This window comes from Schistocerca cancellata, chromosome 10 (genome assembly GCF_023864275.1).
Source record: "Schistocerca cancellata isolate TAMUIC-IGC-003103 chromosome 10, iqSchCanc2.1, whole genome shotgun sequence".
Classification (NCBI taxonomy): domain Eukaryota; kingdom Metazoa; phylum Arthropoda; class Insecta; order Orthoptera; family Acrididae; genus Schistocerca; species Schistocerca cancellata.
In genome coordinates, this window is record NC_064635.1 from 44,435,322 (window position 1) to 44,507,410 (window position 72,089).

The following is a 72,089-nucleotide window of genomic DNA, read 5'->3' on the forward strand; positions in this document are numbered from 1 at the left end:
CTTTTTTTTTTTGGTCATCAGTCTACTGACTGGTTTGGTGCGACCCGCCACGAATTCCTTTCCTGTGCTAACCTCGTCATCTCAGAGTAGCACTTGCAACCTACGTCCTCAATTATTTGCTTGACGTATTCCAATCTCTGTCTTCCTCTACAGTTGTTTCCCTCCACAGCTCCCTCTAGTACCATGGAAGTAATTCCCTCATGTCTTAGCAGATGTCCTATCATCTTGTCCCTTCTCCTTATCAGTGTTTTCCACATATTCCTTTCCTCTCCGATTCTGCGTAGAACCTCCTCATTCCTTACCTTATCAGTCCACCTAATTTTCAACATTCGTCTATAGCACCACATCTCAAATGCTTCGATCCTCTTCTGTTCCGGTTTTCCCACAGTCCATGTTTAACTACCATACAATGCTGTACTCCAGACGTACATCCTCAGAAATTTCTTCCTCAAATTAAGGGCGGTATTTGATATTAGTAGACTTCTCTTGGCCAGAAATGCCTTTTTTGCCATAGCGAGTCTGCTTTTGATGTCCTCCTTGCTCCGTCCGTCATTGGTTATTTTACTGCCTAGGTAGGAGAATTCCTTAACTTCATTGACTTCGTACCCATCAATCCTGATGTTAAGTTTCTCGCTGTTCTCATTTCTACTACTTCTCATTACCTTCGTCTTTCTCCGATTTACTCTCAAACCATACTTTGTACTCATTAGACTGTTCATACCGTTCAGCAGATCATTTAATTCTTCTTCACTTTCACTCAGGATAGCAATGTCATCAGCGAGTCGTATCATTGATATCCTTTCATCTTGTATTTTAATTCCACTCCTGAACCTTTCTTTTATTTCCATCATTGCTGCCTCGATGTACAGATTGAAGAGTAGGGGCGAAAGGCTACAGCCTTGTCTTACACCCTTCATAACGAGCACTTCGTTCTTGATCGTCCACTCTTATTATTCCCTCTTGGTTGTTGTACATATTATATATATGACCCGTCACTCCCTATAGCTTACCCCTACTTTTTTCAGGATCTCGAACAGCTTGCACCATTTTATATTGTCTAACGCTTTTTCCAGGTCGACAAATCCTATGAAAGTGTCTTGATTTTTCTTAAGCCTTGCTTCCATTATTAGCCGTAACGTCAGAATTGCCTCTCTCGTCCCTTTACTTTTCCTAAAGCCAAACTGATCGTCACCTAGCGCATCCTCAATTTTCTTTTCCATTCTTCTGTATATTATTCTTGTAAGCAGCTTCGATGCATGAGCTGTTAAGCTGATTGTGCGATAATTCTCGCACTTGTCAGCTCTTGCCGTCTTCGGAATTGTGTGGATGATGCTTTCCCGAAAGTCAGATGGTATGTCGCCAGACTCATATATTCTACACACCAACGTGAATAGTCGTTTTGTCGCCACTTCCCCCAATGATTTTAGAAATTCTGATGGAATGTTATGTATCTCTTCGCCCTTATTTGGCCGTAAGTCCTCCAAAGCTCTTTTAAATTCCGATTGTAATACTGGATCCCCTATCTCTCCTAAATCGACTCCTGTTTCTTCTTCTATCACATCAGACAAATCTTCACCCTCATAGATGCTTTAGATGTATTCTTTCCACCTATCTGCTCTCTCCTCTGCATTTAACAGTGGAATTCCCGTTGCACTCTTAATGTTACCACCGTTGCTTTTAATGTCACCAAAGGTTGTTTTGACTTTCCTGTATGCTGAGTCTGTCCTTCCGACAATCATATCTTTTTCGATGTCTTCACATTTTTCCTGCAGCCATTTCGTCTTAGCTTCCCTGCACTTCCTATTTATTTCATTCCTCAGCGACTTGTATTTCTGTATTCCTGATTTTCCCGAAACATGTTTGTACTTCCTCCTTTCGTCAATCAACTGAAGTATATCTTCTGTTACCCATGGTTTCTTCGCAGCTACCTTCTTTGTACCTATGTTTTCCTTCCCAACTTCTGTGATGGCCCTTTTTAGAGATGTCCATTCCTCTTCAACTGTACTGTCTATTGCGCTATTCCTTATTGCTGTATCCATAGCGTTAGAGAACTTCAAACGTATCTCGTCATTTCTGGATTATTGGTGTATTTTTCCCTTATTATTAATATCGTTGTCCGCAGCTCGTGGTCGTGTGGTAGCGTTCTCGCTTCCCGCGCCCGGGTTCCCGCGTTCGATTCCCGGCGGGGTCAGGGATTTTCTCTGCCTCGTGATGACTGGGTGTTGTGTGATATCCTTAGGTTACTTAGGTTTAAGTAGTTCTAAGTTCTAGGGGACTGATGACCATAGATGTTAAGTCCCATAGTGCTCAGACCCATTTGAACCATTTTTTTATTAATATTGTTTTCGTCGAACCCATTTGCCAGACCTATCTGCTAATTTTTTTTTATATTTAATTATATCTGAAATCATTGTACAAGTCCAACATAGCTGGCCTGTAGAACAATGAGTTAAATACAGAACTTTTGCGAGATTAGGCGTGGCATGAGTTGCTGGGCGCAATCAAGTCCGTAGCTGTTGGTTTACGAAATTTATTGTAGTCATGACACCCTGAGACTCATAAAAAACCTCCAAGCCTCTTGATTGGTTTATTTTTTATTTATTTATTTATTGTTCCGTGGGACCAAATTAAGGAGAAGTCTCTATGGTTATGGAGCGAGTCAATACATGAAATTATAACATGATCGACATTAAAGAAAATATATACTGTGAGGGCAATGTGAGAATTGCCAGACTATTGCATAGGGGTCGATAAGAGGTTATCGAACGTACACCACACCATCAGCCCGTTTTTGAGCCGAAAATACCCTTTTTGAATCGGAAAAATTACCCCAAAAAATAATACCATACGACATAAATGTATGAAAATATGCGAAGCAGACTACTTTTCGTGTTGAACTGCCACTTATTTCAGATACTGTTCTAATGGTAAACAAAGCAGCGTTTAGTTTCTGAACTAGATCCTGAACATAGGCTTTCCACAACAGCTTAATATCTATCCGAACGCTTAGGAACTTGAACTGTTCCGTCTCGCTTGTAATATGCCCATTCTGTCTTATCAAAATATCGGTTCTTGTCGAATTAGTTAGAAGCTGAAAAAACTGAGTCTTACTGTGATTTAGCATCAAATTATTTTCCACAAGCCACGAACAACTAACAGACAGAAAGCACCTGTTCTTCGACTGACTTAACAGAAAACAATACAGTTTGCCGTTCCTGCTTATTCTCCTATCAGAGGTACTGATAACTTTTCATTTATGAAATTTTAACTTCATCTAATGCCATAAGTATTTGTACTTCGTCGATTGAATGACCACCCATGAGCTTTATTTTGCAGTAATGTTAAAATTGTCATTCTGTGCTACGTTACATAGCTCACAAATGATTCAAGTGGCTCTAAGCACTATGCGACTTAACATCTGAGGTCATCAGTCCCCTAGACATGTTCTTAGGTTAGTTAGGTTTAATAGGTCTAAGTTCTAGGGGACATCAGAAGCTGGGTCCCATAGTAGTCAGAGCCATTTTTTGATAATAATAAAATACACAGGAAGCAGACAGGGAAAAGGTAGACAGACAATTTAAAAAACATGGTTACAGTCTGGATTCTGTGCGCAAATGTCACACCCTGTGATAGCATGATGTCCATTCGCAACACTTCGGAAAAGACGCGCAACACTTAAATCACTGGGAACACTACACTAAAAGATCAGCACGAAGGTGACACAGCACAGGCAAATTCAGATGGGAGGGGGGACCTGGACAGATGAGGGGGAAGAAAACAGGGGACAGGAGAGGTAAAACGAAAAGCGTGGTGGGGGGGGGGGGACCTACGAAGAGAGAAGGGTGGAGCAGGGCAGACGCGAGAGGGAATGGGGAAAGGCAGAGGAAGGAAAACGCAAAAGGACTCGGGGGAGAGAAGGAAGGCAGGGTAGGCGGGGAAAAACAGGATGGAAGGGAGGAGGGTGGAGAGGAAGAGGGAGCCTGGGAAAAGTACAAAGGAAAGGAAGAGGGTGAGGATAAGAGTTGATAGGAGGGATAAATGGAGGGAGAGAGGACATCAAACGGTAGCCACCTTGGGAAAGGAGATGGTGTAGAGATGGAGGGTAGGGGGGACACAACAGTGAAGGCGCAGCAGAGGGCGGGGGTTGGAGAGGAGAGGAGCAACCAGGGGATGAGGCGGAACAAGGCAGCGGGAGGTGTAGTGTATGCAGATGTGTTTGAGGAATAGGAGGAGATGGGGCATTGCTTAGGTCATATCCTGACAATTTTATACATGTAAACGAAGAAAGTTTGCAAAGATTTTAGATGCTTGTTTTATTATAACGTGTTACTTACACGTTTATTGGTAAGATAGGGCTTTTGGCCGTAGAAATGCAACGTTTTATTGAATACGTTTTAAATTATCTCTGAAGAATTTCAATACCATCCTTATATAGACCAAACATCCGTCTGTCCCTCACTAAACATGTATCGACACAGTTACGCCACCAAGCATGCTGGCAGCACACACGGTGGCGCTGCTTGTTGCTTGTACGGAACTTCAACAGTGAGGTTCAAACTGTAAAATTAATGTATCTACCTGTTTTTCTACATATTGGTACTAGCAGTATATGACATCTACATCAAATTCGAGTGTTCGAGTATAATGACTTTTCTGGAGACTAGAAATCTACTCTGTAGGAATCAGTATGGGTTTCGAAAAAGACGGTCATGTGAAACCCAGCTCGCGCTATTCGTCCACAAGACTCAGAGAGCCATAGACACGGGTTCACAGGTAGGTTCCGTGTCTCTTGACTTCCGCAAGGCGTTCGATACAGTTCCCCACAGTCGTTTAATGAACAAAGTAAGAGCATATGGACTATCAGACCAATTGTGTGATTGGATTGAGGAGTTCCTAGATAACAGGACGCAGCATGTCATTCTCAATGGAGAGAAGTCTTCCGAAGTGAGAGTGATTTCAGGCGTGCCGCAGGGGAGTGTCATAGGACCGTTGCTATTCACAATATACATAAATGACCTTGTGGATGACATCGGAAGTTCACTGAGGCTTTTTGCAGATGATGCTGTGGTGTATCGAGAGGTTGTAACAATGGAAAATTGTACTGAAATGCAGGAGGATTTGCTGCGAATTGACGCATGGTGCAGGGAATGGCAATTGAATCTCAATGTAGACAAGTGTAATGTGCTGCGAATACACAGAAAGATAGATCCTTTCTCATTTAGCTACAAAATAGCAGGTCAGCAACTGGAAGCAGTTAATACCATAAATTATCTGGGAGTACGCATTAGGAGTGATTTAAAATGGAATGAACATATAATGTTGATCGTCGGTAAAGCAGATGCCAGACTGAGATTCATTGGAAGAATCCTAAGGAAATGCAATCCGAAAACAAAGGAAGTAGGTTACAGTACGCTTGTTCGCCCACTGCTTGAATACTGCTCAGCAGTGTGGGATCCGTACCAGATAGGGTTGATAGAAGATATAGAGAAGATCCAACGGAGAGCAGCGCGTTTCGTTACAGGATCATTTAGTAATCGCGAAAGCGTTACGGAGATGATAGATAAACTCCAGTGGAAGACTCTGCAGGAGAGACGCTCAGTAGCTCGGTACGGGCTTTTGTCAAAGTTTCGAGAACATACCTTCACCGAAGAGTCAAGCAGTATATTGCTCCCTCCTACGTATATCTCGCGAAGAGACCATGAGGATAAAATCAGAGAGATTAGAGCCCACACAGAAGCATACCGACAATCCTTCTTTCCACGAACAATACGAGACTGGAATAGAAGGGAGAACCGATAGAGGTACTCAAGGTACCCTCCGCCACACACCGTCAGGTGGCTTGCAGAGTATGGATGTAGATGTAGATGTAAATTGTAATGTATTTATATCTAAAGTGGTATGAAAGTGTTTTGTTCTTGAATGTTGTACGTGTATAACTGACTTTTATAAAACATTTGCGTTTGTCTAAAAACTTGTGATATAATCTCTGTTTCTTTGTTTTTTTTTTTTTGTTTTTTTTTTACAGCTCATTAGATGCTGAGCTAAACCTGAAGTGTGTCATAACAGTTAATAAAGTAGTTCAGAGGAAACCGGCAACTGTGTTTAAGCAAACACAAAACTTTTTAATTTTCCTTTCAGTAGTTATATTCGTAACGGTTGCACTCCTATATAAGGGCTTCCAGTATGATTCAAATTTCAGGATGGTACTTTTGATCTCGCAGAAAGATCATAGGTCAATAATAACTTAGATACAAGACATGCACTGCCCTTGTTAAAATAAAACGGCTAAAGCAACCAAACTGGTGTTTATCACATGCCGTTAACAACTTTACAAACGAGCACTGCGAAAATAGCAAAAATTATGTCCAGTGGAAAGGTACATACACCAGTGCTTACACAAAGGTTCACAATTATGAGGCTGATAACACCATACGACTGTGAAGTAATTACATACTCGTATAGTACAACAGCACTTTGATCGTACGAAGTGATCATGATAACTCCAAAATAAAAGCACTTACAACAGACATCGTCTTATCATTGAACTGATAAACTGATAAACGTACATTGAACCGATAAACGAATTGAAAATGACGGCACCGGGTAGATTTTGGGCGTTTATAACAAACAGCTGTGGAGATAAACATGATAATGATCGTAAATCATTATTTTTATCTGTTGTCTTAGTGATTAGTAGGGGAGACCACAACCGGTAATACAAATGGAAATTCTGGAGTAAATTTTTACATACACTGTCGTTATTTTGGCATTAAGACTACTAAAGCCGCACGGAAACCTTCTTTGTTCTTAATGTGGTTGATTTGCGATTTCATTGTCCTACATCTACGTAGATACTCCGCAAGCCACCATATGGTGCGTGGTGGAGGGTATCGTATACCGATACTAATTATTTCCTTTCCTGTTCCACTCGCAGGTCTAGCGACGGAAAAACGACTATCTAGGCCTACATATGAGTGCTAGTTTATTGTATCTTATCTTCTTGTTTCTTATGCCCAATGTGTGTTGGCGACAGTAGAATGATGTGGTAGTCGGCTTGAAATGCCGATTCTCTAAATTTTCTCAGCTGTATTTCTCGGAAAGAACGTCGCCTTCCCTCCAAGGATTCCCATTTGAGTTCCCGAAGCATCTCCGTAGCAAGTGTTTTTCGAACATACCGCTAACAAATCTAGCAAACTGCCTATGAATTGCTTCGGTTTCTTCCTTCAGTCCGACCTGGTACGGATGCCAAACACTCGAACAGTATTCAAGAACAGGTCGCACCAGCGTGCTATGTACGGTCTGCTTAGTAGGTGAAGCACCCTTTCGTAAAATTCTCCCAATAAAGTGATGAAGACTCTGTAACGCCGGAAATGCATATCCTCCTATTTCCATCTATTGTACTATAAATTTGTTTCCTTATTTTTGTTACCTGAATATATAACATTTCTGTGTCTTCGTATATTGTAATTGTTTTACTATTTGTATATATATATATATATATATATATATATATATATATATATATATTTATTTATTTATTTATGCATTTATGTCGGGGTATAATTGGTTTGTTTCGTAAATATTATTTGTATTTTTGCGCAGGGTCTTGCCTAGGGAAAACTGCTATCGAACGATTACATCGATAGGTCGTGTGAAGAATCAAAGTGTGTAGGATCTTTGGGAGTGTTAACTCTGGCGCGTGGAGCGCGGGCAGAGGGAGTCTGGCTGGGGTAGTGCAGTGGAGCAGGTGTGTTGTGTGACGCTCCCGCGAGTTGCCGCGCTTTCAGGGTTTGGCAGCATGTAGTTGCGCTCGACTCGCGATGATAGTTTCTGACATGGTGTCGCGGACGGGAAGCATTAGCTGGCGCACATCAAGAGCCTGTTTCGCCTGGTGACCGTGTCGAGAAGAAGGCGCGCCAACATCCAGCTTCTGCAACAGCGACGGCCGACAATGAGTGACTGTCGATCGACGGCATCGAACCTTCAATCAACTAACAAGGAAGACTGGAAGCACGTAAAGTTTTAGAACTGTATGGTAGACCTCAGCTTTTCAAACTGTACCATTTTCGTAACTATAATTACAGCAACTTAGCATGAACCTTTGTTGCTCATTGTCCCAATTGCTTTGCCAAGCAGGGTCCCTTCCTTTTCCGAAATGAACCCGAGTGTCGTTGAAATTCAAACGCCAGCATTAAAGTAATATAGCTAATTCTATTTCACTGCTTTAATTTCAAAGTTCAGTTAAAGTATTCATAGCTGGCTACAATATTCAGATTACACAAGCACAAATTAAGAGTGCGAGTTTTGGTACCATATTTTAGCTTACCTGTGACTGCAGCTCAGCTTGGTACGTACTAAATTTCACTATTGTTAACTGTTCAGAATCATTTAATTCAAGTTCAAAGTTAAAACTCTTATTTCTAAATTGTGTAGATTCAAGTAGCTTTTGAAATGATTCTTGAGGTAGTCCAAGACTAACCGTGTTTTACTGAATTTCGATGTGCTTCAGAAAGAAAGCTCACTATTAATTTCAGTCACTAAATTAACTTTCGATTTTCCTGTTTTATTAATTCTTTTGCTAAATTAAGTCGGGGTGTAGCGAAATTTATTACTTCTGACAAACTTTCAGTTTTCACGCTACACATGTCAACCTTCAGTTGCCACGCTTCTAGTGCTAATTATATGTGTAATAACCTTTCTTTTTCAGTTACTATAGTAATTGTCCTTAGGACTGGCGACCGTGATTTCCCCCAAATCTCAAATACCTAATTACCGTTAGTTAATTGTTAACATAACGGCTGCACATTTACTTTCTTTATTAACTTTACCCCTTTTCAAAATTAATTTCCACCAGTTTCATTTGCATTTTTCCTTTCATTTAGATGTAACCGTTTCCTCCCTCTTTACCGACAAATTAACTTCGGTGACGATTGCTTTTCCCAAATTTCCATTAGGTACACGCGGTTTAATATTTCACTGTCATTAAGGTCGATAAGTGAGGGGGTGGTTACAACTCTCCGCCTTAACTACCATAGTTCTAACATGCTCATTCCAGTTCATATCGGTTTGTAATGCTACACTACAGCCGAAAATTACCGTCACATGTATAAGTCATTCTTGATTCTTAAATGCTTTTCTTTACGCTTATTCGAAAATGAGAACATAGTTAACCATTGCAGTCGCCTGCTGTAGGAATTTCTACTTTCTAAATACTTAGTCACTACTAGCGGCCCAGCTGTAGATCGTTGGTACTGTCGTATCATAAACTAACAGCCAAGGTGCACTGTTGTGTTAGCATCCAGTCATATGATACGTTGCAATTTTTCCTGCCACGACACCCGTCATCATAGGACTCGATGAAATGAATGCATTATCCCTGGATGTAAAAGCTGCTACGCGAGCTGATGAGTTCAGAGGTTTCCGTACTACAGGGCTATTACAAATGATTGAAGCGATTTCATAAATTCACTGTAGCTCCATTCATTGACATATGGTCACGACACACTACAGATACGTAGAAAAACTCATAAAGTTTTGTTCGGCTGAAGCCGCACTTCAGGTTTCTGCCGTCAGAGCGCTCGAGAGCGCAGTGAAACAAAATGGCGACAGGAGCCGAGAAAGCGTATGTCGTGCTTGAAATGCACTCACATCAGTCAGTCATAACAGTGCAACGACACTTCAGGACGAAGTTCAACAAAGATCCACCAACTGCTAACTCCATTCGGCGATGGTATGCGCAGTTTAAAGCTTCTGGATGCCTCTGTAAGGGGAAATCAACGGGTCGGCCTGCAGTGAGCGAAGAAACGGTTGAACGCGTGCGGGCAAGTTTCACGCGTAGCCCGCGGAAAATTGGCTCATGCCACAACTGGAGACCGACAGCGCCGACTTCATCTTTCAACAGGATGGTGCACCACCACACTTCCATCATGATGTTCGGCATTTCTTAAACAGGAGATTGGAAAACCGATGGATCGGTCGTGGTGGAGATCATGATCAGCAATTCATGTCATGGCCTCCACGCTCTCCCGACTTAACCCAATGCGATTTCTTTCTGTGGGGTTATATGAAAGATTCAGTGTTTAAACCTCCTCTACCAAGAAACGTGCCAGAACTGCGAGCTCGCATCAACGATGCTTTCGAACTGATTGATGGGGACATGCTGCGCCGACTGTGGGAGTAACTTGATTATCGGCTTGATGTCTGCCGAATCACTAAAGGGGCACATATCGAACATTTGTGAATGCCTAAAAAAACTTTTTGAGTTTTTGTATGTGTGTGCAAAGCATTGTGAAAATATCTCAAATAATATAGTTATTGTGGAGCTGTGAAATCGCTTAAATCATTTGTAATAACCCTGTAGTGCTGTCTGGATTAGGGTCGGGCGACTGTTCGCGACGGAGAACAGGTTCCCTGTCACCCCGGTCTTGTAACACGAGGTAACTGCTTTGCATGTCTGCCTAGCGGAGGAAAGCTGATATATGCAGAGAGAATGCAGTGTAGTTCACGAACGAACGGACATGCTGCCGGTCAGCTGAAGTTGTTGCTAAACTACTTCAGAACATATGGGGCTATACATTACGACACAACGTAATGCAGCTAACACATGGAAGCAATATTCGGCTATTCAGGAAGATTTACCCGATTAACTATTTATTTGCTTCATAAAATGCGTAATGAATAATCGGCCCACTGTTGGAAAGAAGACGAACAAAAGCTTCGGTAACTGCCACTAGAGCCCTGGCAGTTGTATGAAACACAGCTAGAATGCTGCCACCAACACACAGCCAGGTCGCGTCGGTTTGTAAGATGATACTCTCGCAGCGTACCTTGTTCTAGGGTTTGGAAAAAGTGAACCGACAGCTTCTGTGCAGGTGGAATTTCGTCTCCAATGCGGCATAGAACCGTCAACAAAGGCGCGTAAGACACTGGTTTACGTAGTTTCAACGAAGTGGGTGCCTCTCCAGTGTACGAAGGCGTGTGACCAATGAGGACACGATGCGAGTTGAAGACACTTTTGTGCGTGGTCAAATTACGTCAACCGGTAAAGTTAGTGCAGAATCTTGCAAACGTAACTACCTCTACGGTAAGTTTTGGTTTCATCAATGATGGATATGATGTCGATATTGGTACAGTGAAAGTTAAAACGTCGAGGGGGCCAAAACACTAAAATTTACGCGTTTCAAACGTCAAGATCATCTGAACTGTTACACTTCAAATTCTATAAGTGAGCAAAATAAAATGATCAGTAAACTAACTTGTTCATTTCCCTTCATTTCTTTTTAGGTGCACTTCCAACTGAAGCCCAACTGATGAAATAAATTAAAATGAAGTGACATTGTGTTGTTCTGAGAATTCGCAATATCATAATAACAGCCATCACTGTGCGTGGACCTTATCTGCTATGAAAGCAACGTCCGGAAGTCGGATGAGTAAAGCCAGTTAGCACTAGCGATAGTAAAGACCAAAACATAGAGTAACCGACGAACAAAGATAATGCCAGAGTGAAATTTCCGCTCTGCAGCGGAGTGTGCGTTCTTATGACACATTCTGGCAGATTAAAAATGTGTGCCGGACCGAGACTTGCGTTCGAGACGTCGAGACTGTTCAAATCTGCCAGGAAGTTACAATAAATATAGTGCATAACCGTGCTGGGAGGTTGGAAATTCAAATCACTTCAAGACCAAAACTCCAACGGTTTAACTTTAATTGAAGTCACTAAACAAAGAAGGACACTAAAAAAATATGTACGAGGTGTTTCGAGTAGTTGTTTGCATTATCAGTAAACTGCCATTTAAAATGTTTTGATTTTTCAAGCTGTGTTAGTATTCTGAAATTGTTGAAATAGTTCCAGTTTCCTACTCTTATATTAGAGACGGTGTTTCAAAAGTACTTTTACTAACATTGGGGACAGATTCCTGACACTGAAACAAGAAAACAATGCCTGGTAAACATAAACTTCTATGCATATTTTAAAAGCTATGAACACTTGTTCATCGTCAATACTGCGAAACAATTCTCGTCTACCACAAGCTCTTTAGTTTTCATATTTTTTAGTTTAGTGTAATATCGATCAAGAAAAGAAAATAATTTCCGTAAAGATCGGGCGCAGAACGAATACCGTAAGAGCCAGATACTCAACAGAAGAGACTTGCTTCACTGTTAAGAAGGTTGAAAAGTGCTTGTTGCTCTTAAGTCTGCACTTCAGAGACCGTGGTTACAAAATTTTTCCTTGTTTTTATATGAGGACATTGTTCCCAAAGATTATGAAAGTATATTTGAAACATCCTGTACATGTAGTATTGCAAGATCTTTGTTTATTACACAGCGTGGTCAGTTCGTTGAATAAATGTTGCTACGGCTGACCGAAAAGTGCCCCTCAGTCCCTTGTACCCCAACTTTATATTGTAGCGTGTTGGTTTTGAATGTGAATTCAGCATTAAAAGATAATTTTTGAGATAGTTAATGGTGATGGGAATGTATCTCTTAAAATGTTACTTAGAATTTTCTGATTTTGAGAAGACAGATGGTGCTGTCTGTTTTTATCGATAAATACATATTAAAACATAGGTATCTCTTTATTTAAAACAACTTGTTTCCACATACTTTACTTTCATCTTCAGTTCTTAAAAAATCTTTTTGTTGTGAAATGCGTTAATTTTAAGTTACGAGTATATCTCACGCCAAGTCGTCATATGAACGAAAAAACATCACATTATAAAAGATTTGTCATAGATAAAATACTTAATAAACATAAAAAAGTCACATTTGCAAGGGAAGTGACCACAATATTTTAGTGTTCTTATTCATTAATTATGCTCACCGTTTTTAGAATTTCTTATATAAAAATTCTGATGACGAGGGTTGACTTTCTAAACCTTTAAACAGTAGCGGTTTCTGCACAACAACTATATGGTTGAGCAGACATTTTAATTTTATAGGGCGAGATTTGAGGCGCCTTTTATTGCACAAGCCCTATTGCTTATAACTTGTGCAGAATCTTATTGAAATTGCCATTAAAATAGTGAATGAATTTTGTGGCAGCGCAATAAGTATGATGAAGCATGAAAAGCGATTAATGAATAGAAATGAATTGACGATTCATCTTACAAAGGAATTGCGTAGTCGCGAATGTTCGCAACCGCGCAAATATATCCTTAATATATAAATTACTCATTAAAAAACCAATGATATGAGCCATTCGCACACAGAACTGCGTGTCTTTCCATGAGATACATTTGAATAATCACCTGTTAATAGTCTAAGAGAGAAAATTTGCTAACACGAACAAACAAAGTATTCATTAATAGCACAAGAAACACAAATATTTCAGTAAGTGTTTCCATTTGCTTAAAATAGCTACGCTATCTGAACAACAAACTTCCTCTACTGACCTAATAGTGCTGCACCGCAAATTCAGATTTCAGACTTTAGGTGTAAAGTGGTAAAAACAAAGTGGAACAGTACAGCGGGAAAAAATGATTGACTGAAGTTACTTTTTCACATTTAACATCACTTCCGCATTCAAGAAGTTCCACACAAATTACATTTTCAGACGATGGTTGTTAGTATGTCAGTGACCAAGCATGCTGTAAAATAGGCTTGTACGTCGCTGCAGAAAGTTGACTGCATAGTGCGGAGTAAAATCTGAAGATTAAATAATGATTGCGTGACTTTAGTTGTAATTGTCCAGTGTGTACTCGTACTAAACCAACGGTGCTTTTCAAGTACAGAATATGTCAAGAGGTTGCCAAAATGTTTTGTTTCCCGTGTAATTTTGGACCTATTTTATCGGTATTTTGTAGTTCCTCCTCTCTTAAAACTAGAATAGGTGATCACAGAAATGCCTCTCGTGGTAGCTCACGTCGTTTTGCATGCGAATGGTTTATCAGAGATTTATATTCGAAGCACATTTTAGTACGGTTCTGTGCGTTCGATGCCACGATGACCACTTGTTAGGGGAAAGTGAATAGACGCAATTTTTGCATACGGAATTTCTATAATGCACGTGAAACACTGCAACGCAAAAGGATACCATGTAAAACCAAACATGTTATGTTCCTTATTACAGAATAAGATATTTGCCAATTTTTTGGAAGGGAACTCATGGAGGAATAATATAGGTGGGCATACTGGAGCAAATGGATTTTTACCAATCTACCGAATACACATGACACTTCGTTATTCAACAGGATGGAGCTTCGTTCCCGTGTTACCTCGATGTCCAAGCACTCTTAGATCAGTCAGTGGATTCGTAATAAAGTGAAACAGCTAAAGAAATCCGTCGGATGTTATTCATTATATAGGAATCAGTTTCGGTAACTCAATACATCATCTTCAGGTCTCTATGCTTAAACAATTACGTACCATGAAAATACAAAGACAGATTGAAAACAGAATGAAGGACAATAGTATAGAAGTGAATTTACAGTAATGATTTTCTAATACCAACAAATATATATATACTGTCACATACCTAAGAGAAATACGCATCTCCGTGCAAATATCCCTTGCACAATAACTGTCAATATGTTTTTGTTGTTGTTGCCGTGTTCAGTCTAGAAACTTGTTTGATACAGCTCTCCATGCTACTCTATCCTGTGCAAGTTGCTTAATCTCCAAGTAACTACTGCCACCTGCATCCTTCTGAATCTGCTTAGTGTATTCATCTCTTGGTCTTCCTCTACGATATTTACCCTTCACTCTGCCCTCCAATACTAAACTGATCCCTTGATGCCTCAGAACATATTCTACCAACCGATCCCTTCTTCTGTTCTATTCAAATTCCTCATCTCCCAATTCTGGAGTACCTCCTCATTAGGTACATGATCTACCCATTTAATAAGCAGCATTCTTCTGTAGCACCACATTTCGGAAGCTTCTATTATCTTCTTGTCTAAACTAGTTATCATACATGTTTCACTTCCATAAATAACTACAGTCTAAACAAGTACTTTCAGAAAAGATTCCTGACACTTAAATTTATACTCGATGTTAACAAATTTCTCTTCTTCAGAAACTCTTCCCCTGCCATTGCCAGTCTACTTTTTATAATGTCTCCACTTTGACCATCATCAGTTACTGTGCTCCCCATACAGCAAAACCCTTCTACTACTTTAAGTGTCTCATTTACTAAGCTAAATCCCTTAGCATCAACCGATTTAATTCGACTACATACCTTTATCTTCATTTTGCTTTTGGTCACGTTCGTCCTATATCCTCCTACCAAGACACTGTCCATTCTGTTCAACTACTCTTCCAGGTCCTTCGTTGTCTCTAACAGAATTACGATATCATCGGCATACCTCAAAGTTTTTATTTCTTCTCCATGGATTTTAATTCCTACTCCAAAAGATTCTTTTGTTGCCTTTACTACTTACTTAATATACAGATTGAATAACATTGGGGATAGGCTACAAACCCGTCTCGCACCCTTCCAAACCACTCCTTCCCTTTCATGTCACTCGACTCTTATAACTGCCATCTGGTTTCTGTCTAGGCTCTCAGTCCGGAACCGCGGGACTGCAGTGTTAGCTATGATTAAGTTACACTCTGTGCAAAATTCTACCAGGTGGCTTCCTGTTTCATTACTTACCCCCATTGAATATTCACCTACTACTTTACCTTCTCTTTCTTTTCCTACTATCGAATTGTATTCTCCCCCATGACCATTATATTTTAATCTCCCTTCACTGACTGAGTAATTTCTCTTATATCACCATACCTTTCTTCAATATCGTCGTCATCTGCAGAGCTAGTTGGCATGTAGACTTGTACTACTTTGGTAGGCGTGGGCTTTTGTCTATCTTGGCTACAATAATGCGACCAATATGCTGTTCGTAGTAACTTACCCGCGCTCCTACTTTTTTTATTCATTTTTAAACCTACACCTACATTACCACTACTTCATTTTATATTTACAGTTCTTTATTCCCCTGACCAGAAGTCTTTTACCTGATGCCACAGAACTTCACGAATTCTCACTATATCATTATATCTAACTTCAGCCTATCCATTCCCCTTTTTAAATTTTCTAACCTACCTGCCCGATTAAGGGATCTGACATTCGACGCTCTGATCCGCTCAACGACAGTTTTCTTTCTCCTGATAACGACGTCCTCCTGAGTAGTCGCCGGCCAGAGATCCGAATGGGGGACTATTTTACCTCCGGAATATTTTACCCTAGAGGACACGATCATCATGTAACCATACAGTAAAGCTGAATGTGCTAAGGAAAAATTACAGCTATAGTTTCCCCTTGCTTTCACCTTTTTGCAGTACCAGCACAATTAGGCTATCTTGGTTAATGTTCCAACGCCAGATCAGTCAATCATCCAGACTGTTGCCCCTGCAACTACTGAAAAGGCTGCTGCCCCTCTTCAGAAACCACACGTTTGTCTGGCCTCTTAACAAACACCCCTCCTTTGTGGTTGCACCTACGGTACAGCTATCTATTTCACTGAGGCACACATGACTCCCCCTCTAACGGCAGTTCATGACGAGACTTACTCAGGACAACACTGTGGCAACAAGAATATGTACAGATCCTTCCAGAAGAACGATAGCGCGACATGATTCAACTGTATCTTACGAAGAGAGAGGTTACAGGAAGAGTATCAGCACAAACAGTTGATAACTCATTACTTGTAGATCTGAGATATCGAGTTGTCATGCGTCGTTAACAGCTTAACAGTTGACACTGCAGCACAAAAGCATCGTCGCATGGTGCAGAGCAGGAGTCAACTGGTACATTGAGTCTCATTCTTTGGTCTTCAGCGATCTGTTTCGTTTCTCTTTTTGGCAGACAGGTCGATTCCAAAGTGTCCATAGACAACCGTGAAAACGGGGTTAGACTAAATGCACTGCGTACAGATGCATGTAACCAGTCATTTGTTCCTCACTCCATACGAGATAACAGATGACAAATGTGTGGTTCCACCTTCCGCGTTTTCCCTTAAGTTATTCCATACCTTTTTAAGAGATATCAATTATCCCTCACTCCATATGAGATTAGAAAAGGAAGAAACAGTAAGATATCGTACAGTGGTAAGTATGATGTGTTGGTAGTAACGGTGGCTAATAAAGACAATCAGACATATACAAACAGACCACACATTAATAAGTATATACAGCTACCTGAGTATCCTGTGTTATCTAGGGACGTATTTATATGAGTCTTCCAATACTACAGCTCCTCCTTCCCCTCTCTCTATCTCCTCCAACCCCTCTCTTTGTCCACCATGTCCACCTCCAAATTCTGTCCACCTCCACCACCCCCACTCTCTGCCCATCCCCTCCTGCCCCTCCACCTCCTCCTCATCTCTGTCCGCCTCATCCAGCCCCTCTTCCTACCCATCCCTTCCTCCTCCTCTTACTGTTCATCACCTACTCCCAACACTGTCTCTCTATCTCCTACACTATCTATCCTCTGTCTTACTCCCCTCTTTCTATCCATTTCCACCTCTTCCCTTTCTCTGTCGATGTCCTCCCTCCTCTCCCTGTCAGTTTCTATCTGTCTCCTCTTTCTCCTGTCTGTGTCCATCCCCTCCTTCCCCCTCTTTATTTGTCCAATTTCTTCCTCTCCCCTTCTTTCTCCAAATTATCACCCCTATCCCGATAGGAGGTCGGTGATTCTCACCCCCATGAATGCCTTTCCTGATCGTAAGTATTATATGTACCAAACTCGACCGAAACCGTTCCAGATTTTTAGGATTAGCGTTTTGACGGAGGCTTTGCTCGTTCACACACATGTCAAATATGTTTCACATACATTTAATCTGTTCCACACGTATTTATACAAATATCTGACCATTATCTCTAGCGAATTTCATCCTGTAGTTTCATTCCTATGCGGCTCAATGTTAATGACGTCGTATCTCCTGAACTACACTGAAGAACCAAAGGAACTGCTACACCTGAATAATATCGTGTGGGGTCCCGCTAGCATGCAGAAATGCCGCAGCACGACGTGGCATGGACTCGACTAGTGTCTGAAGTAGTGCTGGAGGAAATTGCAAGCAAGGTTGTCCATAAATCCGTAAGAGTAAGAGGGGATGGAGATCTACTGGGAATAGCACATTGTAAGTCATTCCTGATATGCTCAACAATGTTCATTTCTGGAGAGTTTGGTGGCCAGCGGAAGTTAAACTCAGAAGAGTGTTAAATGATAATTAATCGAAACCCTCAGCTGCCGACAGGTTTTGTTGATATACGTCTATGGGGACAGCTGAAAATGTGTGCCCCGACGGGGGCTCGAACCCGGGAGCTCTCTGCAGTCGCGCTATTCATCTGTGTCCTCGGTGGCTCAGATGGATAGAGTGTCTGCCAGGTAAGTAGGAGATCCCGGGTTCGAGTGCCGGTCGGGGAACACATTTTCCGCTGTCCCCATCAAGGTATATCAACAAAACCTGTTGGCAGCTGAAGGTTTCGATTAATTATAGTTTATTCTAGAGAAGCTGCACGGTCATCAATGGTGTCTGTTCATTCGGGAACAGTTACTATCTTTATATCAGAAGAGTTTTGTTGGAGCCACTCTGTAGAATTTCTGGAGGTGCACAATGAGCATGAATGAATGCAGGTGACCACACAAGATGCTTACGTACGTGCCACCACCCAGAGACGTATCTAGATGCATCGGGGGTCCCATATTGCTCCCATTGCAAACCCGCCATACCATTACAGAGCCTCCGCCAATTTGAGCAGTCCCCTGCAGGCATGCAGGGTCCATGGATTCATGAGGATGTCTCCATATTCGTACACGTCCATCCGCTCGATACAATTTGAAACGAAACTGGTCCGACCAGGCAGCAAGTTTCCAGTCATCCACAGTCCAATGACGGTGTTGACGGACGAGGCGTAAAGTTTTGTGTCGTGCAGTCATCAAGGGTATGCGAGTGGACATTTGGCTCGGAAACGCCATATGGACGATGTTCCGTTGAAAGGTTTCGCACGCTGACGCTTGTTGATGGCCCAGCTTTGAAATCTGCAGTAATTTGCGGAAGGGGTGCACTTCTGTGACGTTGAAAGAATCTCTTCAGTCGCCGTTGGTCCCGTTCTTGCAGGATCTTTCTCATGCCGCAGCGATGTTTTACCGGATTCCTGATATTACCGGTGCACTCGTGAAATGGTCGTATGGAAAAATCCCCAATTCATTGCTACCTCGGAGATACTGTGTCCCATCGGTCGAGCGCTGACTCTAACACCACATTCAAACTCACTTAAATGTTGATAACTTGGCATTTTAGCACCAGTAACCGATCTAACAGCTGCGCCAGACATTTTTTATCTCATTTAGACGTTGCCGAACGCAGTGCCGTGTTCTGGCTGTTTACAATCTCTCTATATTTGATTACGTATGCCTGTACCAGTTTCTTTGGCACTTTGGTGTGTATGTAATAGAGTGATGTATTCACTGAAATGTGTGGATACTGTCTGCGAAATGTGTTGCGAATGGAGTTAGCAATAAGTAGGTAATAAATTAAAACTCCCTGTATGATGCGATAGCTCTTCACGCATCTGAGTATTTGACATTGTATCACCTGAACTGTTTGCATGCAATGATATATGTTTGTACGTACATTCAGCGGACAATTTGGACACTTTCAGCGAAAGCTTTTGCAAACAGAGTTAGTAGGAAAGAAGTAACAAATTAAAACGTCATGCTTCATTTGGCAGTTTTAATGCGTCAACAACAAAAACTTAGTAAGTGGTAAACTTTTATTTCCTTTCATCGTTTCGTGGGAGTTGCCAGCGAAAAAAGTTTCGTATAGATTTGAAATTATGTGTCATGCTTGTAAAGTCTCTGAGTGTTCTCGTCCTCAAATAATGAATTAATAAAGTATGGCTATTCGTGTTTCATAGGCTGCAATACTTTTTCACCTTCAGCTCATCTCCCAACAGCATCCCTTACTCCTACAGTGGTTGTTTACAGACGGTATGGTCGAACTAATATGGGTAGCAAATTTGGTTGATATCAGTCTTTTGATTTAGGAGGAGATGTGGGAGATATATACACACATATATACAGAGTGGTCCATTGATAGTGACCGGGCCAAATATCTCAGGAAATAAGCATCAAATGAAAAAGCTACAAAGAACGAAACTAGACTAGCTTGAACGGGGAATTTTTTATTTATTTGCTATTTCCTTTTATTCTGTTTCTTTTACATAAAATAACAGACCGAATGTTAGAAATGAATTGTCATTAACAAAGTGCATAATATTTTAACAAAATTTCAAATGTGTTAGTAATAACTAAACATCATACTAGTTTGGTGCGGAGAAATCTACATAGAGGAACTACACTAAAACTAAAATGATATGATAAAAAAGTTTCCATAACCATTTGATCATTTGGCGTACAGATATCTTTTCATCAGGAATCCAGAAGGCACACACGACCAGTCTATAACACTACCTGGCGTCAGTAGTTCACAAGTTCCCTCATTTAAAGTTCTGGACTACTCTACAAGAACACTACACTACGGAGAACCACATTTCACAACACTACACTGCATTACTGTATTTGGTATTAGGACCAAGCTGGATCTCTCTTTTGTCTGGATGGTCTGTTACACTATGCGGCACTAGTGGATCACATATTTTGTAATTTATAAATCTGGACTACACTACAACAACACTATACTATACAGCACCACACTTCACGACTTCACACAAATGGTATTGGAACCAAGTTGGATCTCTCATTTGTCTGGATGATTGGCCCTCGGCGCACTGAGGTGTAACTTAGTATTCACAGGGACTGTGCTGCCGACTCACCCAAGGTGTAGAGGTTGGGAGAGGGCTGTCATGGTCTGTGGAAGTCCCTCCTGGTACTTTCCGATGCTCGTCTCCTCATTACGTCCAGACGATTGTTGTAGTAGGTGTTCTTGGTTCAAATGGCTCTGAGCACTATGGGACTTAACATTTGAGGTCATCAGTCCCCTAGAACTTAGAACTACTTAAACCTAACTAACCTAAGGACATCACACACATCCATGCCCGAGGCAGGACTCGAACCTGCGACCGCAGCAGCCACTTAGTTTCGGACTGTAGCCCCTAGAACCGCTCGGCCACCGTGGCCGACAGTGGATGTTCCGCCGAGATGCGTCTCATTATCATCATGTAAGGCCTCTCCTTGGTTGTCTGTCAGCCATGTAGGCTTGCAGTTCATAGCGTGATATCTCAGCAGTCGGCGAGCTCAGTTTGTGCTGCAGTCCCTCATCTGTTATTAGACTACAGGCTGTTGCATTTCCAAATACGTTCCTGTCCTAGTCAATTCTCTAGTTCCACACCCCCAGACGATTGCTCCACATTCATAAGTGTCTCTTGTGTACTCTCGTATTTTTAGTAAGCAGGTGGGATGCAGACGACGTCCAGACAGGTAGTGTATGCATCCATTGGTCGGAAGGAAGTACGTCATTCCTGCTCTTTCTTTTATGTTAAGAAGGAACTGGTGGGTTCTCCTCCCTGTTCCTGCCCTGTCCCTGATATCTTGCCACTCTCTGTCAATGCATGCCTTTATTTCCTTATTCGACACGATTCAATTTGCTCACCGTAGAGGCAGTGCTGTCTGGATCTTTCTGTCTCTGTAAGCCCAAATGCTAAACCAGTAGCCCGCCATAGCAACTAATATTACGTTTTGGTACTTTCTTATTGCACATAGCGGCAGCTGGAAACTTCTTTGCCATCTGTTGCTATTTTATTTAGGATTATGAGTGCCTCTCTGGCAGACGATTTCTACATGTGCTTCAGTTTTGCTTTTCGTCGATGTTAGTTCCAAAGTACCTATATACAGCTTTTCCTTCCACAGGTTGGTCGTTTATTCTGACTGTGGGATTTCTCGTTCTTGATATTGTTCCTTTTAGTAACACATAAATTTTTGTGAGCTTCTGTCGTTAGTCGTTTTCTACGCACCAGTTTCTCAGTCTTTCAACAACACCTTACTGTTTTCCTCTAACGTAGCCCTTGTGTTCACAGATACTACAATTATCAGGTCGTCTGCGTAGGCTCTACAGCATCTAGCGTTTGTTATACTCTGAAGCTGTTTCACTAATGACTCTATGCCAACATCCCAGAACTCTGGACCACAAACAGAGTGCTGTGGACAGCCGTAGGTGCTAAATCTCGTAAACTCGTAGACTGTTATAGCGCGATGAATTCCCCCTTAGCCACGCGGGATTAGCCGAGCGGTCTGCGGCACTGCAGTCATGGACTGTGTGTCAGGTCCTGGCAGAGGTTCGAGTCCTCCCTCGGGCGGTTTGTGTGTCGTTAGGATAATTTAGGTTAAGTAGGGTGTAAGCTAAGGGACTGATGATCATAGCAATTAAGTCCCATAAGATTTCACACACATTTGAACATATTTTTGAATTCCCCCTTACCATCATTTCATCACTATAGACGTGAAAGTCGCCGAAGCGGCGTATAATTAAACAAAATACTTAAACAAGTGGCGGAATACTCCAGATATGCTATCCTGGCCAAAAATGCCATACGCGCATTTGATTTCTTTTCTTCTACATCTACATCTACATACATACTCCGCACTCCACCATACGGTGCGTGGCAGAGGGTACCTCGTACCACAACTAGCATCTTCTCTCCCTGTTCCACTCCCAAACAGAACGACGGAAAAATGACTGCCTATAAGCCTCTGTGCGAGTCCTAATTTCTCTTATCATTGTGGTCTTTCCGGGAAATGTAAGTTGGCGGCAGTAAAATTGTACTGCAGTCAGCCTCAAATGCTGGTTCTCTAAATTTCCTCAGTAGTGCTTCACGAAAAGAGCGCCTCATTTCCTCTACAGACTCCCACCCGAGTTCCTGAAGCATTTCCGTAACACTCGCGTGATGATCAAACCTACCAGTAACAAATCTAGCAGCCCGCCTCTGAATTGCTTCTATGTCCCCCCTCAATCCAAGCTGATAGGGATCCCAAACGCTGGAGTAGTACTCAAGAATAGGTCGTATTAGTGTTTTATAAGCGGTCTCCTTTACAGATGAACCACATCTTCCCAAAATTCTACCAATGAACCGAAGACGACTATCCGCCTTCCCCACAACTGCCATTACATGCTTGTCCCACTTCATATCGGTCTGCAATGTTACGCCCAAATACTTAATCGACGTGACTGTGTCAAGCGCTACACTACCAATAGAGTACTAAAACATTACAGGATTCTTTTTCCTATTCATCTACATTAATTTACATTTATCTATATTTAGAGTTAGCTGCCATTCTTTACACCAATCACAAATCCTGTCCTAGTGATCTTGTATCCTCCTACAGTCACTCAACGACGACACCTTCCCGTACACCAGAGCATCATCACCAAACAGCCGCACATTGCTATCCACCTTATTCAGAAGATCATTTATGTTGATAGAAAACAACATCGGACCTACCACACTTCCCTGGGGCACTCTAGATGATACCCTCACCTCCGATGAACACTCACCATCGAGGACAACGTACTGGGTTCTATTACTTAAGAAGTCTTTGAGCCACTCACATACTTGGGAACCAATCCCATATACTCGTACCGTAGTTAGGAGTCTGCAGTGGGGCACCGAGTCAAACGCTTTCCGGGAGTCAAGGAATATGGCATCCATGGTACGCAAGATATCATGAGAAAAAAGGGCGAGTTGCGTTTCGCAGGAGCGATGCTTACTAAAGCCGTGCTGAAGCATGGACAGCAACCTCTCTGTCTCAAGGAAATTCATTATATTCCAACTGAGAATATGTTCGAGAATCCTGCAATAAACCGATGTTAAGGATATTGGTCTGTAATTTTGAGGATCCGTCTTTCTACACTTTTTGTATACAGGCGTCACCTGCTCTTTTTCCCATTCGCTCAGGACTTTACGTTGGGCAAGAGATTCGCGATAAACGCAAGCTTATCGGAGATCGTGAGCGAAGGAAGACCGAGCTGGAGGTATATTTAAAGCTGTCATCTCTCGCGTTGCTGTCAGTAGCGCGCAGAATGCGGAACGCTACCGACGAAGACGCTGTCCATACCGCAAAGTACCCTCTGACTCACGATTCACAGCGACTTTTTGACTCAGTTATGGTTAACCCAAATGATTTGTTTGGATGAGCTCAGCGCGTCGTGGCTGAAATGAAGCAGCAGTCGAAGCGCTGCGTGGAACAGCTGCGTCCTGTACGACAACGAAGTAAAAATTCATCATCACGAAAGTTATGGACAGTGTCTTACTGTTAGGCAAGATAAAAAGTCGCTCTATATTACCTGAAAAAAAAAAGACACAAGTTCTAAGCAGGCCTTCTAGACCAGTAGAATGCAACATTTATGTGAGAGCAGCATGATTTACAAAAAAAGGAAAGATGCTTATGTAGTTATACCGTTGCTATTTCCCAAAAAAACATGCTGTAATAATACGAGGGTCACCCCAAAGGAAACGAACACAATTTTTTTTTAAATCCACCTTTTATTCTACATGTTTGAAAATAATTTCCATCCCTCTTAACTGCCTTACGCCATCTTGGAACCAGCGACTGTATACCCACACGGTAAAATTCTGGACCAACCTGTTGGAGCCACTGTTTGGCAGTGTGCGCAAGGGAGTCATCACCTTCAAACCTTGTTCCATGAAGAGAGTCTTTCAGTTTCGCAAAGAGATCATAGTCACATGGAGCCAGGTCAGGCCTATAAGGCGGGTGTATCAGTGTTGTCCATCCGACTTTTGTGATCGCTTCCATGGTTTTTTGACCGACATGCGTCACTGCATTGTCGTGCAACAACAAAACATCCAACTTTTGCCGTTGTGATCGAACACGACTAAGTCGAGCTTTAAGTTTCTTCAGTGTCGTCACATATCCATCAGAATTTATGGTGGTTCCACTTGGCATGATGTCCACAAGCAAGAGTCCTTCGGAATCTTTTCCAACAGAAGGTGTGGTTTTGAAATTTTTTTTCTTGGGTGAATTTGATGATGCCGCTCCATTGATTGCATCTTTGTCTCTGGCGAAAAATGATTGAGCCATGTTTCATCACCTGTCACAATACGTCCAAGAAATTCATCTCCACCATTCTCATATTGTTCCAAAAGTTCGCTGCATACCGTTTTTCTTGTTTCTTTGTGAACCACTGTCAACATCCTGGGAATCCACATGGCACAAATCTCTTTTTAACGCCAACACTTTCAGTATTCTGCAAACACTTCCTTTCCCCGTCCCAACGTAGCGTGAAAATTCGTTTACTTAGATGCGTCTGTCAGCAATCACCAATTCGTTAACTCTCTGCACATAGTCTGGAGTGTGTGCAGTACGAGACCTGCCGCTTCGAGGACAATCCTCAATATTGCCGTGCCAGCTTTCGTCACGTAAGCTGCCTACTCACCGACTAACTGTACTGCAATCGACTGCAGCATCTCCATACACCTTTTTCAATCTCCTGTGGATGTTTCCCACTGCCTCGTTTTCACAGCACAGGAATTCTATGACAGCACGTTACTTCTGACGAACCTCAAGTGTAGCAGCCAACTTGAAGACATGCTGTGACGGCGCCACTCACGGGAACAAGATGAACTAAGTTTGAAAACAAGCGGGAAGGATGTATCTACACACTGTAAAACTTTCACACATGCAGAATGAAAACTGTATTTTTACAAAAATAGTGTGCATTTTTTTTTGGAGTGACCCACGTAGTAAAACTGAGGTCCTGTAGTGCAAATGAATTGTTCCATAACTAGAACAGTTTGTAATTTTTTGATCGAGAACATTTTTCTCACTACTTATTTGACAACAGGAAATCCCTAATTACACCTGTATGTGTAAGCTTTTTTACCTAGAAAGTTGCTTTTCTTTAGTTGTCTCATTTTACTTCTTTAAAAGATTTTACACTGAGATATAGAAATTAACATATATTGTTGTTAATAATCAAAGACCATCAGTTGCCCAATGTACTTTTCAGATTTCTAATTTCACTACCTCGTTCAAATTTCTGACATTCCACACTCTGTCTAGTAGAGTATTAGCTCCGCGTTGCTAGGGCCACGTATTGGGCTATCCACAGACGTAAGCGACCTCCATAAACGGCATATTTTATGACCAAGCACTTGAGAAGAGCAGCTCTAAAGCTTCAAAACTGATCGGTTGTTCGCGTGCTACAGCGGTGAGCGTCTATGGAAAGTGGTTGGATGACAGTGTGAATCCACGAGTAAGAGACAAAGTGCTCGACGCCCACACCTCGTCACAGAACGAGGAGGCAGGTCACTTGTCCGCTCTGCAAACTAGGACAGATATCAATCTGTGGCAGATTAGGTGGCAGCGCACATATCTGGACATGCGGCTCTGTGGCAGACGTGTTCACATACTGAGCCAGCTACATCGTCAGTTAGCACTTTAGCGAGCATGAGAATGTCGAGATTCGAACATGGAACAGCCTAAACGTGTCGCTTGATCACATGAATCACCTTTCTTGTTACTCCACGTCGAAGGTCGTGTTCGGCCTTGCAGTCCTGTAAGTGAATAGCTGCTCTCAACAAGGAATGCACAACGCACCATGGGTGACACCTGTTGGAGGCAGTATTACGCAGGGAGTCCAGGCTAGAGGGATGCGAAACAATCGACATTTTATGTTTTTGGGTAAATACGAAATCGATGAGACGCTCTCCAAGTTATGGTCTTCACAATTACGTGGACATTGTTTAGTCACAACGGCCTTGGCGCAGTGGATACGCCGGTTCCCGTGAGATCAATGAAGTTAAGCGCTGTTGGGCGTGGCCGGCACTTGGATGGGTGACCATCCAGCCGCCATACACTGTTGCCATTTTTCGGGGTGCACTCAGCCTCGTGATGCCAATTGAGGAGCTACTAGACCGAATAGTAGCAGTTTCGGTCAAGAATACCATCATAACGACCGGGAGAGTCCCTCCAATCCGCATCCTCCTGGGAGGATGACACGGCGGTCGGATGGTCCCAATAGGCCACTCGTGGCCTGAAGACGGAGTGCTATCATTCAGTCAGACAGCGCATGTGCGTTAGTGATGAGGCACACATACCTGGACAAGTATGCGAACTACGCCTCTCGACGTCAATTTTCGACAGGAGGGTCTCTCCCGTCCCCACTATCATAGGAATATTGCCACATTTCTCCATGAGATGTTTCCTAAGTGTTGTATTGGAAGGGGAGGTCTCACTGCCTGGTCCTCTTTGTCTACCGATCTGACTGCATGGGATTTCAGAACATGGGTGTTTATCAATGTCATTGTTTACTGAATAGGGGTTCGAGATCTGGTAGATTTGAGACAAAGGATCTACGCCGCAGTAGAGCCCATAACACCTGCCCCGGCTTATGAACACGTGGTGACGAGTACCGCTTCGACATACATCGAGCTATAAACGGTGCCCACATTGAACTGTACCAACAGCATAAAAGTGTTTGAGTTCGTGCGCACAACTGTGGACAAATGAAGTTATAAACCCTTCATAGGTTCTGAAGTACAGAGTGGGACATATCAAAATGACCCAGGCTTCAGTGCGTTACATTGAAAACATTTTGAAACCGTTTGTGACAGCATTAACGGAGGAGTTAAGGACCACGGCAGTGTGGAGCAACTTCCCAAACAGCCGGACGAACCGTGGAGCACATGTACACAGTCTTCACATTTCACAGTATTTTTAGCAGAGGTCAGTCTGGTTGCGGCACTAGTTGGCCATCCTGTTCACCTGATCTGTTACTGTGCGCTTACTTTGTGTAGGGAGCCCTCAAGTCTAACGTGTATCTCAACAACACTCATAATCTTCAAGAACTGCAGCAGAACAGATTGTAGCAATTCAAGAAGTCAAGCTCCTATCCTCCCTCAGAAACTTTCTGACCAGGCCCCAAAAGTACCAAGAGATGAATGTTGCTCGCTTTCAACATCTGTTACAGTCAGGGTCTTAATTCCTTTCCTCTGCTATCTTTCTTTGTAACCCGGAACTATGTTCTCAGGGCCACTTTTATGTTCCCCATACTGTATGAACAAATGTACCTGTATACCTCTAGCCTAGATATGGAGGACATTCGCCTCGAATTATATGGAACCTATGGTAGTAAGCCGCTGCTCCATGACTGCTGTCGACTGCATGAAAGCTGGCCGGAGTGGCCGAGCGGTTCTAGGCGCTACAGTCTGGAACCGCGCGACTGCTACGGTCGCAGGTTCGAATCCTGCCTCGGGCATGGATGTGTGTGATGTCCTTAGCTTAGTTAGGTTTAAGTAGTTCTAAGTTCTAGGGGACTGATGACCACAGCAGTTAAGTCCCATAGTGCTCAGAGCCATTTGAATCATTTTTGACTGCATGAAAATTACTGCAGAACATGTGCATCCCTTCATTCCTGATATCATCCCCAGCGGCAATGAGTACTTCTTGCAGGATAACTCTCCGTGTCACAAGTCCATAATTCCGTTACAATGGATAACCTTTCTTTCATGTCTTAGATTCAACATTACCTGATATACACTCCTGGAAATAGAAAAAAGAACACATTGACACCGGTGTGTCAGACCCACCATACGCCCGCATCTCGTGGTCGTGCGGTAGCGTTCTCGCTTCCCACGCCCGGGTTCCCGGGTTCGATTCCCGGCGGGGTCAGGGATTTTCTCTGCCTCGTGATGGCTGGGTGTTGTGTGCTGTCCTTAGGTTAGTTAGGTTTAAGTAGTTCTAAGTTCTAGGGGACTGATGACCGTAGATGTTAAGTCCCATAGTGATCAGAGCCATTTGAACCATTTGAACCCACCATACTTGCTCCGGACACTGCGAAAGGGCTGTACAAGCAATGATCACACGCACGGCACAGCGGACACACCAGTAACCGCGGTGTTGGCCGTCGAATGGCGCTAGCTGCGCAGCATTTGTGCACCACCGCCGTCAGTGTCAGCCAGTTTGCCGTGGCATACGGAGCTCCATCGCAGTCTTTAACACTGGTAGCATGCCGCGACAGCGTGGACGTGAACCGTATGTGCAGTTGACGGACTTTGAGCGAGGGCGTATAGTGGGCATGCGGGAGGCCGGGTGGACGTACCGCCGAATTGCTCAACACGCGGGGCGTGAGGTCTCCACAGTACATCGATGTTGTCGCCAGTGGTCGGCGGAAGGTGCACGTGCGCGTCGACCTGGGACCGGACCGCAGCGACGCACGGATGCACGCCAAGACCGTAGGATCCTACGCAGTGCCGTAGGGGACCGCACCGCCACTTCCCAGCAAATTAGGGACACTGTTGCTCCTGGGGTATCGGCGAGGACCATTCGCAACCGTCTCCATGAAGCTGGGCTACGGTCCCGCACACCGTTAGGCCGTCTTCCGCTCACGCCCCAACATCGTGCAGCCCGCCTCCAGTGGTGTCGCGACAGGCGTGAATGGAGGGACGAATGGAGACGTGTCGTCTTCAGCGATGAGAGTCGCTTCTGCCTTGCTGCCAATGATGGTCGTATGCGTGTTTGGCGCCGTGCAGGTGAGCGCCACAATCAGGACTGCATACGACCGAGGCACACAGGGCCAACACCCGGCATCATGGTGTGGGGAGCGATCTCCTACACTGGCCGTACACCACTGGTGATCGTCGAGGGGACACTGAATAGTGCACGGTACATCCAAACCGTCATCGAACCCATCGTTCTACCATTCCTAGACCGGCAAGGGAACTTGCTGTTCCAACAGGACAATGCACGTCCGCATGTATCCCGTGCCACCCAACGTGCTCTAGAAGGTGTAAGTCAACTACCCTGGCCAGCAAGATCTCCGGATCTGTCCCCCATTGAGCATGTTTGGGACTGGATGAAGCGTCGTCTCACGCGGTCTGCACGTCCAGCACGAACGCTGGTCCAACTGAGGCGCCAGGTGGAAATGGCATGGCAAGCCGTTCCACAGGACTACATCCAGCATCTCTACGATCGTCTCCATGGGAGAATAGCAGCCTGCATTGCTGCGAAAGGTGGATATACACTGTACTAGTGCCGACATTGTGCATGCTTTGTTGCCTGTGTCTATGTGCCTGTGGTTCTGTCAGTGTGATCATGTGATGTATCTGACCCCAGGAATGTGTCAATAAAGTTTCCCCTTCCTGGGACAATGAATTCACGGTGTTCTCATTTCAATTTCCAGGAGTGTAAATCATAATATGGAACATGCCTGGGACACTGTAGAGCACAAGCTCAGCTTCCACAAAGTAGCGGCACCTAATTTACGGGACGTCTTAATGATTTGAATCATCAGTGCCTAAGACAAAGTTGTATCAGAGATGAGTTTTCCACTGAGTGAGCGAGACAGCGAATGGGCTTAGTCATATTCGGCTCTCAAACAGCTCCGAAAAAAATTCAGTTCTCACGAGAGAAAACAGTTTAACTGAACTCCAAGTGACCTACTTCGATAAAATGTACACACGAATCACACCTCGAAGTTCCTAATCAGTTGTAACGAGCTGCCTCTACTACAAATATTTATCTCTCGATTAATAATTAATATTTATAATCAACTTCACCTAATTATCCAGTTCACTGTACAAAACTGCAAGTAATCCCTTTAGTAATTAACTCATGATATTACATTTTCTGATGACAAGTCAATAAACAAACGAGATTAATTTTGTTTACTCCGTAAATTACTGATTAGTTTTATTTCTGCTAGACAGACGGTGCGCCATATTGATATTCTCCGTTCTGGACGTAATTCTGAATTGGGACAGAGTGGTGTTTTCATTATGAACACGATTATAATATTAGAATACAGTTTAGTATGAGTTCTCGAAAGTGTGGCGAACCTCCAATGAATTTTTGAAAATTTAACTTGAACTGTGGCCGATCATTTCTTCTTCACGTATGTGGCATAACTCTCACACAGTTTAATTGTGACGCGTTTATACTCAATACGCTCTAAAAGTTGGATGCCCGTCTATGTGAAGGTTTGACTTGAAATTGTCCACCTTACTGTTTTATAATACTTTTAAATTCCTCCTTCTATACGAGTTATCTTCTGACTGGTTTGATGAGACCTTTCGGGAATTCTCAATGTCAGTGTAGCGCTCGCACCTCACGTCCTCAACGATTTGTTGGATCTATTTCAATCTCTGTCATCCCTTACGTATTTTACCTCTGCGGCTCCCTCTTGTTGATTTTACTCTCTATAGCTCCCTCTTGCAGCAAGAAAGTTACTCTCTGATGCCGGCCGGTGTGGCCGTGCGGTTCTAGGCGCCTCAGTTTGGAACCGCGTGACCACTACGGTCGCAGGTTCGAATCCTGCCTCGGGCATGGATGTGTGTGATGTCTTTAGGTTAGTTAGGTTTAAGTGGTCCTAGGTTCTAGGGGACTCATGACCTCAGAAGTTAAGTCCCATAGTGCTCAGAGCCATTTGAGCCATACTCTCTGATGTCTCAAAACATGTCTTATCATCCTATTCCTTCCTCTTGTCAGTGTTTATCACGTGATCCTCTCTTTGTCGATTCTACTGAGAAACTTCCATTTATCACCGCATCATTCCGATTAACTTTCAACAGGTTTCTATAGCACCACATTTCATACGCTTGGATTCTCTTCTTTTTCGTATTTCCCGCAACCTATGATTCACTACCATACAATTCCTTCCACAAACGTATGTTTTTCAGAAATTCCTTCCTCAAATTAAAGCCTATTATGATACTAGGAGTTTTATATCGACCAGAAATTCCTTGTGACCTTCTGACCTCCTTCCTTCGTCCATCATGCGTTAGCTTCCCTCTCAGGCACCAGAATTTATTAAATTCGGCTATTTCGTGCTCAACAATTTTGACGCTACATTTTTGCTAATCTTATTTCTCCAGCTTCTCATACTTCGGTCTTGCTTCTGTTTACTATCAGTCCACATTCTGTACTCTTTAGACTGTCGATTCCATTCAGTACTTCACGTAATTCTTCTTCGCTTTCACAAAGGATTGCAGTTCATTAGTATTCCATCGTTATGTTTCCTTTTTGGTTCTTGTGTATACTCCACATTCGCCAACACTGGCTCCGGTCAAATCACAGAAGTTAAGCGCTGTTGGGCTGGGCTAGTACTTGGCTGGGTGACCATACGGTTTCCTTAGCCCTGTTGGTAAGCGGGGTGCACTCAGCCCTTTTGAGGCAAACTGAGGGGCTACTTGTTTGAGAAGTAGCGGCTCCGGTCTCGTAAACTGACATACGGCCGGGAGAGCGGTGTGCTGACTACACGCCCCTCCAGGTCCGCATCCAGCGACGCCTGTGGTCTGAGGATTAGACGGCGGCCAGCCAGTATCGGTGGGCGTTCTTGACCTGTCCGGGAGGAGTTTAGTTTTTATTTACTGCACATCATCCATAGTTCCCTCGAACCTACGCAATTTTTTTTCTATAATTTGGAACATCTTTGCGTCTTCGAACGTTTTCTCTACTACGACTAATTCTATGAAGGTGTTTGATTTTTCTCGAATCTTGTTTCTATTTTCAACACCAATATCAGAATTGCTTTAGGGGTACCTTTACCTTTCCTTAAGCCACACTTATCGTCATGTGTGAAATCCTTAGTTTTATCTCTTAATTCAGCGTAGCTAATTAATATTCAAAGAGTCACGTGATAGGCTTGATCGGTTGGACTTGTGATAAATGAAAACACATGTGTAAGGAATCTGTTTAAGTTATTTATTTATTCATTCTGAATGGTTAGACTGTTCGCTGCACTGCCGCTACAGTGTGTTGATGGAGTTGCTGCAAAAACTGATGTAATGCGTTTCCTCTGGTCGTGGTGTTGCACGTGGACGTAGTAGCTTTCTGTAAAAAAAAAGGAAGTAAAAGATTAGTCGGCTGTCAGTGTGAAGTCTCCGTTAGAAATTACTTCACCATATTAAAGGTGCTTGTACAGGAATGCAATTAAATGGTTTCAGTTGTAGAAGATGTTCAATGGGGATGAACCATGTCGTAATTACTTGTGGATACGACGAGTGTAGTTGGAAAGGAGGGTAATATAAATGAAGGTGAAAGTGAGCAGGTAGGGCGTACTTCAGTTAAACATGGAAGGAACGTCCGAGATATGTAAAAGTTAACTTCCAGATAAATCAAGTGTTGGTACAGCTCGTTTACTGCCTGTGACACTACAAAACAATACTGCTTATCTGTATTTTTTTTTTTTGCAATGTAGGGGACTGCTACGTTATAGCCATGACGAAATTAAATGTAGTGCAGTAAAATTTGAATTGCTAATAAAGAACAAACGAGTAAAATTAATATGATGCTTGGCTGCATTAATTAAAGAAGAAATAACTACAAAATCAACCACGCTGTTTCCATGCAGAGGTAAATTTAGAAAAATAAAGCGGAAAGCCAACAAGATAACGTATCTACCACGCAGCTTTAATGATAATGAAAACTGACAAGGAAGAACGGTAATGAATAAAATGGAAAACAGATAATATCATGGGACGGTACAGGGTGGGCCGATATTACATTAATTTCCAAAGATATTTTTAAAAATATGAATGAAAGATTGATTGTGTAAGCTCGTCGACGTATTAGTCACTGCAGATGGGATTAGTTGTAGGAGTACTTGAGTAACTCGAACAGAGAGAAAGACTGAGGTACCACTGCAGACCTAAGAACACGTGAAACAGCTACCGCTGTATTTCGTTCTGAACAAGAAATTAGTATTAATCGTTGTGTGAGGCATCTGAGTATGTGATATTGTTAGAACATGTGTGTCACGTTGTTGCAATACTGTTCTAAGATGAATATCTCATCGCAAGCAAAATGTTTAGAAACAACTTAAGGGCTTTTTTAAAACGGTGAAGGAACATATCTGTGCACCCCATCTGTTGGGTCGTCAGAATGTATAATGTTCACCCAGGTAGCGCAGTAGCTCCAACACTTGATCGTTCATGTCAGGACACGAGAGAGACAACTTGAGGAGCAAGTAGTGACCCTACCACCGGAAGTCAACGTCAATGGCCGTGAGAGTGATTTACTATCACGTGACAGCGGGTCTTAGGACTGACCATTCTGTTTGTTTAGATATTTGATTTATTGTGCTGGAAGTTGAATTTATTTTATCCGTAATTAGGACTGTTTCTTCCCAACGTTAATGACAGCTATGAAACTGAATAGAATTTCCATTTTTTACTGCAATTCAGTGACTTTCCTTCGGGCAGTTACCACAGAACTTCTGAAACAACGACATGACTGCCATCAACTCATTGTTTTTTCCCTCTACTACTGGCTGTCTTAGGCTATGGTGTCATTTTTCAGAGGTAGTTGATATGCGTGAGGAGAGGCCATCAAACTGTCCGAAACGAGCTCATGGCGGCCTTGTGTAAGACGTAAGTCAAACTAAAATGCTATCGTTTCAGAGGCCCTAAGTCAGTCTCAAAATTATGTTCCTAATTACGCAACACTGTTCCTAAAATTGGCATACTACTGATAGCATTATAGAGCACCTGTTCATGGCAGCATGGTATCGCAACCCGTCACGTCAACTTATTCTGACCAACTGAAGTGTCTACAGTCTTCATAACTCAATGGTGCCATAAGTTCTAAATGCCAACGGTACACTCCCGGTTCAAATGGTTCAAATGATTCTAATCACTATGGGACTTAACCACTCCTGGAAAGGGAAAGAGTTACAGTATGGACATAGTGACCAACTGTCACCCGCTTGATAGCAGTATTCGTAGAGGGATATGTTGCCTATAGTGTCAACATCATGCGAGCATATCCAAACTGGATGTGGGGAGCAGTGAAAGAATGAAACACAATACCGTTCACGAGATATAGTGTGGTTGATTGCCGGACTGAAAAATGTTGTAGGCATCGGTGTCACGGCGTACAGGCCACAGCCTACACTAGAGACAGCGAACTGTCTGAGGAAATTGTCCACGGCAATAGAGGTGGAAATACTGGCTACCAGAATGGGTGTGGAGGAGAATCTGCCTGCCTGCTACAACGATCGTGGCTTCTACATGCATGTAGAGAGCCAGGCAGCTCTGGAATCTCTATCGAAGATCATTTCAGTATGCCATGAATACCCTGTAAGGTGGGGCGGGAGCAACACGGTAAACCTACTGTGGGTAAATTGTCAGCCAGGAATCATTGGCAATGAACTAGTTGATAAGCTGGCCAGGACAGGTGCGAGGACTCCATTGATTGGACCGCCACCTGTCTTAACAATTACTAATGCGACGGTTAAATAAAAACCATGTGTGTAAATTGAAGGGGGATCACTGCTACTAGCTGCAGCGCGACATTTTGCAGAATTGGCGGCGACGAGCGAAATTTTTACCGGACCGGGATTCGAACCCGCAGTCTCCAGCTTACTAGGGAGGTGCGGTAACCACTGAACCATCCGGGACATAGCGTTGCTCCCCTTCTTGCAGCGGTGTACCGTAGGTCTCTAGAAGAGCGTAGCGTTCCAAAGGATTGGAAAAGGGCACAGGTCATCCCCGTTTTCAAGAAGGGACGTCGAACAGATATGCAGAACTATAGACCTATATCTCTAACGTCGATCAGTTGTAGAATTTTGGAACACGTATTGTGTTCGAGTATAATTACTTTTGTGGAGACTAGAAATCTACTCTGTAGGAATCAGCATGGGTTTCGAAAAAGACGGTCATGTGAAACCCAGCTCGCGCTATTCGTCCACGAGACTCAGAGGGCCATAGACACGGGTTCCCAGGTAGATGCCGTGTTTCTTGACTTCCGCAAGGCGTTCGATACAGTTCCCCACAGTCGTTTAATGAACAAAGTAAGAGCATATGGACTATCAGACCAATTTTGTGATTGGATTGAGGAGTTCCTAGATAACAGGACGCAGCATGTCATTCTCAATGGAGAGAAGTCTTCCGAAGTAAGAGTGATTTCAGGTGTGCCGCAGGGGAGTGTCATAGGACCGTTGCTATTCACAATATACATAAATGACTTGGTGGATGACATCGGAAGTTCACTGAGGCTTTTTGCAGATGATGCTGTGGTGTATCGAGAGGTTGTAACAACGGAAAATTGTACTGAAATGCAGGATGATCTGCAGCGAATTGACGAATGGTGCAGGGAATGTCAATTGAATCTCAATGTAGACAATTGTAATGTGCTGCGAATACACAGAAAGATATATCCTTTATCATTTAGCTACAAAATAGCAGGTCAGCAACTGGAAGCAGTTAATACCATAAATTAACTGGGAGTAGGCATTAGGAGTGATTTAAAATGGAATGATCATATAATGTTGATCGTCGGTAAAGCAGATGCCAGACTGAGATTCATTGGAAAAATCCTAAGGAAATGCAATCCGAAAACAAAGGAAGTAGGTTACAGTACGCTTGTTCGCCCACTGCTTGAATACTGCTCAGCAGTGTGGGATCCGTACCAGATAGGATTGATAGAAGATATAGAGAAGATCCAACGGAGAGCAGCGCTCTTCGTTGCAGGATCATTTAGTAATCGCGAAAGCGTTACGGAGATGATAGATAAACTCCAGTGGAAGACTCTGCAGGAGAGACGCCCAGTAGCTCGGTACGGGCTTTTGTCAAAGTTTCGAGAACATACCTTCACCGAAGAGTCAATCAGTATATTGCTCCCTCCTACGTATATCTCGCGAAGAGACCATGAGGATAAAATCAGAGAGATTAGAGCCCACACAGAGGCATACCGACAATCCTTCTTTCCACGAACAATACGAGACTGGAATAGAAGGGAGAACCGATAGAGGTACTCAAGGTACCCTCCGCCACACACCGTCAGGTGGCTTGCGGAGTATGGATGTAGATGTAGATGTATATGTAACTGCACCGTCTCGGTACTCCCATCGGTCGCCTCCTATCCACAGTCCGCATCTTACTGATGTTGAGTGAGGACAGCAGTTCCGAATGGGTTGAAAGTTTTAGTAATTCAGTACACACTCTGCGACTAATATGTGTGAAAAGTTGGCAGGAGATAGGGGGTTGGTTCGTCGTGATGTTAATCTCTCCATCTCCAGTGACTGGTTGTAGGTACTGTGTGTACGATTTCGGCTTACTCACCTGCCAGTGAAGTGGTGGTCGTCTTCAGTCGCCGCTTAGTGGAGAGCGTATTTGGCGATGGCGGGGGCGGCGTACGAGATGGCGGGGGCAGCGGCGTAGCTCAGAGCGGGGGCGTACCTGAAATGCAACCACAGTGTTCAGTTTATCCGTCCTGCTCTACAGTAACTTGATGCTACCAAATGTGAGGACAACGGTTGTAACAGTTTGAGCATGATTATTTCTCTGTAGCACAGTGGCAATCAAATCGCCCCATACAAGAAAGTCCACGTTATCCAATCAGAGGCCATTACATTCTATACATCCTGTTCTATTATATATGTGTGGTTTCCAAATCAGTGTGCGGAACTAGAGGTAATTATTTCAGAATGTGAGGTGACAACTGAATTTCATATCTGCATACAAAAGACGAACAAAGTTTGTGAAGGTGACTGTGCAATTGTGCTTCGAAATACAGGTTCTATTTGGAGGCAAAGACGAATATCTATTCGTCAGCTGAAGTGCAAAGGATGACAATATTTTGTTTTTAAAGAAAACGACGCACTTGCTATTCGTCGCCAACTATAGCGACATGCAAATGAGAAGGTGACGAACGATGCATTCCGCGCTGTAAGACATGGAGAATACATTTAGGAATGGCAGAGTGCTCTCTCTCTCTCTCTCTCTCTCTGTCTCTCTCTCTCTCTCTCTCTCTCTCTCTCTCTCTCTCTCTCTCTCTCTCTGTCTCTTTCCCTGTCTCTGTCCGTCGGCACACTCTCCACACGTCTCTTATCTTGTAACTGCCAACGCTGCAGTAGGCACTGCGTTTGGCTACGCTTCCCACTTCTGATTCTCTACGGAAAAATTCATCTAATCCGGAAACTATCGTTGTCGATTCTGAACGTAATACATGGCATGTTCTCGTTTATGCCCACCGTAATGAACACTTGAGTTACTTGACTTAATTCCATTGGCCCCTATGGGGGCATAGGGCATCCAGGAGAACTCGCCATCCGTCTCTGTCTTTGGCCATTTGCCTCAATTCTGCCCAGGTCTTGCCAACTCTTTTTGCTTCCCCTTCCACTGTCCTCTTTCATGTGCCCCTTGGTCTTCCTCTCTTCCTTGTTCCCTGGGGATTCCATTCCAATGCTTTTTTCTCGATGGCTCCATCTGGTTTTCTCAAGGTGTGCCCCAACCAGCCCCACTTTCTCTCTCGTATCTGGTCTTCTATAGGTATCTGGTTTGTTATTCGCCAGAGCTCCTCATTACATATTTTTTCTGGCCACCAGATATTCATGATGCGTCGAAGACATCTATTTATGAAGCTTTGTAACTGGGTTGTTATCTTTTTATCCATTTTCCAGCTTTCGCTGGCGTACAGAAGGACAGCCTTCACATTTGTATTAAAAATACGGATTTTTGTTTTGTATGTGATATTTATATTTTTCCATATTGCATACAATTGTATGAAGACAGCATTTGCCTTTTTAATGCGGTTTTTCATGTCATCTCCAGCTCCATCATCTTCCGCCACTATACTACCCAGATACAGGAATCTCCACTCGCTGCTCACCTATTAACAGGGGCATCTCCATGTTACCTGAATTTACTCTCATTTCCTTTGTTTTGCCTGTATTTATGTTGAGGCCAGCAGTCTCGGCTTCTTCTTTCAGCAAGCTTAATTTAGCTTGCATATCAGTCAGCCTTGGAGCTAATAAAACTATGTCGTCTGCAAAATCCAAATCCTCCAGACGTTCGTGGATCCCCCACTGGATTCCTCGTCTCCTGCCTGCTGTGACTCTTCTCATAACAGAGACTAGAATGAGTAGAAAAAGTGTTGGTGACAAAATGAAACCCTGCCGGACTTCAGTTGTTACTTTTATGGGCTCTGTCATATTTCCCTTGTGGAGTATGCAGCATTCGTAGCCTTCGTATAGATCTTTTATGATGTTTAAGATCTTCTGTGGTATGCCATACTTCCGCAAAACCTGCCAGAGCACTTTATGTTTCACGGAATCGAAGGCCTTTTGATATCAAATCAATGAATGCCAGGTACATGGTTGCTTGGAATTCTTTGCTTTGCTCTAATATGATCCTAAGAGTGTTAATAAGATCAACACAGCTGCGTTGTGCCCTAAAACCGGCCTGTTCTTCACGCAGTCGCTTTTCAAGGGATTCTTTGATTCTGTTTAAAATAATTCTGGTGAGGACCTTACCGGGCACTGACAACAATGTAATACCACGCCAGTTGTTACAGTCTGACAAATTTCCCTTTTTTGGGAGCTTTACCACCAAGCCATTTTTTCACTCCTTTGGAGATTTCTCTTCAAGCCAAATATGCTTCAGCAAAGGATGGAGCATTTTAACAGTACTTTCAGTATCTGCTTTTAAGAGCTCCGGTGCTATGTTGTCTAGGCCTGGAGCCTTTGTAATTTTTAGTGTTTTCAAGGCAATCCTAATTTCGTCCATTGTGGGGCACTGAAAATTTATATTTCGGTCTTCTTCGACTTCCTCTGGAACATCTCGTACTTGTTTCTCTTGGTTGTCTTCACAATTTAAATTGTGAAGTAATGAACACTACTTTAGTTAAATACCTTCACTGTCCTTAGACGTTCATGAGAACCAACGCTGTTCTACACGCAACCAGACGCGCGCAAGGCGTACAAACGAGTGCAGTATTGGCTATTAGCTGATATGCATCGCCCCACCATCTGCGTTTTTACGTACTCAAGACTGAAGCTGAGGTTTACAGTGAGAGTGCAGTGTTGCGGTACCAGAAATTTGACAAACGTAGGACAGATGTGCGAGGCAGGTAAAGTTTAGAGACGACGTACTTCGTATGACTAAGTGTGCCATGTCGAATGGCTGAGTCGAGCACATCCGTGTGAGGAAGGCCCCACACGAAAGAAAACTCGCCATTGTCAGTGTATCAGTCATTATGTACGTCACACGGGGCTTCTCTCTGGTCACTGTGACATCTCTCAGACGGGGGAAGTACAGCTTTCGATTTTATGTACTTTGGTGGTGGCTGAGCTTCGTAGCCACACATTGCGTAATAGCGCAGGGAACAAAATGGGGTTATTCCTCAAGCATGTAAAGCAGAGGCAGCGAGTTTTCCACTCCTGCACCATATTTTCATATGGGGCCAGACTGGTGTACGTCACATGACATTTGAGGTGAACCAAACATCACTCTCATGGAGACACCTCCCTGCCCTCCAATCCCAGTCTGACACAGTGTTTCACAATGGCAGAAAGTACAGGGTGATTCAAAAAGAATACCACAACTTTAGGAATTTAAAACTCTGCAACGACAAAAGGCAGAGATAAGCACTATCTGTCGGCGAATTAAGGGAGCTATAAAGTTTCATTTAGTTGTACATTTGTTCGCTTGAGGCGCTGTTGACTAGGCGTCAGCGTCAGTTGATGCTAAGATGGCGACCGCTCAACGGAAAGCTTTTTGTGTTATTGAGTACGGCAGAAGTGAATCGACGAAAAAGTCCTACGAAAAAGGTTAGTTATGAAACCTTATCGTCTGAAATTCGTTCAAACACTGTCTGCAGCTGATAAGATTAAAAGAATCGATTTCTGTGATTTTATCCTTGCTTCAATGGAAACAGATGAATCTTTCGTTTCAAAGATTGTGTTTAGTGATGAAGCAACTTTCCACACTAACGGGAAAGTCAACCGTCACAATGTCTGTATATGGGGCACTGAGAATCCGTGGGAAACAACTCAGTATGAACGTGACTCGCCTAAGGTGAACGTTTTCTGTGCCATTTCAGCCAATAAAGTTTTTGGTCCCATTTTCTTCGAAGGTGCTACTGTAACTGGACTACAGTATCTGAAGATGTTGGAGAATTGGCTGTTCCCTCAGCTCGAACAAGAAGCACAACAAATCATATTTCAGCAGGATGGAGCGCCACCACATTGTCACTTATCTGTCCGTAACTACCTGAACGTCAACTACCCGAGGCGATGGATCGTCCGCCAGGCAGCCCGTGACAGAGCACTTCATCACTGGCCTCCAAGAAGCCCTTATCTTACCCCCTGCGAGTTTTTCTTATGGGGGTATGTTAAGGATATGGTGTTTCGGCCACCTCTCCCAGCCACCATTGATGATTTGAAACGAGAAAGAACAGCAGCTATCCAAACTGTTACGCCTGATATGCTACAGAGAGTGTGGAACGAGTTGGAGTATCGGGTTGATATTGCTGGAGTGTCTGGAGGGGGCCATATTGAACATCTCTGAACTTGTTTTTGAGTGAAAAAAAACCTTCTTAAATACTCTTTGTAATGATGTATAACAGAAGGTTATATTATGTTTCTTTCATTAAATACACATTTTTAAAGTTGTGGTATTCTTTTTGAATCACCCTGTATTACAACACAGTACACTTCGCTGCAGAGTGATACACTCGCTCTGGAAACCATTCCATAGGCGTGACGAAGCCATATCTCAGCAACATACTACTAATCCCACAAGATACACAGATGAACCACAACATCATGACCTTCTGTCTCATAGCGTCTGGTTCCACTTTTCAAACGCAGGGCAGCAAAGACTCCGCTTGAACTGGGTTCTTCAAGTCTTTGACAGGATTCCAGAATTATGTGGCAGCAGATGTCTACGCACAGGTCAAGCAAATTCCCACAAATTACGGGGTAGATTTTACGGGCACGCAGCCGGCTCACAGTGGGTACAGATCTGGAAAAATTGCTGGCCAAGACGTCAGTCTGAGTTCACTATAATGCCCGTCAAACCACCGTAGAATCAATCTGATCTTGCAACACGGACAGTCATCCTGCTGGAAGATCTCATCCCTGTAGGGCTCTCTTCAAGACTGAAATGATGCAGGTGGTCCGCAATAATGTTCACGTACTTCTCTGTTGCCATGATGCCTTCGATTACCAACACAGATCCCATGGAAGCCCAGCTCAATGTGCCCCATAGCGTAATTCTGCCCTCACCCGCATGCATCTAAGGTGCAGTGCATGTTTCGTGCAGCCATTCGTCTCGATGACGGCGTATTAGGACCCAACCACCGACAAGGTGTAACAAGTCTGGTGTGAGACGTTTCCGTGGGTCTCTACTGGGAGGGGGGGGGGGACGAACCGCACAATAACCGTGGGATCGGTGTGGGGCGGCGGTGGGGTGTGTGGACTGCTGTTGCCTGTTGTGGAGTTGTGTACCACTGTGGACTACAGCGGGGACGGATCCTCTCCGTCGTTTCTAGGCATCCAGTTCAATACCGTACCATACCATAGGTTAACAGACGAATGGAAGAATAAATATTGACCGAAAAATTCTCATAATTGCGGAGGACTCCGCACGGCAGCATATTTAACGTATTTACACTGGATAGGTAAACGGCGCTGTCCGACACTTTCTCTATTTATTCATCGTGGAAAACTCACTGATTCTGTGCCCACCCCACTTGTAAGTGACGACGCAGAACACACAGGGGTCGCGGAAATCTTTGTTCAAAAATGGCATTTGAACAGTGTCCTCTGAAACACTTGTGCCTACACCAGCATTGTACTCTATAGTCAGTTCTGCCACAGATAGCTGCCTAAGTGAATTACACAACGGGGCAGCATCAGGTCTCTACATTTTGTAATGAGGCATGGTCGTCCAATACCAACCGGCCTACTGGTTATTTCACCGATCTTCAATCACTTTCGATGGGTGCTCACAGCAGAACTACACCAACAGGCGACGAGTTTCGCCGTTTCAGAAATTATCGTTTCCAGCCGCAGGGCCAGAGCAATGTTCCCTATGTCAAAAACGCTTGTATCAGTGGATTTTTGCATTTGTTGTAATGACTGCAGATTCGTCGCTCTTCCGCGTACACTCTTTCCCCACTGCATCATGTGCCCACAATAGTGCCAGGAGGTATTCAACCTTGCTGTGGGCATAGGTCATAATGCCTTGGGTAGTCATTGTATGTAGCAGAACTTCTGTGAAGGACAGGAGTTGAGCTATGTGTGCATAGCGTACATCGTGTTACAGCAAATAATAGGGATTTCACAAGTCCCTGGTATCACAGCCAGTTAGAAACTCCAAAAATTACTGAAACTGGATGGGAGTTAGCTCTCATCGCCGTAATAGTAAGAGGCATTCACGAAACTTATCGAAGTAGGAGAGTAAACAAATTTACAAAGGCAAGGTGTTAATTTCCTTTATTTGTTTATTTTAACGATGAACTAACCAGAAGAGTTGTTCTGTTGAATTTTTTTATATATATATTACTCACTCACTTATTTCTGTCCCCTCTAGAGTATTTCCTACCTACATTTCTTTCACTGCCGTAGTGAAGACTATTTTTTCCGATGTATTCTTGTCCCTATAGAAGAGTTTTCTGAATGAGATTTTCACTCTGCAGCGGAGTGTGCGCTGATATGAAACTTCCTGGCAGATTAAAACTGTGTGCCCGACCGAGACTCGAACTCGGGACCTTTGCCTTTCGCGGGCAAGTGCTCTACCATCTGAGCTACCGAAGCGCGACCCACGCCCGGTACTCACAGCTTTACTTCTGCCAGTATCTCGTCTCCTACCTTCCAAACTTTACAGAAGCTCTCCTGCGAATCTTGCAGAACTAGCACTCCTGAAAGAAAGGATAAGCGGAGACATGGCTTAGCCACAGCCTGGGGGATGTTTCCAGAATGAGATTTTCACTCTGCAGCGGAGTGTGCGCTGATATGATCAGCTCAGATGGTAGAGCACTTGCCCGCGAAAGGCAAAGGTCCCGAGTTCGAGTCTCGGTCGGGCACACAGTTTTAATCTGCCAGGAAGTTTCAGAAGAGTTTTGTTTTGAAAATTTTTGTCGTCAAGAAACCTTTAACACATGGCAATTTCATCCGGTTTACGAATCAACGGGAAGAAAATTCCTATATGTTAGACTAATGCCGAAAGAGACAATTACAGCGAGTGCAAGTCAGTAGTGAAAGGTGAAAGCAGAACGTAAATTAAAAAAAAAGAATCCCTCCAACGGCAGAAAAATGCCAACGAGGGGTAGAATCCCAGGTTCAACGGGAAAAACAAAATCAAAAACGGTGGCTCAGTCACTATGAATAGTCTCACCAAAAGACGTACACAACTCAGTTGTAATTGGCCAAGTGGCCGTGCGGTTCTAGGCGCTACAGTCTGGAGCCGAGCGACCGCTACGGTCGCAGGTTCGAATCGTGCCTCGGGTATGGATGTGTGTGATGTCCTTAGGTTAGTTAGGTTTAATTAGTTCTACGTTCTAGGCGACTGATGACCTCAGAAAATAGGTCGCATAGTGCTCAGAGCCATTTGAATTGGCTAGGTAGTTTCATAATAGCACACAGACACATCTGCAGACTTTAAGGGTCATTCTAGGATTCCAGAAGGATTACCCTGGCTTCATAGACAAATTCCGCATGCACACTTGTTTAGGTCTCTTTTCCAAGCCTTCTCCACACAAATTCCGTCCGAACATACCTAGTAGGGCCGAACAGTACCGACCGATCGCCACGTCATTCTCACCCAGTCAGCGTCATTGGATACAGATGTAGAGTGGTATGTGGGCAGCACACCGCTACAATGGGGGTGAGAGTATCTCAATTGCCATTACCGCTCTGCAGAGCCGCACGGTCACCCATCCAAGTGCTACCCAGCACGAAAGTGCTTAACTTTGGTGATCTGACGGAAACTCGTATTACTACTGCGGCAAAGCCGTTGGCTTTTTCCGCATCTGCAGGACATTATTTCAGGTCGTGTCTTGAGTCCGTACAATGGACAGACAGTTGAGAACTCTCCGTCCCTCTAGCAGTACATCTGCTGTAGTGCTACTCACCTAGCGTAGCTCAGAGCAGGGGCGGCGTAGCTCACGGCGGGGGCGGCGTAGCTGATGGCGGGGGCAGCAGCGATCGCCGGGGCGGCGTAGCTGACGGCGGGGGCGGCGGCGATCGCGGGAGCGGCGTAGCTGATAGCGGGGGCGGCGTAGCTCACGGCGGGGGCGGCGTAGCTGATAGCAGGGGCGGCGGCGATGGCAGGAGCAGCGTAGCTCACCTGCAAGGCAACAGTACATACTTTGTGTTTTAGCGGACACAGCACAAACCCATGACACAGTTTTAGAATTAGTGATGCAACCCACCTGGGTGAAACACAGCTTGCTAAATTCACACACATGACTTCTTGCAGACAACAGGTATCAGTGAACAAGTGGATGTAATCCTATCTAAGTCTGCAGGCTTTCGTGGCCGTTGTGACTAAAGTTTAAATCTTCTGGTGTGTTAGGCCGCGTCGTATTTCCACTAAAATAATCGACGTTTCGACCCCTCAGCTGGGTTCTCCATCAGGATCCTCTAGCAATTGTGGACACCGGAATATCCACAGCAGAGTGGTCGAAACGTAGATTATTTTAGTGGAAATATGACGAGGCCTAACACCCCAGAAGATTTCAACTTTAGTTAACTTTACAGATAAATAGTTTAATCTTCGTACATCCATATTTAAATTATATGATGGTGGGACATCAGCTTTTATAATTCTTTATTAAAGTGCCCGCCATCCATGTGGAGCACGTATTGGCCTCACCGCGGACTTCTAGTACTCAGCCACACACAACTGATATCATCATAGTGTACAGTCCTGAAGATGGCACTGACGCAACGTCGAAACTAGTGGCCAAATGACTATGAAATCTTAAGCACATCTGGAGGAGTTTAATTTTTAATAAAAAAATTATAATTAGTTTAGGTAGTGACAACCAGTATCAGATCAAGACCGCATGAGGAGTCAGTGCTCAGAGATACTGTGTAATGCCACAAAGTATCCGTCACCCACTGCTGGATAACAACACTGACAGGCTACTGCGGGTATACAGCGGTAGTGGCACTTACGGCAGCGGGTGCGGCGACGGCGGCGCCGTATCCCAGTCCCAGCAGGCCTCTCTTCTCCTGCTTCTTCTCAGGAGCGGCCTCCTTGTTGTCCACAGCCTGGGCGCAGGCAGCGGCGACGAACAGCAGAACCTGCGGCAGGAAAGAGCACGTGCTCTCATCATACACGTACTCCACCCATATTACTCACTCGCCAAGTTTTACAAGCATTAAACCACAAAACAGCGCCTGTTTGTATTGTCTGCGACCTTTTTGAGGCATCTGACGAAGTGAAATATTCTCCTAGATGAACTGACGTTTTGTGTGACTGATGGTATAGCCAACCAATGGATAATACCATATGTAACCAAAACAATGCGCAAACGTGTATTTATTACTTCAGACAACGTAGTCAGGGGACATGATTCTGACGAGGAACGATGCTTGGTGTCCCACAAGTCTCAGTCCAAGGACCACTATTGCTCCACATACACGTAAACTTTCTTCCATCTAATGTACAACAATCAGAACTAGTTCTTTTCGCAGATGGCACTAATTCTGTAATCAATTGAAGCAACAGAAGAAATGATAAACAACTTCCTTAGAAGTATAATTGACTAGTTGCCTGGGAACTGTCTCGTCCTCAGTTTTAAAAAGGCACAATCTATTCAGTTCTGCACTTCAAGAGGTACCACATCAACAAGTGCAACACAAGGTGAGTAAATAATAATTAGGATGTAAGCTGCAAACTCTTATATGTCCCGATTGATGGGAATACAACCAGGAAAAACTTATTTTTGGACTCCTAAAACAACTTAGTTCTGCCGCATTTGCACTTACAATGACTGCTGATCTTGGGGAGAGACAAATAAGTAAGCATCTTCACGTTTTCAATCAATAAATTCGTTTCGAATGATTTATCAGGGCACCGCATCTTTCAGGAATAACGTATACAGCGCTTAAGAACGCGCTGTAAAAATATGTGGCGCTCGCCTGTGATCATCTTGTAGACATCTCTTAGAGGAGTTAGGTAATTTGACTTGCGCTTTACAGTACATTTATTCCGTCATCTAGTTTGTTGTAAGTTATCCACTGCAGTTCAAAATGAACAATGATGTACATAAATACAGTACCGGAATTTAAAAAATGACATTCGTTACTGCATATCAATGTAGTGTTGAAGGCAAGAGGGTTGCACGATGATCCAGCTAATATTTTGAGCACTTATCCAATGATTTAAATGTCTGAGAGACAGAAAAGTAAATATTGAAATCAAGTTGAAAAAAGTTTCTCCTCAACAACTCCTTCCGTTCCATAGAAGGATCTGTGTTATTGTAATGTGTGCAAGATGGTGGATAGAAACTACTAAATGGCATCTGCATGTTTAAAAAAAATAAAGAGTGATAAAAAACACTTGTAAATGATCAGAATGCAGCTATATTTAGAAAATAATTCATTATGTGAAATATAGTGACTCCTTCCACATCAATACGATTTATCGTGCAAATTGTTCATGGAACATGAAACTAAATAACGCAAGGTCTGCTACTGCCTGAAATAATCTTTACATCAAGTTGATCGCATTCTTCAAAACAGCCGGTTCATCGTCCTCTAAAAATGAAAATCTATATTTCGCAGGCAGTTTTACGGTGTGTGGGGGAGGGTGTCTCCATAATTTCCTGTTTTATTCTCGACTCTGGGTCTACCTCCATGTGAACTCCAATTTCTCTGAGTTTCACCTTGGACATTTATGGTAATTAGTAAATGATGAACAATTTATCTTGAAGCATTTTCTCTTGGAATATCAATGGTGAATCTCTTCATTACGCCCTATGCCTCTCTTGTAGCTTTTCTCACTGGAGTTTTCTGGGAACCTCTTTTTTATCTCTTGCACTTGTGAAGCGATCCCATGTTTACACTTGCTATTCTTCGCTGGACTTACGCTACCTCTTCTGTTACTCTAGAGGAGTGACGGTCTCAGACTGAAGAGTAGTTATGCTGAACCTGTTTTACAAGTGTTATTTAAGCCAGCTAATTCATGGATGAACTACGTTTTCTGAAGATTCTTCCAGTTAATCTGACTGTGGCATCTTCTTCCTTCTTTAAGTGGTCATTCAAGTTTAAAGCTGTTTATATCATTAGAGCTAAGTATCTTAAGATTATCTTTTGATTTATCGCCAGTACATTAATGGAACAGCAGTGAGTTGCTTCATCCATTTATGCGCAATACGTTACTTTTACTTACGTTCAGGTTCAACTACCAGTTCCTGCAGTAATCACAGATCATCCACAGATTTCCCTACATTTCGCTACAGTCCTTTAGTATTGCACCTTCCCTACAGTCAATACCATCGTTTACAAAGTGACGCATGGAACTTTCCGACGACGTCCAATACATAATTGCTGTACATTGTTAACAGTGGCGGTCGTATAACACCCCTTTTGTATACACCTGACATTAGCATTATATCTGTCAATTTCGTATCGTTAAGAATATTCAAATGGAGTTTTATGGAGCACAGATCAATAGCGAAGGTAAGAATGGTTAAAACTTTTGGAGAGTTATAGCAACGTATGAAGCTTAAACAGGGGAAGTAAGTGAATACAACCATTGTCAATAGACACGGGATTTTGGAGGTGTTGCTGTTGGTTGACATCATGGGATGAAACCAAAACTTAAGACGTACACAAGAGAATGAACCTCGGTACCACTATAATGGATACAATCGAAGAAAAACGGCTGAGATATTATGGACATGTGTAGTGTTTGGATGAAGGGCTAAAAATGGTGTCGGAAACAACACGGGAAGCGAGAATCAGAGGAGCTATATCAGAGAGTAATTTGCAGGCATAAGATTGGAATAGGCAGGAGACTTTCAAAGATAGGATGCGACAAATAACTGTAATGTTGTAACCAATCGCAGTTAAAAGAAAGGAACGACGCGTTAATTTCTGTCAGCAAGGAAGTCTTGAACCCGGACACAAATATGCTCAGATACTCGGTAAGCTAGTAATTTGCGCGCTAAAAGACAGTGTGGAACTGTGTCTAACGTTTTCCGTTAGTCCAGCAACACGCTATTGACGTCGCTGCCTCTGTCTACGGCGCTCTTATAGGGGAACAGAGGGAACTGTTTTCCGGATGATCTGCTTAATTTTTTACGTCATGCGTTCCGGACACACTGTCTATCAGAGACGGGCAAGTGAAGCAGCAGACCTTACGAGCGGATAAAGCATGCTATCGACTCACGTACTTCGTGTAGGCCATATAGTATAGTCCCCAAGTCTGAGGGACAAACGATTAACTACGTACTCGACGTATGAAATAATAATGACCAAAATGTTTCCAGAAGGAAATTTTCACTCTGCAGCGGAGTGTGCATCGATATGAAACTTCCTGACAGATTAAAACTGTGTACCGGACCGAGACTCGAACTCGGGAACTTTGCCTTTCGCGGGGAAATGCTCTACCAACTGATCTATCCAATCATGACTCACGACCCGTCTTCACCGCTTTAATTCTGCCAGTATCTGGTCTTGGTCTCCAAGCTTCTAAACTTCGCAGCTCTCCTCCATACCTTGCAGAACTAGCACTCCTGGAAGAAAGGTAGTATTGCGGAGACATAGCTAAGCCATGCGAGTCGTGCTTGGGTAGCTCAGTTGGTAGAACATTTGCCCTCGAAAGGCAAAGGTCCCGAGTTCGAGTCTTAGTGCGGTGCACAGTTTTAATCTCCCAAGCAGTTTCACCTAAGTGTTTGCTTCTGAATTAACTTACGGCCACTGAAGCACATACGAAAACATTGCGATTTGATAATATATACCATATCTCACTTTTTGAGGTTGCAGAAGGCAGAAGAGACGGAGAAAGCAAGGGACGAATTAAAATTGGACATGATATTGAAATTATGGATAACTTTAAATGTCTAGAAAAATCGATAATAGAAAATGCAAGAATGGAGGCAGAAGTTAGCAGGAAGGTACAGCAGAGCTATCAATTTTACCAGTATGGGCCGGCCGCGGTGGTCTAGCGGTTCAGGCGCTCAGTCCGGAAGCGCGCGACTGCTACGGTCGCAGGTTCGAATCCTGCCTCGGGCATGGATGTGTGTGATGTCCTTAGGTTGGTTAGGTTTAAGTAGTTCTAAGTTCTAGGAGACTGATGACCACAGAAGTTAAGTCCCACAGTGCTCCGAGCCATTTGAACCATTTTACCAGTATGTGAGGTACTCACACTGGGGAAGGTAGGTGCCAAAGAAGTGTAAGTAAGGACTACAGAAGCCGTAATTGACAGCCATGTGTACGTACGAGCATGCATCAGAGACCTGGACAGTGACAAGAAGAGAGCGGGATCCAGGTCAATGTGTGAGAGGTACCCTCTGCCGTGCACCAGTAAGACAGTTTGAAGATATACATGTAGCTGACAAAACTCCCAAATTTAGAAAAATACGAGCTCATACGGTTTACATGCAACGATTCTTCCTATGTAGTGTTCATGAGTGTTACAGGACACACACACACACACACATACACACACACACACACACACACACACACACACACAGAGAGAGAGAGAGAGAGAGAGAGAGAGAGAGAGAGAGAAAATTATTGGGGAATGAGAAGTACCCTCAGCCATATACACAATAAGGTGGCTCGAGAAGTGTAGACGTAGGTTATTGGCAGAGAGGGTGCTACTCACCAGAGCGGCCTTCATGGTGTTTGGTGGTTGGTGGTTGTGGGACTGCGGCGACTGTATCTGCAGCTGAAAGCTAGTGGTGCCGTCTGGAGCCGAGCTGGGTCCTTTTATACCGGACGCTGGCGGCCGCAGCGACTGGTTCCACCGGAATGGTGAGCCAGCCGCCTCGCTCACGCCCCCACTAAACACTGCGAGAGCAGCCGAGTTTGCTACCCACTACCGCCTCCACGAGCTGACCCTCAGTCTGGTTCCAACTTTCGGGCGATCCACACAGCTCTGATCCGACACTCGCTCACCGAATTCTTAGAAAGTTTATGCCGATATTCGAGTTCTGCACCATCAGATACTGTCGTCTTCAAAATATTTAATATCATGTGTCTCTTCCTACTATAGTCGGCAGTGAACGCCATGTAGCATCGTGTAGGGACGCTTACGTAAATTTTTTGAGCGACAAGTTTGTACAATGTTAAGAGTGATTGATTCTGCGTCGTCAGATTCAAGTCGTCTTTGTGACTCAGAAATTTCCGAGCAGCATTCTCTGGCGCAGAGTCTCAGTTTTGTGCCACATTTCCGGTCTACCACAGGGTTCTATACTGGGACCTTGGATGGTGCCTGTTCGTCGCATTTGTATAGACTGCCGATAACCTGATTCTGCACGGCAACTCGACTGTGGTCTTTAAATCGTCAGAATGTAGTTAGTGCAATGTAATAAGTTTTCTTTAATTTACGTCTATGGTCACAAACTTTTGTTAACCGATTACCGGTTTTGGTCCTTAATGACCACCATCATATCTGCAGCAAAAATGGGAAAAACATTAATGCACTCGCAAACTGTTTACAGGTTAATAACATTACATAGAGCATATTGAAAAGTAGTACTGACCAAATTTACATTTGTGCGCTTTAAATATGAAGAGGCATACCTGTTTCATAAAAACCAAGTCCTAAAGTACTGCGGCCATAGTGGCATCGACAAATGTTAAATACGGAATCAACACCAGCATCGTCAAATACATATAAATAACATCACATGCACGAATCATGTTGTCAGTACTACTAATGTTTAAAACAAGCTGCCGTACAGTAGGCACAAGATGTTTGTGTTGTAAGGTTGTTTAATATTACACTGTGCACTATTAACGGTGTTTAATATTTGTGTCATTATCTAGAATATTGGCACTAGAGCACATGTCAACCACGGTTTCTTAACTCTTCCTCTTTTTAACAATCTTAGTTTTGTCGTGTTCTTCTTTTTATTGTTTGTTATTACTGTAATTCTTTTTCTACGTTGTAAGCTTATTACAGACCTCAACTATTGTATCGCCCTTTATTTTCTCTGTTTCTATTAATTATTGAAAACTAGTGTATGCCGACATTAGTGACATCTGGTGAACGTACTACACAAACATCTTGTGGCTACTGTACGGCAGCTTGTTTTAAACGGTAGTACTACTGACAATATGGCTCGTGGATGTGATGTTATTTACATGTATTTGTCGATGCTGGTGCTGACTCCGTATTTAACATTTGACGATGCCACTATGGCTGCAGTACAGTAGGACTTTGTTTTTATGAAATAGTTATGCCTCTTCATATTTAAGGCGCACAAATGTTAATTTTGTCAATACTACATTTCATTATGGTCTATGTATTGTTCTTAAGCTGTATAGAGTTTGCGAGTGTATTTATGTTTTTCCCATTTTTGCTGCAGATGTGATGATCGTAATCGGTTAACAAGAAGTTTGTGAACATAGACGTAAATTAAAGGAAACTTATTACATATACGGGTCACTGTTTTTTTCGCGACGATGTCGCAGCTTGTGGAATCAGTGCAATGTGTTACTTAACATTGTTTTCCGCGGTGAACGGTCCATAGGTTTGTGTAGGTAGCCTTATGTAAATGTCTTATAGAATATGTTTTTAGACAGTTTGATGTGTCGACAGACTGAAATTATCGCCGTGATCCACAAAGTGTGCAGCAAGCTCTTGCACGCGAGGATCATCAGTCTGGTGCAAGCTTTCGGACGTACCACACGGTTTTGTACTGAGACCCATGTTAACTGCTGCTCTTCAACGGTTTAGAATGTTTCTGTCGCTATTCTGAGTCTGCGCCGTCGGGCTCCTATCATTTTCAAAGCATCACCAACATTCTCTCATATTTCCTGATATTTTCGGCGGTGAGCACTCTTCATGATTGCGTAGAGATCATTTCGGAGCTTTCTTGAGCGACGCGTTACTATAATGTTTTGAATGGTAGTATTCAGCACTGTTAGATTAGAGCCGTCATCCGCCAGTGCCACAGCAGGAACACCCACGCGAGGATCAAACGCCGGCCGCTGTGGCCGAGCGGTACTAGGCACTACTGTCTGGAACCGCGCGACCGCAACGGTCGCAGGTTCACATCCTGCCTCGGGCATGGATGTGTGTGATGTCCTTAGGTTAGTTAGGTTTAAGTACTAGGGTACTGATGACCTCAGAAGTTAAGTCTCATAGTGCTCAGAGCCATTTGAACCATTTTTGAGGACCAAACTTTCTTGCTTGCCAAGTGGTTCCGTACCGAGAACTGACATCGTGTTTTCGCGGCACGTTTGTACATCGTTGCTGCTGATTAGATTACTATCATCTTCTAACTTGACTACGGTTTTAGTCACACGTGTCATCTTCTACTGTTGTCGTCAGTTAAGATTCTGTAGGTTTGGATAGGAAGCTTCACGCGTATTTCTTGGACGACACGTTTCTACAGCGTTTAGGCTGATAGATTTTGCGTCGTTGGATTAAAACAATTACTGGAATCTGAGAAGTTCCCAACGACGACAACTACCAGTGCACACAGTATGGTTCAAACGTGTAGGTGGCTCCTTTCCGAGATATGTGTTACTGCTTGTTCGTCACATTTGCAGAAATTTCCTTTAGGTACTTTACTAAAGGGTCTCCGTGTTCCTGTAGACTTGAAAACATACGTACGCGTCTAGTGCCAAGTGACAATTCGTACTATCGTCGACAGTAATCTCTCTACAGCGGTGTACAGCGACTTTTATGTAAATTTTTGAACGGCACGTTCCTTGAACGTTCATAGTGACACTATGATCGTGTGAGCACTACTTAATGACGCTAACGCTTCGTGAATAGCAGCGGCGGAGACCCTCAGTCTGGCTGACACTTTGAGGAGTAGCGTACGTTCTTATACTGAGACTTCTACAGCACCTACTTGTCGCATTTGTACGAAGTTTCCGCTTATATTTTTAGACTAAGCAGTTAATGCCATAGACTGTTTTCTGCTGTTATCAACAGGAATCGCTCCATTCTGTTGTGTACGGATCCTTATATAAATGCCTCCCACGATATGTTTCCAGAATGCGTAGACTGATAATTTTATTCTGCTTTGCCGCGTTAAGGCCTTCATCAAAGTGGCTCTTTGTATAAAGTCTCTACGAAACCCTTATCTACATCTATACAAGGTGAAGAACAATGAGCGTGCTCTCGTTTTACAGCTCACTTTTATACACAAAAGCAATGTAGATTATTGTCCGTAACAAAAAATCGCCATGTGAGTGGTTTTGCAAAAAATGAACATCATAGAGTAGCAAATCGGCAAGGTTGTAACGAAGTGTGCAGCAATTATGTACAATTAAGACATTATAGCAGCGCTACCCAGTTCCATAAGTGAGTGTCATCTGGGTTATAATACTTAAAATGGAGAATCCGGTGCCAGTAATTGCCTCATTTTTTATTTTTGGTCAGTTGTAGTTTGCTATTTTGTCTAAAACTGATATGGTGAGACCGTGGCTGTGTACAATTAATGTAGGTTGATTCTAACAAACAAGAAGATAGCAGCCAGCCACTATTAATACTGCTGTTTAATTAAATAAATAGCGCCGTAACCGGTTTCGAACTGACAAGTTCATCATCAGACGGCTGTTCACAAGATTTGCATGATACACTTTACATAATCGTCGGTTTTCGACTTTTATTCTTCCACTGTGGCGAAATATTCTTGGTGTGTTGGTGCTATCGGAAATTCCGTGAGATTTTATTGCGAAGTTGCAAGATTGTATTTATCAAGTATTCCAAAATACATGCAGCACTTATATGATTTGCTAATCACCATATTGTACAAAGCACCACACACACACACACACACACACACACACACACACACACACATACCAAAAAGTATTTGCCACAAATACTTTTTGGTGTGTTTGTGTTTGTGTGTGTTGCTTTGCACAATATGGTGATGTGCTTTTTATCAGTATACCGCAAATAAATCCGTTCTCTTGGAAAGAAAACACATACAAGAGGCACATGAAAATGTGCGTACAGTCGTTTCTGTTATTCCACACTTGAAGACGTAGTTTCGCTTAAGGGGCTCCGGAACGTCCTATACTTGCGATGTTAAAATAACGCTTATAAATTACATCTTTCCTCACAAAGTATTTGAGGTAGGAAGTTGAACTTTTTACAGATTATTTATTGGAATATGGGCTACAACTTAACACAGGGATTTTACAAAATTTTGGTTCAGTTATTAAATATGATTTTTTTTTCAATTGTAATGAAAATTCACAACATTTTTTTGCAATTTTTTATTTATATATTCACAAATATACAGTTTTTTTGGAAAAAGGCTGTGTTAAATTATGCAGAAGGTTACTGTGTAACATTTTCTGAAAGTTTGAAACAAATATGTTTGGAAGATCCTTAGAAAACATGTAATTAGTATGAGAAAATAAAAGTTTTGGGAATCGAGCGACAAAGATTGGATTAACTTTTTAGTGCATTCCAGGTCTATAGGATGGATTATCTTCATCCTCTGCAAACTCCTCCTCCAGCTTCCTCTTGTTCCTCCTCCTGTTTACTCTTGCTTGTATTTCTAGACTCTTTACAGCCCTGTCTGCAGCCCGAAGGCGTTCCTTGTCTAAAGCAAGCATCGCTCGTACCATGTTAGAACCTATCTTCATTCCCATATTTCTAAATACCTTGCACCTTACAATGTTGCCATCATTGAAAGTCGCAACAGCAACTTAACTTTTACTCATTATTATACTTCAACAAAACAGAGACTCAAGAAACAGAATTAATTACGAATATTTTCGAGATAACGACAGAGTAAATAAACATGAAACAATCGACAATCACACCAGCTATATATATTGAACCATCACAGGTTAGCCACAACACATACTTTATCTCACATCACTAAAATGTACCTGATGAACACGGACGTTAATAATAACACCATTTGACAGCAGTTTAACAGCGCCACAGTGGGTCACGCCCATGTAGAACACATTTCAAAAAAAAATTAAAAATAGTTGTAGTCTTCGGAATTGAATAAATTATATATCTATTAAAAGGTAATAGTCTGCAGATTCAGAAAACGCAAAAAAGTAAAAATTGAACTTTTCATGATTTTGAGCCTTTCCGGAGCCCCTTAAAGCGTTGACTCTTCTCCTTCTACAATACTTCACGCTTCCAGGTCCATTTTCAGTATGGTTTCCGCGTCTCCCCCATAACACAAAACAAGTCACCAATTTTTTTCCTTGGTCCATCCATACTTCCAGTATAGAGACACTGTCTCTAATGCGTAGGTCGCCTTCACATAGTCACATGGTTCTGTGTGTATTGTTTAAATTCTTGCTCTATCTGATAGTCATGTGGAATTTACACTCCTCAGCACATCTACAGAGACGCATTTTAGTGGGATTGGTTAATGTGGTATTATTTTACTTAGCTTCTAGTGATTTGGATATTTTCAGTTTTCCACTTTATTTCCACTGGAGACCTGCTAGAGACTTTTAGATCAAAATATAAGATTCTGAATCCTACAGAGAGGTGCATAGTTTATACGGATATTCGTTCTGCTTCTGATATTACTGTTGTGAATTGCTGAGTTCGTCCTAAATTTACAGTTATTAAACATGATATAATAATTTCATGTCGTTCAACGTCCTGGTACAAATCGTTAAATTGGACACTAGTTCGGTGAGTTGCATGTCCCTCATTTATCCTATAACACTTGTGCACGATTAATGTTTGTCTGTTAAATGTCAATGTTTCTTTTTATTTGTGCAACCGCTGAATTTTTATGTTATGTAATCTGAGTGCAAAATGAAATTTTAACGACAGAGCCTGCGAAATGCTGTACTTCTTTCTGAACACTAAATTGCATAGTTTTTTGATTCAAAGCGTTTCATGATATGTCTTCTACAATTTAAGAGGTGTCTTTCTGAGCATGCGATAATTACACTCTGTTGTACTTACGATATAGTCGTTCCTTTCCTGATGAGTGCAGGAAAATCACTAAATCGAAGAAAACAGTCACAACCATTCGTTTTAACTTATTAATTATTATTTGCACTCCGTTGGCGGCACCATCCATTAACACACAAAACTATACAGATTTCACCACATTGATTAATCATTTTCGACACTTTCTCCAATAAAACTTGTTCAATTTTTTTTTTTATTAGCAACGCTCGCAGCTACTTTTCGCGCTCAATGTTTTACTCAAAAATGTTCCTTTTGCCAGTACTTTTGCACGCATTTCCACGTATGACTTCCTACAGTGGATGACAGCAACAAACACACACGCCTTTCAGGTGATAATTAGAGGAATGCAACACTTTTCCCAACAATTCTTTCTCTTCACGGTTCTATTATGCTCTAGCAGCTACTTCAAAGTGGCGCTGAGTTCGAGGACGAATTTAAATATTCATTTGCATACAAAGAGTTTCAATAGTTGGTATGTCATGAAAAATGTGAGGTAAGATCTGGAGTTTCCGCGGATGTGGCCACCTTAAAACCACGGTATTCGTACAGGTGAATGGGACCTGCAGTTTATAGTGTTATCAGAACGTTACGTCATTTCTGGTGATTCTTCACATCGTACAGAGGTGGAGGTTAGGGTAAGAGCTGACTCAAAACATCTGTGTTCCACTAGGGTTTCCGTGCCGCTGCCTTTCGGTACCACGCAAACGCTTTACCACTACGCCAATTTCTTTTAAATGTTTTGCTGTAATCAAGTAAAGTGAATTACTACATTCTACAGCTATTGATGCATGTCTGATCCACTATCGTTATCTCGTTCAGATTTATAATAATAGTAAGACAGACTATAACAATCCGTATTTAATACTCAAAAGGAGACATTTTTTTTGTCATGCCCCACATTCTCCATTACCTGCAATTAGCATTGGGAAATATTTGTGTCGGCTTGTGAGTATAAGAAACGCCAGATTCCCGAAGAGAGGTCTGCGATATGTTATTTTGTCAACATTACACATCCGTTTTCTTATTCGCTTCACTTGAAGAAATACACTTTCACCGCGGAAGGACAGAACTCAGTGGAAGCATATGATGTATATTATCAGTCCTGCCCGCGAAAGGTAAACGTTCCGAGTTAGAGTCTCGGTTTAGCACACAGTTTTAATCTGCCAGGAAGTTTCATATCAGCGCACACTCCGCTGCAAAGTGAAAATTTCATTCTGGAAACATCCCTCCAGGCTGTGACTCCGCAATATCCTTTCTTCCAGGAGTGCTAGTTCTCAATGTTCGGCAGAAGAGCTTCTGTGAAGTTTGGAAGGTAGTAGGCAAGGTATTGGCACAATTGTAGCTGTAATGTCGGGTCGTGAGTCGTGCTTGGGTAGCTCAGTTTGTAAAGCACTTTCCTGAGAAAGACACAGGTCCCCAGTCCGCGTCTCGGTCCGGCACACATTTTCAATCTGCCAGGAAGTTTCATTATCAATCCTGTCTGTATATGCTGTTCGTATAGTCAGTTTCAAATAGCTGTGCCATTTTGGGTTGTTTCGGATGAATCCTTCCTGATATTTTGTGGTTGTTACTTTCTCAATGAACGATACTAATAGTTTTATTCGGAGCTCTATATTAATAAATTCTCAGCGACCTTATTCAAATTTCAGCACCTACTTCAGTGATGCGTCGTCCACTTATATCTCTGCATTGACATAACGGTGGGTAGTCTTGGGTTCGCAATCTCGTTGAACACAGGCGTATTTTCACCAACTTAATCACGTGAAACTGACTTAAGTGTGGAAACTGCAACTGTGACAAGGATAATAACAAATATTGGAACACCGGACGGAAAACTTGTCGTTCAAAAAATTGTGCAGTTATCCATTATTCTTCCTGTACTGTTTTCAGGCGAATACCTTTACCAACTAAGATGGCTGCGAAATGAAGTCACGAAGGAGGTATGCACCCATGCTGAAAAATGTGTGAAGTCTGCAAAATGCTGAATAGGTCGCTGCAGAACAAGTCATTGAGCGCAAATAAACTGACATTACATTGCAATATTACACGCTTCGAACACTGCTGTCATTAGAGATCCTAGAATATAAAGTTACATGTTGTAGTAGTAACGATCATAGTCACACGCTTATGGTCGTTTTACTGCAGTATTAACTTTTTTATATGTGTACAACGTTATGTTCCGAGTTATCGGATTATGGCAATGTCCGAAATGCAAAATATTGCAATAATAAAGTCAGCTTGCATCCAGTCGGTGACTTACTCCCCTATTCAGCATTTTGGGGACTGCACGTACCTCTATCAAGAAGTGCGTTAAAGTAGCGTACATGTTTTGTGTTAAGACCCAGTCATCTCATTTTTGATAGTTTTCGGCTTATAATTTCCTTCTATGGCATCGGGAGATTTTCAAAACGTGCTAGCATGTATGGTCATAATTCTTTCTTCAATGTCGTTCGTCAAGGTTTATTGTAATTCTTACAGGAATTCAGTACTGAGTTGCTCTTTATTTTCTGTCAGGCTTATAGTTCTGAAACTTTTCGTTAGATAGTTTGTGTCGGCGTCATCAGACTGCATTCAATATAATACATTTAATCACAAATGTTGTTCAGATAGTTTTTCAGTGTCATGACCCAAACGATTCCACAGTACGTGGGCGTGCTGAAAAGTGGTGCTTCTGATATTTTGGTGTGTGGAATTTCTTAAAGCTGTTTTCGTAAATCATACTTTATTAACATTCAACAGCTTTATTTTTCGATCTTCCAATTTATTTCTCGAAATAATCACCCCGGCAATAATCACATTTCTCCAAACGAGAGACAAGTTTGTTGATAAACTCACTGTAGAATGTTTGGCATTTTGAAGGAGCCACAACGTCAACTCATCTAGCATCGTTTCATCACCATCAGAGTGAATTCCTTGGAGCCACGTTGGGATTATGTGATGATCGACGAAAGGGCATAAGATTGATGTAAATGCCGCTGCTCTCGTGTATGGTGTGGCATTATCATGCTAAAGGAACACTTCTAATTCGTCAAAGTAGATTACAGCTCCCTGTTTTTCACGCACCGACATACAGCAGTTACGATACACACCACTAAAAATCACTGAACTCCATGTCAAGCCCTGTGACGCGTTTCGCCCGTTCTAGGTATCATCAGATAATCTGGGGAAAACACAGACTGTTGGAAGTAAAACTTGCTGTTAAAGGCAATAATAAATAAATGAATTAAAAATAACAAGAGGAAGACATACACCTAGGGAGATCAGGGACATATTTGCTTTCCAGGGTATGGTTAGAGGCATAAATTTCAACTCATAAAATACAGCACTATGACAGAGCTTACGGAATGAAAACTCTTGCTAATTGTGACCGAGGCGTGGATTGTACTGAAAAGTCTCATAGAGCTGACAGGTAACAGCCGGATAGCCACTGTCGACCTAGAGCAACACAGAAAAAGATAATGACAACAGCGAAAAGAAAGGTGCTAAAGAGTGCAAGGAGTACCTAATTCAGGCAAGTGGGCATATTCAGTGAACGTAAGAAACTCACTAATGCAAAACACACCCCCATAAATGCTAGGAGTCACACGTGAAACTTAATTAAGTCTATCTTGTGCAACCAAGGCTGTTCTTTCTGTACTTACACTCCGCTATGTCACGAGCTGTAATTCTAAACACTGTTTCGGCAGAAGGGTGCAACTTTCACCAACGAAGCGTGTAAGTCGAGCGAGTAATATGCATGACGTAATAAAAAATTCGATCAGTTTCCAGCACGCCTCCGTAAGTCAAGAGTCATCGCTCGCTCCAAGCAAAGCACTCCGGCATACAGCCACTACATCGTACCATTACATTGCTTTGAAATCGTCCCTCTGCATTATTCAGTAACGAGAATAGATTTACTACTTTGCGGCGGCGGCTTTTATTTCTACGGGGGCTATTCGGAAAGTAAATTACGATCGGTCGCGAAATGGAAACCACTGTGAAAGTTCCGAAGTAGCTTTGCACAGGTCTGGTGGGCGATGTCTCCAGTACGCCCGTCGACCGCTTCACGTCGCTATTTTCGGTTCTGAGTGCACAGTGAGCATATGAAGATGCCCAGGGAATAGCGTTTCCCGCCAAGTATGAGGGCCTGGAGAGAGATTCTGCCTGATATCATGCAGCCCACACAACGTAACTGTAATGCGGTTTCTTCTGCATGACGATTCTCGGCCGCACTCTGTACGGGCAATGGAGATGCTCCTGCAGCGTTTCCGACGGGAAATTTTTGATCACCCACAAAGCAGTCCGTAACTGGCTGCACCTGAGTTTCATCTCTTCTCACACAGACCGCTCGATTTTAGCACAGTGCACACGAGCGTAGAGTGTTGGCAGAATGCACAAGCTGCTGCCTTCTATGACGAGAGTTTTGAAAAGTTGGTCAAACGCTACGACATGTGTGTAAGTCGGGGCGACGACTACCTAAAGAAGTAGCTGGAAGGTGTATCTGACTGGTGAAAATAAAACATTTTTTATTTATTTTGAGTTAAGTTTCTCAATGGTTTCAATTTCGTGACCGATCGTAACTTACTTGCCAAATAACCGTTGTATTTACTGGTGACACCCTATGATCGCTTGCCGACCTGTTGTCGTATTACTTTCTCCTAATCTTCCATCACAATTCTGGTTTCTGTATTTTCTGTTGCGTTTCATATCCATTTAGTTTAGATCCTATAAATTCACCATCGTTACAAGGCAGTATGTTCCGCATTTATAGGGTGATCCCGAATAGCACATAAAACATTTGAGTGAGAGAGTACACAGAGAGTACTCTACTGCATTGGCTCCTTACTTAGCTTGCATTTATCGCGAATCTCTTGCCCAACGTATAGTCCCGTGTGACCGGAAAAAAGCGCAGGTGACGCCTGTATATAAGAAGGGTAGACCAATATCCTTAACATCGGTTTGTTGCAGGATTCTCGAACATATTCTCAGTTCGAATATAATGAATTTCCTTGAGACAGATAGGTTTCTGTCCATGCATCAGCACGGCTTTAGAAAGCATCGCTCCTGTGAAACGCAACTCGCCCTTTCTTCGCATGATATCTTGCGAACCATGGATGTAGGGTATCAGACGGATGCCATATTCCTTGACTTCTGGAAAGCGTTTGACTCGGTGCCCCCTGCAGACTCCTAACGAAGGTACGAGCGTATCGGATTGGTTCCCAAATATGTGACTGGCTCGAAGGATTCTTAAGTAATAGAACCCAGTACGTTGTCCTCGATGGTGAGTGTTTATCGGAGGTGAGGGTATCATCTGGAGTGCCCCAGGGAAGTGTGGTAGGTCCGCTATTGTTTTCTATCTACATAAATGATCTTATGGATAGGGTGGAAGCAATGTGCGGCAGTTTGCTGATGATTCTGTGGTGTACGGGCAAGTGTCGTCGTTGAGTGACTGTAGGAGGATACAAGATCACTAGGACAGGATTTGTGATTGGTGTAAAGAATGGCAGCTAACTAAATATAGATAAATGTAAATTAATGCAGATGAATGGGAAAAAGAATCCCATAATGTTAGAATACTCCACTAGTAGTGTAGCGCTTGACACAATCACGTCGATTAAATATTTGGGCGTAACATTGCAGAGCGATATGAAGTGGGAAAAGCATGTAATGGCAGTTGTGGGGAAGGCGGATAGTCGTCTTCGTTTCATTGGTAGAATTTTGGGAAGATGTGGTTCATCAGTAAAGGAGACCGTTTATAAAACACTAATACGACCTATTCTTGAGTACTGCTCGAGCGTTTGGGATCCCTATCAGGTCGGATTGAGGCGGGGTGCTAGATTTGTTACTGGTAGGTTTGATCATCACGCGATACGGAAATGCTTCAGGAACTCGGGTGGGAGTCTCTAGTGGAAAGGAGGCGTTCTTTTCGTGAATCGCTACTGAGGAAATTTAGAGAACCAGTATTTGAGGCTGACTGCAGTACAATTTTACTGCCGCCAACTTACATTTCGCGGAAAGACCACAAAGATAAGAGAGATTAGGGCTCGTACAGAGGCATATAGGCAGTCATTTTTCCCTCGTTCCGTTTGGGAGTGGAACAGGGAGAGATGATGCTAGTTCTGGTACGAGGTACCCTCCGCCACGCACCGTATGGTGGACTGCGGAGTATGTATGTAGATGTAGATGAGAGGATGTTCACAGATATTTCCTCCACTTTTATGTCTGAGGGACCCCCGTTCTCCAGTTGATCATTAATTATATACTCCGATTTCTTATCCTAATATATCTCTGTACCGCTATTACGACGGTATGCTTCGTGAGCGCTGTTTGGAAACAAACTTGTTCCATTCGGTCATGGTACTTCCTGTTGACAACAGTAAGCCGACTTTACTCTACACCCTGATGATGGCATTCAGTACCACTCTGTTCTATTTCCGGCGGTGATAGAAGTACGTTAACAGTGATAAACAGTAGCACTATTATTTTTAGAGTAACTAATGAAGTGTTGGCAGACGAGCCAACACCTTGTAGCTAGAGGAGGCCGAAAGGCACGGGTTAAAGCTCACGCAGACTGGCGTGAGGTCTGGAACAGTTAAGGGAAATTATAGTAGCAAATAAAGTACGTAGTTGAAGTAATACTTAACTTTATTACATAATTGGTGAACATCGCTCTTGATATCACATAAGTGCAATCTCAATATCAATTGGTAATGGCGCCTTGCTAGGCCGTAGCAACTGACGTAGCTGAAGGCTATGCTAACTATCGTCTCGGCAATTGAGAGCGTAGTTGTCAGTGATCCATCTCTGGCTAAGTCGACTGTACAACTGGGACGAGTGCTAGTCAGTGTCTCTAGACCTGCCGTGTGGCGGCGCTCGGTCTGCCATCACTGACGGTGGCGACACGCGGGTCCGTCGTATACTAGCGGACCGCGACCCATTTAAAAGCTACCACCTAGCAAGTGTGGTGTCTGGCGGTGACACCACATTCCTCCCCCGCAAATCGGCGAACGGTTGTGTTATAAGGCTTCCGCCCACCGTGGGGAGGACCCCATGTTGACGTATGCGACGAGGTGGGGAGACTAACAACAGGCGTGGCTGTGCCACCCGCACCCGGCCATTCGGTCCGGGGGGAGCTAGGAAACGCCTGGAAACCTAGTCCAGGGTGCACGCCAACATGCGGTGTATGCGCCCGTAGAGAGTCAGGAGGGGCCGAAGGGTCGACCTCCATCGAGTCGCAGCACCCGACTGGCGAAGACGACAGATGGTCCGGAGCGGGCAAGAGTTGCATGGCGGAGGACAACTGGTCACGGGAAGCGATCGGCGGCGCGAGACCCAGGGAGGCGCCCGGCGGCAGAAGAGCCAACACCTTGTAGCTAGAGGAGGCCGAAAGGCACGCGTTAAAGCTCACGCAGACTGGCGTGAGGTCTGGAACAGTTAAGGGAAATTATAGTAGCAAATAAAGTACGTAGTTGAAGTAATACTTAACTTTACTACATAATTGGTGAACATCGCTCTTGATATCACGTAAGTGCAATCTCAATATCAATTGGTAATGGCGCCTTGCCAGGCCGTAGCAACTGACGTAGCTGAAGGCAATGCTAACTATCGTCTCGGCAATTGAGAGCGTAGTTGTCAGTGATCCATCTCTGGCTAAGTCGGCTGTACAACTGGGACGAGTGCTAGTCAGTGTCTCTAGACCCCCCGGTTCCCGGGTTCGATTCCCGGCGGGGTCAGGGATTTTCTCTGCCTCGTGATGGCTGGGTGTTGTGTGCTGTCCTTAGGTTAGTTAGGTTTAAGTAGTTCTAAGTTCTAGGGGACTTATGACCACAGCAGTTGACTCCCATAGTGCTCAGAGCCATTTGAACCATTTGTCTCTAGACCTGCCGTGCGGCGGCGCTCGGTCTGCCATCACTGACAGTGGCGACACGCGGGTCCGTCGTATACTAGCGGACCGCGGCCGATTTAAAAGCTACCACCTAGCAAGTGTGGTGTCTGGCGGTGACACCACAAGTAAATTCGGCGCAATCGTGTTATTTCTAACGGGACAACTGGTTTCGGTCGAAAACGGGCTCCGCTCGATCTACACAACAAATAATTTTAAAGAAAGGGAAAGAGGAGTTTGACGTGTCGGAGGGTTGTTGCATTGCTCTGTGTTTGGTTTCTGGATACTAAAGGCTCTTGTGCCTGGTCATCATGCGACAGTGTGGTTCATCACATACCACTGACATTACCATCGGGCAACATTTATCTCTCACTTCTACAATATATCTTCCAGAACACAGAGCTAATCTCTCACAGATGCACAGATTCCAGATCCCAACTACAAAGCTCCCTATTGACATTTTGAGGGAGGTACCGACGTCAGTCGCAATTTTGTACTGAAGCAATTCCGTGACAGAAATTGAAAATTTGAGCAAAACCGAAACACGAATCGGGATCTCCTGCTTTACGCTAGCGATTGCTTCATCGCTTCACCTAACCGAACACGCTTTCCGTCCGATCCAAATTCTATACTTGTCACGTCCTTGGCCATTTATCTTACACCCTCACACTATTTACTGTATTCCTGAGCTAGGTTCGGAGCCTACACTGCATCCGCACCAAGGATGTGATAGGAGGCTTACAGATATACAACAAACAGTCCAAGACAAAAGAAAAGAGAGGGCGAGAGATGCGCAGCGAGGGAATTATCTCAATGGGGAGAAAATCTCTAGGTGTGAGTACGTGTACAGACAAACAAAAGATTACAATTACAGAAAAACTGGATGATTTGTTGAAGTGAAAGAACTTTACCAGTTGAGCAAGTTAATAACGGGCTGGTACCCCTCTGGTCCTTATGTAAATAGTTATTCGGCTTGGCATTGACTGACAGAGTTGTTGATGTCTTCTTGAGGGGTATACTGCCAAATTTTCAGAGTCAAAAAAATTCACCAACAGCCGTATACTTAAAGTATTTTACTTTATTCTGAAATCTACCAGTTTCGGCATTTCGTTTTGCCATCTTCAGGCCCCATACGCTTCTATGTTAATAGACGAACTTGTCACACAGCACCATAAATCAATGGATACCGTGAACTGCGACAAGTTAGTTAGTTTGGAAAGAATCGTATGGGGCCTGAAGGTGGCAAATTGAAATGCCGAAACTGGTCGCTTTCGGCATAAAGTAGGATGTCTTAAAATATACGGCTGTTGTTGAATTTTATAGACATTGAATATTAATTACCAGCCGATGTCCCCTGGCCATGAGGGACCGACACAGAGTGAATGTGAAATTTTGTCCAGTTGCCGCGTTAGATCGTGAAATTCCCGATATGGATGTAGAAACCCCCCCATCATAATGCTCAAAACGTTCTCAACTGGGAAGAGACCCGGCGATCTTGCTAGATAAGGAGGGGTTTGGCAAACACGAAGGTAAGTAGTATAAGTTCTCGTGAGCTGGTGGGCGTCATCTTGCTGAAATGTAAGTCCAGGACGTCTTGCCTTGAAAAGAGACAAAATGGGCCGTACTATGACGTGCTTCTGACGTTCTGATGATAACCAAAGGAGTCCTGGTGCGAAAAAAAATCACTCCTGGTTGTTAAGCCATATGGTGGCGACAGGTTGCCCACAGCATCTCCAGACACGTCTTCGCTCATTGGGGCTCACTTGGTAGCGGGACCCACATTGAAGCCTATTCTATTTCAGCCATTGAGATTTTATGTCGAAGGTGAGACCGGAGACGCCATATGGCCTGGCAAACAAGAGAGATGGTCTGGGATGCCTTCTCTTTTCAGCCATGGCATCCCTACGGCTCAGCGCTACGTGGATGATTTTCTAAGCCCCGCATTGTTTGTAACCTCCCCCTCACTTATGGACCTTAATGACAGTGAAAAATTAAACCGCGTGTACCTAATGGAAATTTGGGAAAAGCAATCGTCACCGAGGTTAATTTGTCGGTATATAGGGAGGAAAGGGTTACATCTAAATGAAAGGAAAAATGCTAATGAAACTGGTGGAAATTAATTTTGAAAAAGGGGTAAAGTTAATAAAGAAAGTAAATGTGCGGCCGTTACGTTAACAATCAACTAGCGGTAATTAGATATTTGAGATTTGGGGGAAATTACGGTCGCCAGTCCTATGGACAATTACTATAGCAACTGAAAAAGAAAGATTATTACACATATAATTAGCACTAGAAGCGTGGCAACTGAAGGTTGACACGTGTAGTGTGAAAACTGAAAGTTGGTCAGAAGTAATAAATTTCGCTACACTTTGGCCTAATTTAGCAAAAGAATTAATAAAACCGGAAAATCGAAAGTTAATTTAGTGACTGAAGTTAATAGTAAGCTTTCTTTCTGAAGCACATCGAAATACAGTAAAATACGGTTAGTCTTCGACTACCTCAACAATCATTTCAAAAGCTACTTGAATCTACACTATTTAAAAAGAAGAGATTCAACTTTGATCTTGAATTAAACGATTCAGAACAATTAACAATAGTAAAATTTAGTACGTACCAAGCTGAGCTGCAGTCACAGGTAAGCTAAAATACGGTAACAAAACTCGCACTCTTATTTTGTGCTTGTGTAATCTAAATATTGTAGCCAGCTATGAATGCCTTAACTGAACTTCAATGCTGGCGTTTGAATTTCAACGACACTCGTGTTCATTTCGGAAAAGGAAGGGACCCTGCTTGGTAATGCAATTGGGACAATGTGCAACAAAGGTTCATGCTAAGTAGCTGTAATTTAGTGATGCAACAATTTTAAAAGTTTGAAAAGGTGAGGTCTGCCATACAGTTCTAAAACTTTACGTGCTTCCAGTCTTCCTTGTTGGTTGATTGAAGGTTTAAAGCCGTCGATCGAGGAGGTGGCGACAGTCACTCATTGTCGGCCGTCGCTGTTGCAGAAGCTGGATGTTGGCGCGTCTTCTTCTCGACACAGTCACCAGACGAAACGGGCTCTTGATGTGCCCCAGCTAATGCTTCCCGTCCGCGACACCATGTCAGAAACTATCATCGCAAGTCGAGCGCAATTACATGCTGCCAAACCCCAAAAGCGCGGCAACTCGCGGGAGCTTCACACAACACACCTGCTCCACTCGCTACTCCAGCCAGACTCTCCCTCTGCCCGCGCTCCACGCGCCAGAGTTAGCACTACCAAAGATCCTAAACACTTTCGTTCTCCACACGACCTATCGATGTAATCGTTCGATAGCAGTATTCCCTAGGCAAGACCCAGCGTAAAAATACAAATAATATTTACAAAACAAACCAATTATACATCGACATAAATGCATAAATATATATATATATATATATATATATACAAATAGTAAAACAATTACAATATGTAAAGACACAGAAATGTCATATTCAGGTAACAAAAATAAGGAAAACAAATTTATAGTACAATAGATGGAAATAGGAGGATATGCATTTCCGGCGTTACGTGTTGTCCCTCATGGCAAGTTACCTTGAGCTTATATTTAAGGAAGATAATATCCATCCGTATACGACCATATTTTTTACTGCACGTCTTCGTGCTTGCCGAACCCTACCTTGGCTAGCAAGGTCGTTGCGCTCTCCGGAACAGAGAACGTCTGTAGTTTCATTGGCAGAGCCCTGCAAACATCTCTGCATGCTGACTATCTAGGGCGCCAGATGGACAGAATTTGGCACTATGCCCATCAAGAAGACATCCGATAACTCTGTGCCACGCTGAATACCCGCTTACATAGGGACCAGAGCAAGATCAGTCGAGTATTGACTTGCTCAGTTGTGGAGCACTTTCACTTGAATAAATCATTCAGTTTTTCTCAAACTGTAACCATAAACAATTGTTTGGCTATACATGTACATCACATCTACAACCCTTTCTTACACTGGGATAATTCCTTCGAGTGTATATGTGGTTTCTATTCCTTCGGACATATCCCGTCTTGGCACAAATTACATATTTTTTACTTCCGCCACATATTTATTTCAATGCCCAATTGCGTCTGACGCAGGTACGTCCCTAAATATGCTGATATTTATGGTGCTGTATCAAAAAACCATGGTGTCCGTTACGTCAACATGTCTGACACAACTGACCTCACACTTATGTGAAAAGGTACTTCACCTACATCTACGTCAAATCAAATTTAAGTGCCGAGCAGAGGGTTCATCGAACCACCTTCACAATTCCCTATTATTCCCATCTCGTATAGCGCGCGGAAACAATGGACACCTATATCATTCCGTACGAGATCTGATTTCCCTTATTTTATCGTGGTGACAGTTCATCCCTATGTAGGTCGGTGTCAGCAAAATATTTTCGCATTCGGCGGAGAAAGTTGGTGATTGGAATTTCGTGAGAAGATTCCGTGCCGGCCGTTGTGGCCGAGCGGTTCTAGGCGCTTCAGTCAGAAACCACGCTGCTGCTACGATCGCAGGTTCGAATCCTGCCTCGGGCATGGATGTGTGTGATGTCCTTAGGTTAGTTAGGTTTAATTAGTTCTAAGTCTAGGGGCTGATGACCTCAAATGTTAAGTCCCATAGTGCTCAGAGCCATTTGAGCCATTTAGAAGATTCCGTCCCAACGAAAAACGCTTTTCTTTTAATGACGTCCAGCCAAAATATTGTATCATTTCTGTGACACTCTCTCCCATATTTCAGGGTGCTAAAATACGTGCTGCCTTTCTTTGAACTTTTTCGATGTACTCTGGCAGTCCTATCTGGCAAAGATCCCACACCGCGCAGCAGTATTCTAAAAGAGGACGGACAAGCGTACTGTGGGCGGTCTCCTTAGTAGATCTCATACATTTTCTAAGTGTCCTGCCAATAAAACGCTGTCTTTGCCTAGCCTTCCCCACAACTTTTCCTATCTGTTCCTTCCAATTTAATTGATCGTAATTGTAATACCTAGGTACTTTGTTGAATTTACGTCTTTTAGATTAGACTGATTTATCGTGTAACCGAAGTTTAACGAGTTCCTTCTAGCACTCATGTGGATGAACTCACACTTTTCGTTATTTAGGATCAACTGCCACTTTTTGAACCATTCAGATTTTTTTTTCTAAATCGTTTCGCAGTTTTTTTTATCTTCTGATGACTTTATTACTCCATAAACGACAACGTCATCTGCAAACAACCGAAGACGGCTGCTCAGATTGTCTCCCAAATCGTTTATATAGATAAGGAACAGCAAAGGGCCTATAACACTACGCCAGAAATCACTTGTGTTTTACTCGAGGACTTTCCGTCAATTACTACGAACTGTGACATCTCTGACAGGAAATCACAAATCCAGTAACATAACTCAGACGGTATTCCATAAGCACTCAATTTCACTACGATCCGCTTATGTGGTACAGTGTCAAAAGCCTTCCGGAAATCCAGAAATACGGAATCGATCTGAAATCGCTTGTCAATAGCACATAGGAAACAAAATTAAACATTATGGGTTGAGTGGGCATACGAAGTTATTCGAATGATAACAAAATAAAGTCAAATTTTCGAAGATCGTTCATAAGCCTAATTATCAATAAGATGTTACATCCCTTTTGCTCTGGACGCAGACACTAATTCGGTTGAGATGGGTGTATCAAAGCCATCGAATTCTCTCCTGAGGTAAGGCGGCCCACAAGTATAGCATCTGGTCCTTGATATCCTGGTTACTTGTTTCACCAGGAGGGAGTTGACGTCCTGATTGGTCCAGCACGTCTTCTGTCAAGGACAGAGCTGGGGATTTTACTGGCCACAGCAGTAATCCAGCACCACACAGCCAACTGAAAGAGACACTTGCAGTGTGTGGACGAGCAGTGTTCTGTTGATAAATTGTACCATGATAATATCTCATGAGATGTAACGCTCCTAGAGGGGTGTTCGTGACGTATCGTTGTACTGCCAGAGTTATATAACTCATGACGTCATACTCGATGGGTCTCCACACCATAATGTGAGGAGTAAAATCACTTTGCCACTGTAGAACTTTGCAAGAATAGAATCAGTACCAAGATTGGCACAACACTCGCTGACGACCGTAATTCGGGGTAATGCAGAACCGCGATTCGTCGCTGAACACAGTATGACACCATTAATCAACAATCCCTGCTTTTCTCTGTTTACCTTACGGCAGGGGCGGGCAGGAATCCTGCACATGTGCTGTGCACTTGCACGCGTGCAGTTAACAGGTGTTCCGCGTGCACACAGGGGCAAGCTGGCCAACCGCTTATCTCCCATCCCCACCATACCTTCTGTCCGCTCCTTCCTCTGTAATGCGTTTTGTTTCCTAGTTTGCTTTATTGAGTGAATGAATAAGGTTAGTAGGAGTGCTTGAAAGAAATCATGGTTTGAAAGAGTACCTATTACCTACGATACGTTTTATTTAATTATCACAGGTGGAGTTTACAGTACGTTTAATATCTGGAACAAAATTTCTACATACAGACAAACACAAACAATTACGTAAATTTTCATCACTGATGTTTGCTCTTAACCGAGACTTATTAATTCAGCAAATGGTTTTCCAGCTCTCGCTATATTAAGCGCAGTCTTATAACTTGCACATACCGCTGGGCTATTATTGTTGTCGTCCTGAAAACTTGAAAACAGTGCTCCATAAAATGTTAAATCAGTTAGATGAGAGACATGACGAGAGAAAGTCGCAGATTTCTCGTGACAACAGCAACTATGACAATTTCAAATGGCTCTGAGCGCTATGGGACTTAACTGGTGTGGTCATCAGTCCCCTAGAACTTAGAACTACTTAAACCTCACTAACCTAAGGACATCACACACATCCATGCCCGAGGCAGGATTCGAACCTGCGACCACAGCGGTCGCGCGGTTCCAGACTGTAGTGCCTAGAACCGCTCGGCCACTCCGGCCGGCCAACTACGACAGATTCATCTGGTATCGTCAGATCGCTCTTCTTAAGCTCATTCAACTCCCCATCCGCTCAGAATCCGACAATAAATTGTACTCGTCCTTGTGAAATTTATTATAATGGCCTTCAATACTAAACTTCCGTTGAGCAGCGAGAATACTGCCACATATTAAACATTTCGAATTTTCACGTTTTTGCACGAAGAAAAAATCATTATCCCATTACTCTTTAAAAGACACAAAATCTCCACTTCTCCGTTTCTTGAAATACAACGTTCACTACATAGTGCTCGCTTCGCATCAACGTCCGCAGCTTAGCCTGGCACTACACTGCCGCAACCTGCCGGCTGTCGCCACAGCCCCGGTAGACGCCTGCACGCGAGCAGCACACGTGCAGCGCTGTGCGCTCGTGAGCCGCGTGCAACGTTTGCCCGCCCCTGCCTTACGGTGTTAATGGCAGCCTACTCATCGGAAGGAATTCCCTAGTCCGGAGCAGTGGTACCAAATGGCA

At 43.2% G+C, this 72,089-nt stretch overlaps 1 protein-coding gene across 1 annotated transcript; it reads right to left on the reverse strand.

The window, feature by feature from the left end:
• Positions 1-32,600: 32,600 nt before the first annotated feature.
• LOC126106749 (cuticle protein 16.5-like) lies at positions 32,601-52,533 on the reverse strand. The gene is made up of 6 exons (XM_049913122.1): positions 52,509-52,533; positions 50,482-50,666; positions 45,816-45,944; positions 44,768-44,982; positions 36,973-37,089; positions 32,601-32,743 (listed from the first exon to the last, which is right to left on the reverse strand). The coding sequence occupies exons 1-5, from the start codon at positions 52,531-52,533 to the stop codon at positions 37,008-37,010; spliced, it is 636 nt and encodes a 211-aa protein (XP_049769079.1). The 3' UTR covers positions 32,601-32,743; positions 36,973-37,007.
• Between the last annotated feature and the right edge of the window lie 19,556 nt (positions 52,534-72,089).

Excerpts from the sequence above, each read along its gene's own strand:
- LOC126106749 (XM_049913122.1), bottom strand. The coding sequence starts at position 52,533 with ATGGGTCTCAGTACAAAACCGTGTG. Across the intron at positions 50,667-52,508 it reads TCTCAGTACAAAACCGTGTG|TGTTTAGTGGGGGCGTGAGC; the intron begins GTACGTCCGAAA and ends CTGCTCTCGCAG. Across the intron at positions 37,090-44,767 it reads CCTGCTCTGAGCTACGCTAG|GTACGCCCCCGCTCTGAGCT; the intron begins GTGAGTAGCACT and ends GTTGCATTTCAG.